This window comes from Mchenga conophoros, linkage group LG17 (assembly GCF_057382185.1).
Source record: "Mchenga conophoros isolate Kocher_MC1m ecotype Shallow Benthic linkage group LG17, M_conophoros_male_GT1.1, whole genome shotgun sequence".
Lineage (NCBI taxonomy): Eukaryota > Metazoa > Chordata > Actinopteri > Cichliformes > Cichlidae > Mchenga > Mchenga conophoros.
The window spans coordinates 18,890,799-18,962,887 of NC_140542.1; the positions used below are offsets into that span (position 1 = coordinate 18,890,799).

Below are 72,089 nucleotides of genomic sequence, written 5' to 3' on the forward strand. Positions count from 1 at the left end.
TTCCCACCAATAGAACTAAGTCAGAAACAAATAAAGGGTCCCAAAATAGAGCCTTTTAGTCATGAATAAAGAATATTAATATTTGGTTCTTTAATTACAATAAACGAGAAGTCACAAATGCTTTTGTCTGAGGTGTTATTGTGATATACATGAACTTAAAAATCAAAGAAGTGCAAGGAAATAATAAAATACATTTTATTTATTTAATCTTATTCATTTAGGCCCAGAGAGTGGTTGCTAAGGGAAAACATGCATTCCCTAAGTGGTTGGCGAGTGGTTGCAGGGTGAAATCTGTACCAAAGAACTCACTGTGATTGGTTAATAGCAGGTTGCTGCGGTCGCCTGTAGTTTGCATGGAAGATGTCAACTTGCCTACAAATTTCAGCAGAACCAGAGACCACTCACCGCCAAAGTAAAAGCTGCACCTTTTGAAACATGCTGGTTGTGATGGTACGACTTTTACTTTGAGGGTGATCATTGGCTGATTCTGGTTTGTGAGTTTCAGCAGGGTCGGCGTCTTCCATGCAAACTACAGGCAATCTCAGCAAGCTGCTATCAATTTTAGGTGATTTTTGATTGTTTTTAGAACTTTGTGCTTAACGATTTACATCATTTCTTCTTTCCTTTACCAGCAGTCCACATATTGATCACAATCAGTCACCTTTGCATTATTGCTGTTTAAATCCACTTTGCACACAGAGCATACATTTGAGCTCTGGCTACAGATTCCAGGAGAAGAAACTCATCAGACTGAAATGAAATGTAATACGTGACAGATTTTCAGATGAATATTTCTGATGTGGCGATTCTAGCAGCAGAAGGCCGTCTGTCGCTCTGCGGTGCAGTGATGTGTTAACGCTGCCTGAAACCTGCAGACTGAGACCGGACTCTCTCCCGATGCTGTCGGAGGCCTCTGTCGCTCCGTGATGAGGGATGTTACTGTGTTGATGGAAGGATTTTTAGCCAAATGTTGCCTCTGCAGCGGCTGCGCTGCTGCTATATTATTTCAGGACAGTCGGAGCAAATGCTCTGCAGCCTAATCGCATCATCTGAATGCTGATTTCGGTCACAGGATGGCCCTGTTTTCTTTTCTTTCTTTCTTTTTTTTATCCATTTTTATTTGTTTTATTTCATGAAAGTCTAAATCCCATCCACAGAGGATGCCAACTGTTGCTCCCGGCTGCCAAAAGTGAGATGCTGCCTCACTTTCCTTTGCTCATGCATGCAAACTGAGTGTAAACCTCAAACTTGTTGAAGCTGTCGGGAGTTCCTCTCCAGTGGCTGCTTTCTCCTGCTGCTGCTGGATCTGCAGAGACAAGCGGCCCCAGTTCCTCCTCACTGATGTCCGTTATTATTTGTAATCTTTTGATCCGCAGAGATGATAATAATCCTGCCACATGCCTCTCTCTGATTACCAGTGCATAATGCTGAGCCTTTATTCTGGAGCCTTTCAGCTCTTGGCGTTTTATGCAACAGGCCGAAGCAGAGAGAGAAAACCGCACACCCACTGCAGATTGAAGGATATCATTATTTAAAAGGTGATATTTTTACTCTGCAGCTGCAGGAAGCTGCTCTTCTTTCACTGCTTCCAGCAACAAAATCCTTCCAGTGTTTAGTCTTTTCTGACCCACTCAGCTTTTCACTGGCTAAAAATATTTTAAAGACCCGACTGATCACTTCTCTTGGCCTCAGCTTAGACCGCTAAAAGTCACTACATTTAAACATCTGGAGATTAGGATTCAATCTTAATATCTGCAGCAGAAATTTAAAGTTTGATCTCTGAAAAGCACTAGTCATCTGCATGTTGTTATCAAGCCGCAAGAAACTGTTTTCAAGTATTTTGGGTTTATCTTAAGAGAAGGATTAATCCACATTGGGTGTTCTGGTTTTTGTGGCAGTTACTGTATTTGTGATATCAAACATGGATGTCTTTTTTTTTTCTCACTGAACAGTAAATCCAGTGAGGCGCTGCCTAAAGGAGTGCCCAGTAGGAGGCGACTCCTCACCTAACCTCTGACCTCAGCAAACACTGACTGCTGCTGGTTTTTTGGGCCTGTTAGAGTCAAAGAGGGAATGAAGCAGAGGAGGTTTTAGAGACTGAATTTGCATTTCTTTGTGTCCCTTTAGATCTAATTCTAGACATTTTAAGTGTTTCTATGTTCATTTCATGTCTTTTCAGGATTGTTTTCTGTATATTTTTGGTCATTTTTCTTAATTTTATTCAATCTGCTTGCAGTTGTTCTTTTAATATGGTGGTCATTTGGTTGTTTTATGTAAGTTTTAAAACATTTCTTTTCACCTTGGTGAATTTGCAGTCATTTCACATCAGGTCTTGGTTCCTTTGTGCCTCTCCAGGATTGATTTTGTGTCTTTGGTGAAGACTGAGGTTTTGTACCTCAAGTGGTAAATTCTGGACCAATGCTTATGGTGAAAAACAATTCAGCTGATTGCTGAGGGTAACATTTGTTCAATTTATTTTGTTTCGTGCCAGAAAAACTAAGAAACCTTTATTGTAAAAAGTGACAAACTGGTTTTTAATTCTTTAAGGCATGGATCACACTGGCTTTGCACATTTATCCAGCACAAAATTACTGCAGCTGATTGAATAAATATGAGACTGATCAATCATTGGATACTGGGCGGCATTGAGCTGGTGCACTGAGGTCTCTCTAAAGGCCAGGTCACTGACGATATGAAGAGCTGGTGTGGGAGCCTACAGCTGACATGTGTCATATGTTCAAACATTACTGCAGTTATTGTTTGACAGGTTTAGAAACCAACTGGTGAACAAAGTGGAGAATTTACAGCTGTCAGTTTGTTGAGGAGCAAAAAAACTGCATACTCACTGACTAAAGAATTGTCAATTACAAGTCCTCAGAAAAATGCATTACCCCCAAAACTGTGTTTTTATTCAGCATGACCCCAAAATCAGTGACTGAGCCGTGAACTCGTCAAGGAAGTGGTTCCCTGGCCTAGCCCCTGGGTTTAATAGAAAAAAAAGCAGATTTAGCTCCACCCCCTTTAAGACACGTTTCTTCTGATTGGCAGTCTACTACAGCCAGGGTGTGACAAGCAGGTGGGTGTACCTGAGATGACCATATAAGGAGATCACCCCTCTGTGACATCACAGATCCAAGAGTAAAAAAAACCCAGTATTTCTGAGCAGTCTGAGCTTTTGGCTCACAGGGATTTCTATTCATACACCAACCTGATCTGTGTTTACAGTGAACATCCACCTTTAGTACAGGAAACATATGACAAGAAAATAAAGAAAGCTGCTTTGTGAGCGTCTCAGTGACAGCAGTCAGATATTTACGGCTCTAGCCGACATTTTAATCTTCTAATTTAATCTACTGTTGAATTTGTCTAGAATATGTAAAAAGCTTTATTCCTAACCCCACAGCCCCAAGTGACATCATCAGTGTCCTTGTGTTTACTTGTACTTCATTAGAAAAAATAAAGCATCTTTGAAGCAGGTAGTGTTTAAGCTTTGGTTTCCTGTTGGTAAATGTGATTTATCTGCTGTCATTAGTGTGATCTGAAGACTGATTAAGTCTTTTTTGCTGTAGTCGAATTTTGAGCTGAGGCTCCTTCACCCACTGGGAAAAAAATTCAAAACAGCTTCTGCATAAAAACCCAACAGAGTATTTGAAGGGGGTGACTCTGTGTCAACGGGTGCCTTTTTTTTCACTCTCTGGGCTCCTCATTCTGGCTGAGAGAGAGGGAAATCAATAGATCTCAGTTGGCTCATTGATCGTTTGGTCTTTGGAGACTACTGTGGTTGGCTGTTTTGGTCTTTAACAACAATCAACCTCTGTCTACGCCACACTCATCTCTCCTGCCTGTGTGGACGAGCAGACTGTGTCATCACAGCAACACTAATGAAGTTCTGACAGTTTAAAAGCACACAAACACCATCTTTTAATGCCAGGAACAAGATGATGATAAACGCTGTGATGACTTACAGTACGACTGGTTACCCACAGACTCTTCTTCCTATTTTTCATCCCTGAGGGCAAAACTGGTTTTACTGTTAGTATCTTTAAATGTTTTTTAGACAGAAATAGGAAAAAGGCTTGGTTCCTTGGATACAAAAAATCCATAATAACCTTTCAGCATGTAGTAATTTATCTAATCAGAGCTCTTTACTGAGCAGGTCAGAGAGAAGAAGTCCAGATAGAAGCATGTGGCTCCAACATGAACGAGAACAACAACCTGAAAATGTTAATCTGTCGCGTAAAAGTAAGAGGCAAAACCTGCAGTTCCTCTAGCATCCACTAGAGACCACTAGAGAAAATGTTAAAACTTCACAGCAGAGATAAATAGCATGATGTAACTTGCCTGTTTGAGTTGTATTAAGGCTTAAAGTTTGCATTATTAGTGGTGTGGCCTCTTTGACTAACACGTGGACAGAGTCTCTGAGCTGGACTTCTAAGCTGTGTTTGTGCTGTTGGAGCAGTTTTAATGACACTATTTGACCAATAATATGGCTGCTGTGAGGTTACTGTGCTAACAGACTGTCCAAGACGTCCATGAGTGAAATGCTGGGATTTTATTTGGATGTTACTGAGCACCGTGTAATTAATGACTAAATTATCTTGAATTAGCTTATAACTCAACCCTCTTTCCCTATTTAAAAGGTTATGAAGGGTAAAACTATCCACAAAGGCCAAAATTCATGTTTATTTGTATGGCAAAGACATTTTAACAAGCGAGACTGTAGCCAGCTCCTAGTGGGCATCACAGGATATGCAGTGTTCTGTTTTGAGGTTTTGGTTTTGTTCAGTCACAACCAAAAAAAACTTTCCTATGAAGTGAAATGTGTAAATCGTGTCATACTTTTACGTTTTACATGTTAGCAGAGCAACAACGGCATGAAGGTCTGCCATGGGCATGAAATCCAGTTGTTTCAGCCTGAGTCATAATGGTGAACCGACCAAACGAGTGTTTATTAAGCTTGCCTCAGCCACTCAAAGCCATAACTAGTGAAACTAACTGGAAACACTAACTCCATCTCTGAATACGCAGTTATCTCAGCTAAATCCTCACATCTGTCTCACCATCTGTGGGATGTTTTCAATTACTGCATTTCTAAATCCAGACTGGCGATGCTCCACTACTTCTGAGAGAGACAGATATTTGAGATAGATATAAGTCCGGTATTAGTTCCTGTGTGAAAGCAAACCTGACATCCAGAAAAACAGAGGATGTTTCTGAGAGTGTTGCGCTCTCTCGATCCGCTAAGAGGCTTATCTCATGCAGCATGTAACAGCGAGAGAACAACAAGGAGCCAGCGGCGAAATAAAACCTGATCTGGATTGAATCATCAAGCCACCGGAGTGATCGAGCATCACTCAACCTGCAGAGAGAGAGAGAGAGAGATGAAACCATAGAAACATGCCACGTAGCCACAGGCTGCACCACATGACCAAAAGTATGTAGACACCTGAGTCGCTGCTGGATAGAGTTCAGGTTAGGACATCAAACTGTTTCCCAAAGTGAAAGGTTTTCAGCAGGAGGGTTGAACTCAGACACGACACTCCTGCTGGACGTCCTTGCGCCGCTCTTTGGCTCCATTACACATGCGTCTAATCTTATAGCTTAAGTTCTGCAAATAAACCCCTAAAGTCTGACGACCACATGCTAAAACTGTCCACATTCATGGCTAAGAAGGATCAAGCTTCTGCAGTCTGTCCACACAAATGTGTCACTTTTGCTGCACCTCGCGTCTACGTTTCTCCACCATCTCCAGAGATGGGCTCTGGAAATGCTGCTGAATCTTGGCACACACATCTCCACAGAATCCAGCCAAGGAGGTTCACCTGTCCAGAAGCTGTTGACCCGTTAAGAACTGCTGACCCATTAAGACCTGACATAGATACAATCCCAAACTATGTGCAAGTACAACAAAGACTGTCTTATGCAGTTTTAAAAACACATAACCAATAAAGAAACTCTAACCATTTAAAACAAATCTGAACTTTTAGATTTTCAAGAGCAGGGAGCTTTGATCTTTCATCAGCTGTGGGTAGCTTCCTCTGTAGATGTGATGAGGTGAGGAGCTCATAGTAGAACCCAGAGCTTCTCCACCTCAAGACGAGACAGCTGAGGTGCTTCACCAGGATTGGTTTGACACAGGACACCCTGGAAAGACTCTCAGCTGACCTGTGACCTCTCTGAGGAGCTGGAGGGGGAAGTGTGGGTGTCTGGGTCTGATTGGACCTCTTCCCTGTGGTCACATCTGGCTCCATTAACATTAAAACTACACAGTGGCCATAGTTTATATACAGTCTTTGCTTTCTCTTTATAACGTTATCACTCGCTATGACGTCAGTGCATGCTGCTGACGCCAAACCAGCTGAAAGCAGACTTGTTGTTGACAGAGTTATGTGCAGAAGTGTCTAACCTGATGGCCACACAGGTGTCCACACAGTTTTGGCCACGTCGCTGAGCGCGTGTGTTGTGATTTTGGTGAGCTGAGCCTTTATCGTAGAAAGTTCCAGGGTTGTTTGGGCTTTTGCAGTGAAGATGAGAAGAGTGAGGAGAGTGGGAGGTGAAGGGTGAGAAGGAGGGCAGGCTGGGGTGAGGTGGGCGATAAAAGAGGCAGAGGGGGAGGAGGGAGGACAGATGAAGCGCTTACAGAACGAAAGCGGTCGCGTTTAAACTCAACAGTTTCTCAGCACACAGCGAGCAGCGCCTCCTCCTCTTCTTTCCCCTCCTTCATCCTCCGTGCATCCATCCTCCTCCTCCTCCTCCTCCGTTCCTCCTCTCCATGCCGGCGGAGGTCTCCGCGGGGCTGCCATGGCGAAGATCCGGGTGTCGTACGAGTACTCCGAGGCCGAGGACAAGAGCATCCGGCTGGGCTTGTTCCTGATCGCCTGCGGGATCCTCAGCCTCTTCATCCTGGGCTTCTGCTGGCTCAGCCCGACCCTGCAGAGCCTCCAGAGCAAGCCGGCCAACTGCACGGTGAGCCCGGCTGCCAGCTCCGAGCTGCCACCGCCGCTGCTGCCGGAGCCGCCGCCGTACAAGGAGGTGTAGTAGATGTAGTAGTAGTAGTCAGGTTAGTGGTAGTATTAGTTAAAATACACACTGAACCCGACTTTTCTTGTCGTTTGTTGTCGGGGTTCACGCTGTGCTGGTTTTCAGAGGTGTGTTTATGTGGAAGTAGTTTTAGTGAGGACTGCTGCTACCACACTTACTGTAGTACTGCTACTGCACTCAGTACACGCTGCAGTTAAATACTTTTGATATCACACAATACATTTCTAGGGCAGGCTTTGACTGTCTATAGTACTTCACTTTAAAATATTATTTTAGCACACAGCCTATTAATAGTTCTTCTATAAAAAGAAAAAAAATAACTTGCAGCCTACTGCAGGATACTGAGAGCTGTTAAGGATTTCAGCATTTCGCAGGAACTGCTGACACAACCAGGACTTTAACTGATTAATTACACACATTAAAAGTACATCAATCACAAGTACTGAAAAATAGTAAACATATGTCTGCTGTAGTGTTGCTATAAGGCTACTAACACTCAGCGGCAGCAGGGTGGCTTTACCTGGAGCCTAAATTAGTGATGTGACTGTGTAAGTGTGTTATTATCAGCTGTGGTATTAGTGGTTGATAAAGAGAGGAGTGCTTCAGTGTTAGTAAAATAATAAGTGAAGTCAGGACCAAAATAAATGCAGTTTTTAACATAATACTGACATTATTTTCTTCATATGTGCACTCGTCTGCTTTCAGCTCAGTGTGGGAGTCTTTTTGCACTTATTTACAGTCTCCTTAGTTTCTCCTCACACACGGAGTGGAGTAGACACATTAAGCCAACTCACCACTGTACGTATGTCACCATGAGTTCAATAAAAGTGAGAAACACCTCCAGGCTGCCAACTCTCTGTTAGGTCTCCCGTTGCTGATGGTGGAGTAAACATTTCCATCGATACTCAATATCCAGATTTTGGAGTCAGGATCGGGACACGTCGGCATGATTGGAGATTTTATAAAGTATTAATGTTGATTCAGACAAAAAAAAGTATTTAAGGGAAAATAATGTTGATTCCTGTGGATCTGGGTCCAGTATTTGCATTTTTTCTGTTTTTAATCATGTGAACTTAATGAATTCACAGCTTTTTGAAATTCTATGCATTAACTGGACAAAGCTGCAGCTTTACTTATAGGTGAAAGGATCCACTTGCCTCTTTTGTTATGCTGCAGTTTTTAGGAAAGTCCAAATTGTTTACTAGAAAGTCACTGACATATTTACTCTAGTATATGTTGCACTGACACACTGACGAGAAGCACCATGTCGAAGAATTCCTGGTGTTGAGATCAATATTGAAGGATTTCTGTGAGTTTGACTCAGATTATCTGTGCTAATCTCCTTCAGCCACTCGAGAAGTGTCCAGTAATAACTGAGGGCAAACTCTAATGCAGATCAGTTATCAGACTTTGATGGACAGTGAGGGGGATCCCGCCGGTCTGACCGAGGTGATCTGACACAAACTGTCAGTCATCTGTCAGTGAACGCGGCCCTCGCTGTTGTTTCTAAATTAAAGTCATTCTGACAGCTGAGTCTAACATCTGTAGTCCAGATTCTATGTTAGTCTGAGGTTTTGCTAACTTTAACCTCACAGGTAACATGCTGTAGTTCTAGTTTAAGCCTCAAATTTGGAAAATGCTAACTGGATACCCAGCAGTCAGACATTTTTTATCCCCCAGAGGATTATTTTTAACTTTCGGTATTTTCTCTTCCATTTCCTGGAAACCATCCTCATAACTCTCTAAAACTACTTGGTATTAGTTGGTATTTAGCTATAAATTACAAGAAGATCACAGAGAAAGTCCTACACATGGGATATTGAGAAAGAATGACATTGTTATATTTGTGTTTTTTACAAAGAAAATACGTATTAATGCATTAGAAAAGCCAAATATTGCACTTAAACTGATCTTTCTTTCTTTTTTTCAAAGGTAACCTTCACAGCTGAAGTTTTACTCCTGCTTTATGCTTGGAAAGTTCCTAATTTGTAGTAGAAGGAGTTCTAGAAAAAACCCTAATATACCACTTGTAAAATCTGCAGTTTTCTCATGCAGTTCATGCAGTGTAGACACAGAAAGAAAAGCATAACTCAACCTTAGTTGAACTTCAATTTCAGTGACTGTCTCTGCAGAATTAGAACATTTTAAGGTGCAACCTACATTTCTAGTAATGTTATGTTGACCTTGTCATTGTGTTGTTTTGATGTCGATGTTTCTAGTGGATCCAACCAGTTACAAACAAAGTTCTGTAAGATTCTTTAATCCTTCCATTGTGGGAATCCATGTTTTTGGATGGACCTTGCAGTGATGATGGTTATTTTTCCTGCCAGATTGATGGACCACGGCCAAAATTAAAGCCTTGTTAAGCTTTTACTCAGAGAAAGAAGGCTGACCTTAACATTTCCCTAAGCTCATCGTCTTTTTCTTGCTGTTAACTATTCAGTTCAGTTCAATTCAATTCAATTTTATTTATATAATGCCAAATCACAAGCTTAAACGCTAGATTGACAAAAGCTTATATTAACAATCATTTAAGAATCTACTTTTATTTCTAGAGAGGAACTTCGTTCCATATGACGTTTCTTGAGATTGTTTATCTTCACCAAACCCATTTCTCAGGGAGTAAGACTTTCAGATGCAGAGGAACTTTTAGAATGGAACTACAGGTTAATCAAACAGATATTCAGTGATTTCAAATTCCGATGTTCTCAAATATTGTCCGGTATTGTTTTTTTCTTTATGACACACAAAACATAAACAGGCTTCTCTGATATTTGTTATGTGTACATATTTATTTAAGTTCCAACACGTGTTATTAGCAGGGAAGTTCCTAAGTGCCCTCTGGTGGACAAAGACAGCGATACGTATGATGTTTTTGAAGGGTGTTTTATTTTCCCTTTTTAAATTTCGGCTGGTAGCCAATAATATCGTCCTGCTTATAAATTGGCCGGGCTCAAGGTGGAACTTGGAGTGCTTTATGCTGTTTTACAGTATTTTGAGCTTCACAGAATATCTTTTGAAAGAAGGGCAAGTTCATATTCTTTTAAGCCTTTATCTAGAGGAAGACACCCAGTAGGAATTTGAAACGACAAGCTTGAATGAGTCAACATTTTGACAAGTTCGTCATCATTTTGTTGCTTTTCTGATGCTTCAACTGACTAATTTACCTGCAGCTGCATCTTGGTAACTTCTAAAGCTATTTTGCATTGTCTTGTTGCTGAATAGGAGGCCACCACTGTGCAATCAGAGGGATGATTGCTGTGAGAAGAAGGCAGTATAATTACTTTGTGAGATATTTTTACTGAAAGGGAGACAAACTTCCGTCTATTACCTTCAGTCTTAACAAACTCCACTGCCATCAGAAACATATTGAGAAAACACAAGCAGCCAATCAGTTTTTCTAGTTTCAGCTTTTTGTTCATGTAGCGAATCCATCTATTATTTTCAGGGGAATCTTTTTTGGTCACAGACGGTGTCTCTGAATCTCCTTCCAGACATCTCAGTTGTTTCATTTTTAAACTTTTTCTTCGATTCATATGCAGCAGGTCGGTCTGGTGTTCTGCTCACTGGCAGCTGTTTCCCCAGTTGGTAAAGCCAATCAGCATTCTCCTGCTTCGGAGCCAGAGAACCAGTGACAGAAAAATGGCAACAAGCCTGAATGAGATCAAGACAGCTGTGCAGGTTTTGTACGTTGAATTTCCCAAATAACAACTCGTAAATCTCAGTGTTTCTTCAGATATCCTGGTCACGGATTCTCCGTCTTTAAAATGGATAAATTAGATTGAATGAATCAATATTTCCATTTAGAGCTCCTGCTGCTCTCAGAATACAAAATTACCCTTTAAATAACTTCTCGTTGGGTTCAAACATTCCTCTTCTTGCTGTACATGGCAGAAGAAAAAAACATGACCATTCGTTTTGACAGAAACTAAAACATATTGTTTGAAATCACAGCTCAAGCAGCCTGAGGCCTTTAATGATTGAGTTAGTCATTTATTTAGATTTTTGTTGTCAGGACCAGTGTTGGTCAAGTTACTTGAAAAAAGTAATCAGTAACTAATTTCTGATTACTTCCCCCAAAAAGTAATCCCGTTACTTTACTGATTACTTATTTTCAAAAGTAATTAATTACTTAGTTACTTAGTTACTTTTTAAAAACACGATTTACAACCTGAACAGGTGATAAATATAGATAGATCTTTCAGCCCAATTCTACTTTTTCTACATAATCCATCATACAAAATGTAATCAAATGGAAAAGTCTCTTTTTTTTTAACTTGTTTTATCAGTTTTAATCTTTTAACTTTATGCATCAAGCAAAAATTTAATTATATGCAACATTCTCTGAGTTAAATAAATGAGTTTAACATTTAAACCTATTTTCTACTCAAAGTAAGGTCAGTACTTCCACGCTGCACGCTCATACTCTCTCCCACAATCGATATGTGATCCATTGTTGATCTGCACACAGCTGTTGTCACTAACGGCGCACTCGCTTACGTCACTGTCGTGAGACATTCTTAGTAACGCAGTAACGCAGCGTTCCTACGGGAAAGTAACGGTAATCTAATTACCGTTTTTGCAATAGTAATCCCTTACTTTACTCGTTACTCGAAAAAAGTAATCAGATTACAGTAACGCGTTACAAGTAACGCGTTACTGCCCATCTCTGGTCAGGACAAAGCGTCCACCTTTAGCTGTTTCGGTTCGCTCGTGCTGCATCACTTTCCGCTCTGGATCGTTAAAAGTGTTTGCACAGCGTTTTGAAGCCATTGGGACTTCTCGTGGTATAAATTACAGGCAGCCACAGCCTGCACTCCCAGCTGTTTACTGTGGATGATGAATTCATACCGGCCTGATTTATTTGGCTTTTAGCTTATTGCATCATTTTGGAATAATGTTCATGCATTATGGAGACTGGAAGTCCAAAGTCATGTGGCAGAGAGCACGTCTGCTCTGTCATTCACTGATCCATTGCTTAATAACACATCAATCACGATGGTTCGACATTATTGCAGCTTTGTGACCTCTTGAGTGATGAAGCGGTCTGACTTTTATCAGATCTGCAAAGACTGACTGATTATTTCTCATGGACATTGATATTTATTTTCATGCCCGAGGTCGTTGTTTGAGTCCAGTAATGAGCCGGTAGACAAGTTTCCGCCATCGCTCATCATTAACATCCAGACATATAAAAGATTTAGACTGTACTCTGTGTCCACACATTTTTAAAAGCTGCATGAACAAAAGTTCCCACAGATATAAGTGTTTACTAAAAACTGATGCTGACTGAGCCTCAAGAGAGCTGCTGCTCCCACTGCAAGGATGTGGACTCCGTCAGAGGCTGTGCAGAAAGCACAGTCTCCTCTCGAGCGTGGAGATGTAGTTGGACACGTTCAGCAGGACAGGACAGGACTTGGATTTGGGACAAGTTGAGCAATGTGGCACAAGTCCATCTCCGATGCTGGGCCAGTGAACCAGCTGGGAAAAACTGAAACATCACAAGCTCAACTGGAAGGATCTCTGGAAAATGGAAGGAAGCAGACTCAGCTTTATAATCAGAGTCACCTACAATATCCTCCCTACAGCCCAAAACGTCCATTAGTGAAGTGGAGACGACCATATGTATGCTCTCTGCCAAACTCCAGCAACTCTCAGGCAAAAAAAGCCTGTCCCAAGGCCACAACACCTAGAAATGTACAACTTCCACAACCAGGTCCTGCAACAAATGGTGATTATCTCATAAGGAAGGAAAACTGACGCCAATGCCCTCGCTCCTACAGTGGTCTGAATACCAAGCCTCATTCCCTTCATGAGAGCAGGAGAACTTCTTGTGAAGTCATCGGCAAGAGTAAGCATAACCCTGGAAGATGCAGGTCAACCCTGATCACACTGGTCTTTCTGATAGGAACAATAACTAATCTCAGGCCAGACCTCATGTTGCGATCAGCTTTGCAGAAGATATTAGACATTCTGGAACTAATGGTACTTTGGGAATCTGGAGTTGAAGAGTCATATGAATGGGAAAGCTTGTCATAATAGCAGCTCAGGCAGAATCTTGCTGTGGAGGTTGAGTGTAGAGGGCTTATTGTCAAGACCAAAACTCCTGAAGAGGATGGGAGTGCGAGGGCACTGAGCGAAGTAGTGACTGGTTGTGGATCAAGAAAAAGGACGCCAGGTGTCATGTTGAGTCCTCTGGAGGTATTGTGGAAATAAAATCAATGAAATACTGAGGATGGAAGATGCCCATCTGATGACCCTAATGAAGCAGTTACTGCTCACCCACTAAGGACCCCAGGCAGGAAGCAGTGCTGATTACTCAAAGGATTGCACCATCAAGTCCTATAAGCTCCACTGAGTCAGAGTTCCTGTATTTGTTTTTAAATCCTTAAATGGTATTTACCCCGAGCTCTCAGGTCATCTAACCAACTGCTGCTACATATACAGAAATCTAAGTGGAAACTCAGAGGGGACAGGATTCTCTATCGCTGCCCAAAGGTTATAGAATAAACTGTCTTTGCATGTTAAACAGTCACCTCAACAGTCCATTTTTAAAACTCATCCTAAACACATTTTTCCTCCCAGGCCTTCAAATCAGCATGATACATTCAAATCATGTTATTTTTACCTTAATCCAACCTTCGGTTAAAAACCCAAACAAAACATTCAAATTTACCTCACAGAAAATTGGACAATTAGCAAATATGTATATTTCAAATAAAATTACCAGTAAAAGATGTTATTTTTCAACGAATCAGCTATCAGAATCGACGCAGTCCACTAACATATCCATCACTAATCGTGTGCTCCCCCTCTTGCAGGTGGTGTCGGTGTTGCGTCCGGAAGAGATGTTCGAGTGCGTGTTCACATGTGGAGCAGACTGTAAGGGAACGTCGCTCTACCCCTGCCTGCAGATCTTTGTCAACAACTCCGAGTCCAACTCTGTGGCTCTGCTGCACTTTGACGAGCAGCAGCTGGTCCTCAACCCAAAGGTAACGACACCTCGTTTTACGGTGTGACGTGAAGGCGTGAGCGGCATGTTTTTTATAATGTTTTTCTTTATCAGTTAGGCTCTGATGATGCTGAGCTGCTGTCCTGATAGTCCGAACTACTTTGTATCCGCTGTTTGGTCATTAAAACAGAGACGCTCATCGTGTTTCAGCGCTAAAGAGGATTTTATTGAACCTGTTTATTTCCTTCATTTACTTTTTAAATTAGCTCTCACATCAGATAAGCTGTATTCTCCAGTTTGAAGCATTTAATGTCAGCTAATTGATTCATTGATTAATCCTTTCAGCCCATATGACAGTTCATTCTGTGGATGAAATAGTTTATTAAAAAATCAGCTGTTCCAGCTCTTATATCAGACAAATCAACAGCCAGCCTTTTTGAACGTTTGTGATCAGATTGCCCACACGACCTTTAACGTCATCTTCACCTTTGGAAGCATTGCTGCTACTTTCAGATCACTTCCTGTTCACTTACTGTGTGCACTTGGTTGAGGGCTATTGCTAATGTTTAGAACTGGGTCTTCTTCTACAGCCCAGAGACCAAACAGCAGGTTTCAGTCAAAAAGTTGTACAGTTTGCAGTCAGGACAGTTGTTCTTCGGTTTGTTTGTGTTTTTCAGGATTCGTTGGTTTGTCCAGATCTCCAGGCTCAAAGTCTCATATTTGACTGATGCCAGTGCTAGCTTTGTATTAAAGGCTGGCTTTTAAAGGCCAGTTTTACAGCCTTTAAATGAAACTAATAAGCTTTGCACTGTGAATCAGTGTTGCTATTACACATCTGAATTGGGGCAGACCTGAAAACCAAGGCTGTTGGATTCAAAATGTCTGAATGATTATGGACGATAATCATCGTGTCATGAAATAACACGTAAGCTCATACGAGTGCTTAAAATTTGATTTACCAGTCTCTCTTTTCACAGATCATTTATTTTAGTACAATACACCTCACCGACGGTGTGAGAGATTTCACTACAAGCTTAATTACTGACCCTTCATTTAGCATCACAATGAGTGAAGAGTGAAAAGCTTTAATTCCTGCTGCCAAATGTGGAGATTTACAGCAGCTCAAACTACAAAATATTAACAGTGAGGCTGCCAATTACTCAGAAATGAAGTACTCTGAGTACTCTACAGTGGTATTTGTACTGCACGAACACCCCTAAGTTGTAATATCTTGAGGCAAATGCAATAATCCGGGAAAGCTGATTGTGTTCACTGAGAACGCCGCCTCCGGATGAACACAAACAACTGTCTGAGTTTTAATGGCAGCAACAACATATCAGGCAATCACCATATTAGGGATATCTGCTCTTGGTGACATCATACAGACCCAAGACTGGAAATTTGATGTGAAACTTAACATTTAGCTAATGGGTATAACTGTAGCCACATTATTTAAATTTTTGGCCATGTTTCATATGAACGTCACCACTGAAACAGCAGATTTAGGGCAGATTTTGTCATGAATCGCTGTGCGGCAGGCAGGAGTTGGACCCAAAGTGCAGGACTCACAGACTCAGGGAGGTGAACTCAAAACTCAGCTTTATTTGCTGGCAGGGAAAAAAAAACATACAAACTAATCTAAACTGGGAACTTGGAAAACTCAGAGAGACACACAGGGAGATCCACACAGCAAGAGGGACGACGCGACACTGACTCAGAGAAACACAGGGTTTAAATACACTGGGAAGTAACGAGGGGAATGAGACACAGAAGGAGGGCACAGATGGGAGAAATCAGGACTGACGAGACAAGCAAAGCAGGACGCATTCACATGAGACACGGACCATCAAAGTAAAACAGGAAGTATCACACAGAGACGCGAACTTGACACAGTGGAGACAGCAACTAAGAAATACAGAGACAAACCATAAGGCAGAGGTCTAAGAACCAAAATACACAGGGAAATACTCAGCTGGGAACACAAGAGACTAGACTAGAGAGAGTAACAAAAAACCAACCATGAGAACATAATGCACAATGCAGAGTGACAGAAAACAAGAAACTCAAACATGCAAAGACACACAATTACACAGAACAGAGGGGACACAGAGAGACATGAAGGGCAAGGGATCAAAACTAGAAGCCATAGAATAAATCACACACAAGTACAATAATACAAAAATCACAAAGAACTAAAAACGCTGGGTCAGGAGACCCAGGACCGTGACAGTACCCCCCCCCTCAAGGGCTGGCTCCAGACAGCCCAAACACAGAAAAACAAAACCAAACAGAAAACAACCCAGGGCGGGCAGCGAAGGAGACGATGGAGCAGTTCAGGAGGCCGACCGCGCGGAAGGCAGCGGCGGCGGCGAAGGAGACGACGGAGCAGTTCAGGGGGCCGACCGCGCGGAAGGCGGCGGCGGCGGCGGAGGAGACGACGGAGCAGTTCAGGGGGCCGACCGCGCGGAAGGCAGCGGCGGCCCCCCAGTCTCAGGCGTGCTGGCCATGGCCTGGTGGGCACAGGACCAGTCGAGGCAGGACCAGACGAGGCAGGACCAGACGGTGGCGATGCGGGGGCCGGACCAGGCGAAGCACAGGCTGAGGCCGGACCAGACGAGGACGAAGACTCGGAGGCCGGACCAGACGAGGACGAAGACTCGGAGGCCGGACCAGACGAGGACGAAGACTCGGAGGCCGGACCAGACGAGGACGCAGAGGCTGAGGCCGGACCAGACGAGGTTGCAGAGGCTGAGGCCGGACCAGACGAGGTTGCAGAGGCTGAGGCCGGACCAGACGAGGTTGCAGAGGCTGAGGCCGGACCAGACGAGGACGCAGAGGCTGAGGCCGGACCAGACGAGGTTGCAGAGGCTGAGGCCGGACCAGACGAGGTTGCAGAGGCTGAGGCCGGACCAGACGAGGTTGCAGAGGCTGAGGCCGGACCAGACGAGGTTGCAGAGGCTGAGGCCGGACCAGACGAGGTTGCAGAGGCTGAGGCTGGACCAGGCGTAGCAGAAGCACAGGCAGAGGCTGGCCCAGGCGTAGCAGAAGCACAGGCAGATGCAGCCGGACCAGGCGACGACGAGGCGGTCGCAGGTGGCGGCTGGACAGGCTCCTCGGGCCCTCCAGCTGATGCGGCGTGAGGCTGAACGGGCCCCTCGGACCCTCCAGCGGAGACAGGAGGCTGAACGGGCCCCTCGGACCCTCCAGCGGAGACGGGCGGCTGAACGGGCCCCTCGGACCCTCCAGCGGAGACGGGCGGCTGAACGGGCCCCTCGGACCCTCCAGCGGAGGCTAAAACAAAGCCAACAGGCATGAAGTCCTCTGGCGGACATGAGGACAACTGGCGCTGCACTGAGCACTGACTCTGCCCAGGCAATGTGAACATGGTGCAGTTCTTAGGGGGCTGCTTAAACTTCAGGGGTCCAGAATCAGCTGGGGACTGAGACCTAGCCTCTGGGGAAGCCCTGGAGTGGCCAACTGTGCCAACGGCGGCTAAACCATGAAAAGTACCCTGAGTAGAAATCAAGTTACCTCTCTGCATGGAGTGAGTGAGCAAAACTGGCGACACAGGAGACTGAGCAGAGAGAGGCTGCTGGGCAGCTAACTGAGCTACTGGCGACACGGGTGAGAGTGGGAGCTGAGCTACTGGCGACACGGGTGAGAGTGGGAGCTGAGCTACTGGCGACACGGGTGAGAGTGGGAGCTGAGCTACTGGCGACACGGGTGAGAGTGGGAGCTGAGCTACTGGCGACACGGGTGAGAGTGGGAGCTGAGCTACTGATGGTGGTGAAGTAGATAACTGCACGGGAGACTGAACTGAGGGCGTCTGCACTGGCACAGGGGACTGAACTGATGTCTGTTGTAACGGAGGTGGTGAGAGCGGAGTAGGCAGGGGAGTTGATGACTTCACAGGAGAATGAACCAGAGGTGAGTGCACAGGAGACTGAGCTAGAGGTGGTAGTGATAGTTGAGGGGAAAGTGGAGCTGGTGATTGAGTGGATGACTGTGCTAAGGGATGCTGCACTGGGGACACTGGAGACTGTGCTGGGGACACTGGAGACTGCGCTGGGGACACTGGAGACTGCGCTGGGGACACTGGAGACTGCGCTGGGGACACTGGAGACTGCGCTGGGGACACTGGAGACTGCACTGGGGATTGCAGTGATGGTTGTAGTGGAGGTGTGACGGGTGGAGGAGTGGCTGAAGTGGCTGCGGGTCGGGCGGCTAGTGGCTCAGCTATAGAGCATATTAACGGCAGGGCTATGGGTTGAATGTCTGACTGAGTAGCAGCCTGAATGGCTGGGTGTAGTGATGGTGGTGGTGGAAGGGAAACAGGTGGTAGTGTGGATGACGGAACTAAGGGCGACTGAGTGGCAGACCGAACTGATGACTGAAGCGATGGTAGAGGTGAAAATGGAGCGTGTGGTGGAGTTAATGGCTGTGCTAGCGGGGACACAGGAGATGGAGCTAGCGCTTCTGGCTGGGCAGCTAAGTGAAAAAACACAGCCCCGGAATAAACAGTCCCAAAGTCAGGAAACTCTTGACTGTCCCTTCCACTCACCACAGCTGGCAACTCAGACGTCTCGGGGTCTGGCTGTGGCGGTGGGTGTCGGCGGCGTGAATGCCGTTTTCTTCGGGAAGCCGGAGGTGCGGTGATGGAGGAAACTGGCAACGACGGAGAGATCACGGCCGGCTCCTCATCCTCCGACCACATTGCTGCGAGAAAAGCAGCGGGTGAGTGACAGTCAGAGTGGAGGGTGGATGGAGAGGAGTCCAGTGGCAGCAGCGTGGAAACGTTTCCCGATTGTGGCGGTCGCTGTTGCGGTATGACGAGCTCGCGAGCTTGTACTGTCTCCTTGGCTTTCTGCAGATTGGACAGTAGGCCCGAAAATCCTGAGAGCTCGCGAAGATGGGGATTCCCCTTGAGAATTGCCTCGATGGCGTTTATCCCAATGGACATTGCTTTAATGTCCGAGGCATGGGAAACTCGCTCCCACAGGCTGATGATGCGGGCCAAATCGCTTTCCCGGGAGGAGCCTGCTGGGTCCATGTCTGGTCGCGTCGTACTGTCATGAATCGCTGTGCGACAGGCAGGAGTTGGACCCAAAGTGCAGGACTCACAGACTCAGGGAGGTGAACTCAAAACTCAGCTTTATTTGCTGGCAGGGAAAAAACATACAAACTAATCTAAACTGGGAACTTGGAAAACTCACAGAGAGACACACAGGGAGATCCACACAGCAAGAGGGACGACGCGACACTGACTCAGAGAAACACAGGGTTTAAATACACTGGGAAGTAACGAGGGGAATGAGACACAGAAGGAGGGCACAGCTGGGAGAAATCAGGACTGACGAGACAAGCAAAGCAGGACGCATTCACATGAGACACGGACCATCAAAGTAAAACAGGAAGTATCACACAGAGACGCGAACTTGACACAGTGGAGACAGCAACTAAGAAATACAGAGACAAACCATAAGGCAGAGGTCTAAGAACCAAAATACACAGGGAAATACTCAGCTGGGAACACAAGAGACTAGACTAGAGAGAGTAACAAAAAACCAACCATGAGAACATAATGCACAATGCAGAGTGACAGAAAACAAGAAACTCAAACATGCAAAGACACACAATTACACAGAACAGAGGGGACACAGAGAGACATGAAGGGCAAGGGATCAAAACTAGAAGCCATAGAATAAATCACACACAAGTACAATAATACAAAAATCACAAAGAACTAAAAACGCTGGGTCAGGAGACCCAGGACCGTGACAGATTTAAAGTAAGTAGTTTGAGTACCCTGATAAAAGGTGGTCTATGCCTCAGTGGGTCAGAGGTTAAATGGCTGAAATGAGGAAAAAATGGAAGTGTTGCAGTGATCTTGCCATATTTTGCTGTTTTAGTTCCATCTGAGTGTCAGGAGATTTTCAGTCTGATTGTTTTTGTATCGCAGCATCTAAAGTCAGAGGTGAACCTAAACAGATCCGCTCATTGTGTGAATGAAGGACTCAGAGCGCCATTAACAACCAGCTGATGGTAAACACTGCACAGCTGCGTGACTCCGGGTCTGAGGGCTGGCTGTTTACAGTTTGAACCCCTCCGGGTTTCCACTTTAGCTGTGTGGGTCATGAAAGAAAGCACATCCATGTAGTCAGGTTCAATATCTGGTGAAACCAAAACAGCTGAATCTTTCATAGCAATGACACGCTTGCATAATCTGGATGGGTCCACATAAATTTGGATAAATAGTGCAGAAAACCCCCCACGAGGGGCCAAAAGGACAATATGCAACAAAATAATCAAACAGTAACAGAGATAAACACAGAAGTCTGTGCTGCTGCTGCTTCTTCTTCTTTGGTGCATGCCTGGGTCGTCGCTACAGCAACAGAGTAAATATAGAGGGGAGAGACGGGGCGTCATCGATGCTGCTCAGTCGCCATGGCAACCCATGATGTGGAGATGGAGAAACGGAGAGAGTGCGAGAGAGAGAAGTCACGCTTCATTCAGAAATCCTTTAATGTCGAGAGAGAGAGGCTGAAAATTGGAAAAGGACGGATGTCGCACCGCTCGTCGGCTGGGTGACCTTTACATGTAACTGAAAAAGGGGTGGGCGAGGGTTGGAGGGGAGGGTTCCTCGCTTCAAATATAAAACCTTTATTGCTCCGTCTCCTTCAAGACCAAAACATCGTTAACATGTTGGCAAAAAGACAAAAATGAGCTTGTTGGTGGGTCCTCAGCCTGCCTCACAGCGTCATCAGCTCCTCACAGATTCCTCAATGTAAACATCCAGATTCATAACGGGAATAATAAGCGCGTGTGCATCACACACACACAGGTATACAGCGATCATAAACAGACAGGTGCACCGAATGAAATATGATTTCATTTGGTGCTCACGTCCTCCTCCACGGGTTTGTTTTCAGACTCTCTTACAGCAGCTTTGTATGATTCATAGTTAAAAATAAGCCATATCTTATCCTGGGCCTCAAGCAGCTCCTTCGTCTCAAATAAGCTATAAGACAGCACAGAAGGTGGGCAGGGCTTCTGTGCCCAAGATGACCATCTTAGGGTTATATCTTTGTGTGACATCAGAAAGATCCAAGAGGAAAAAAAAAACATGAAACTGAGTGTTCAGAGACGTGCTACACAGAGTGCTGTTTGAATATAATACCAGTGCTGGGTTCTGGTTGTACGGTCGCCATGTTTCACATGGCTTAACATGGGGCCGGTGATTGGAACAGTGGGGTGGTGGTTTGATCCCGGGCTCCTCCAGTGAACAAGTTTAAGTGTGTGAGTCTGAGTGCAGTAGTTAGAAAGCACTTAAAGAATACAGTGTTTTGTGATTAAAAACCTCTTTGAGTGCTGAGTTTGTGTGGAAAATTTGCAGTTAGACGGTTATGGTTGAAATTTGAATTTTACTCTATGTTCAGCAACAAGGAGAAACCAACAACAGCTCCGTATTTCTGTTCTTGGACTTTAAAACAGCAGCTTTGCTTGATCCACAGTTCAAAATAACCGTTCTTTATCATACACTGGTGCAGGCCCTCAGTCTGAAGTGAGCTGTAAATTTCCTCAGACTGGCTGTCCCTCATAAACAGGAGGCGTATGGAACTCCCATGACTAGATTATTAGAACTTCAAGGAGGTGTTATCAAGCTGTCTTTATGAACATTTTAACATGGTTAAAACCCTGAATGGAAGTTTGATAACATTTGAAGGATTTTTTTTAATAACTGTAAAAATGTATAAAACGTAGAAATTACAAAATTACAAACATTCAAAAAATTGGAATTTTCACATTTCTAATTTTGTAAAAACACAAGAAAAACAAAAAAACAATCAACCAACACAAAAACACATATTTAGTTTTTCAGTTCTGTGTCTGTAATTCATGCAGTCGATGGATAGATCCAGCTGACATCAGCTGATAACTTAGCACTCCAGCTTCTTGTTCAAATACGGTCACTTCTGGCTCTTTCTGGTGCTCAAAATGCTAAAGTTTAGGCTTCAAATGGCCAAATGTCCACAGCAGATGGGTGATCAGGGTGCTGGTGTGTCTTTTATATAGAGCATATGGTTTGGGGCAGTGCAGTAATAGATGGTTTGAACCACAGCTGTCTTAAGCAGCTTTCATGTGGTCTCAGATGACAAAGATTGTGAAACTTTGTCGTGATATTTTTCCTCTCTGAAGCTGTTTGGACTTCAGCTCATTGTAAAGGCAGATGAAACGATAAAAGGCTGTGTGCTGCTAGCTCTGCAGGGGTATAAAAAAAGACAGCGCTGGGATTTTAGCCAATCATGATTTTAATAAATGACATATCGGCAGAATGTGTCTTCAGGGCCACAGCAGATCTCAGATGAGCAGGCGAGACGCATCGATATGTCTGTTTGGTAACCTCTCAGAAGGTTATTGTAGACGACACGCACACACCGGCTGCAGATACACAAAGTGATGCACACCTGCTGAACCACTTCATGTTTATTGGGGTCAGGAGTTCATTTCATTTTTGTTGGAGGAGAAATGAACTGTGATGACACGAGCAGAGAAATGAGCTGCAAGAGATTTTATACTCAGCGTGTGTATTTAAGTGTACTCGCCCAGCTATTCTCATGAGGACTCGTGTCATTTTCAGACCTCGTAAGGACCGTGGGGTAAAAGAAAGGTCATTTTGGCCATTTGTGATTTTGGGTTGCTTCTGGTTATGACGTGGTTTGAGAATTGTCACAAAAGCAGAAGTGAAATATGTGTGTTGGGCATGTCTAGCTCTCAGCTTGTGTTTAACCATGAACTGATAAGCTGGTGTTTCTGATCAGATAACGACTCAGACCTGCAGCTTTAATTAAAACCTGACAATCTCTTACGTGTGTGCCTACATTACTGTGTGTGTGTTCGTGCATCACTGCGTAAATCCAAGCGCCGTGTTCACTTGATTCAGCAGGTGTGAAAACAAATATGTGGCTGGATATGATCTCCGTTTCCTAATTTAAATCTCTGAAGGTGACATGAAAAGTGCAGCAGGAAGGTTGTTGGAGAGCTTGGAGAAGACTGTTGCATTTTAGTCCCATTACATTAAGAATACTGATAAGTACTGATACAGATCAATGGAGCCAGTATTGATAAAATCCTGATGATAGCTATCTGTAATCCTCAGATGTGCAGATATTGATTTGACTTCTGTTTACTGGATTATTCTTAAAGCACCTCAGTTTTCCTGCCTTTGCTTTACATGAACAAATTCAGTTGGCCTGTGCTGCTGTTGATCTTAATGTCATGTCAGTCATTTGGTCCACAGGTGGCTCCATTAAGTAATCCCCCCCCATAGACACAACACCAATTAACTCAGAGTGTCTGTCTTCTTCTTCTTCTATCTCTCTTCAGCTGTTTTACAGCCACAACATCCATTTTAGACACAACTGCAATTAAGGTTCCCAGTCTGTCATTGAAAGGTCATGAAGAAAATGAGCTGAACCAGAGGTGCTTTTAAAGATGGAATTTGTTTAGATGGGTTCCCTGTTGGTTCTGTCTGGATTATATCCAATGCCATGTCAAGTTTTTCGCCTAACTTTCTTTAATTTCTTACAGAAATTTGTGCTGCCAGTCAGATCTATAGCACAATAACATGAAAACCATCCAACGACCAATCAGCTTTCTGCAATCTAACTCTATATAATGTCATCTGCAGGGCAGAGTGTGTGGATATTGACTCTTCCTGTTTTTTCTGGTGATGGTGATACACTTTGGGGTCCACAAGTACTCAGTGGGTTAGCAGAATGTAAAGGTTTACAATGTTCTACTGACTCAGTAACTGCAGATCTCCAAACCTCTTCTGTCATTATCATCATTACAGAAACTGTGCACTAGGAGCTTCATGGCGTGGGTTTCCATGGTTGAGCAGCTCCTGTGGGTGTAATGTGAGAGTAGCCCAGTACTTTTCTTCATGTAGTTTATGTCAAAGTCTTTCCAGAACAAGATGTCATAAATAGGCAGCCATCTTGAAATTCCTCCCAGTGCTAATTTTTATTTGAGTAGTCACCAGGAAATAAAACTAAATCTATAGAACCACCAGGGAAGTCTCATCTTAAAATACAAACACTTAAAAGGTTTGATCCAAATTAAATGTTTGAAAAACATTTTTCCCCTGGGAGTTTTACTTCGACCTGCATTTCCTAAATTTTTATTTCAGGAGTGCTATGTCTGTCTCTTATAACATCTCTGCTTATGTCCCATTTTCACTTCTTGGGCTTGCTGTAAGTTGTGAACACCAGTGGGATACCATACAAACAGGACAGAAATAACAAGAGGCTAAACAGAATGAACTCAAAGCAGGACATGAGGATGAGTATAAATAAACTCAAAAGCAAAAAGAACATTAGAATGAAAATTCAACAAAAGTCAACAAAGCAAAATCTCTGGGTCCAAAAATCCAGGACCAGGAGAACATTAACAAGCATATAAAGAAAAGTTGAAGGTGGGGAAGAAATGAGAAACCTCCAAACCTCAAACTGCTGACGCTTTGCTATTACATGCTGATATAAACACAGTTATGGGAGGAGCTACTGAAAGAAATCAAGCAATTATTAGCAGATTCTCACAGAAATGACCCCAGACGTCTGCCTGTAATGTTCAGACCTGTTTAAATGTGAGACGGATCTGGATTAAAGCCGCAGCAGGGACAAAGAGACATTCTTCAAGGTTGTTCAGTTACAGAGCCACTCCTGAATTTAGGGGAGTGTTTAATGCATAACATAAAAAATGTTTCTGCCTGGTCTTTGTAAGTTTATCCAGCTGAAAGTTATGAAGTCATAATGGTGATGGATTGATGTGTTTGATTAATTTCTCTGTCCTGCTCTGTTTTATTCTTTGTGTGCACTTCATCAGTCCAAACTCACAGTGTCCCTCTGGCTTTCTGTCAAACACACACACTGTTCAGTTCAAATTTAATGGAGTTTGCCAATCCAAGCTAGGCTGGTTACATTAGTGAGTGTGTGTGTGTGTGTCCAGCCCATAAAGTATTTCATGAGTGCAGAAATCCGACTCTAAAGTCTTAGCAACAAACTAAAGCAGCTTTGGCTTCGCTGCAGCTCGGTAATATCTCAGCACAGCGCTCTGCAGATGTTGGTGTTATGGCAGGATTACTTCTCGGCACTGACTGGTCCTGCTGCAAATGTTTCCACTGATGTCCACATCTGTAACCAAACGTGTCGGGTCAGTTAGATGTTGCATCGTATGACGTATGATTTAGTGAAGAACGATCATAAATGTTTCAAAGATTTTTTTTTTTTTTTTTGGGGGGGGGGGGGAAATAAATCAAATATATGCACAGAGTCAGTGTTTACAGCAATGGCACTTCTTCGTGACTTCTTCGTCACTGTGACTCTCTGTGGTGTGCTGGATACTGATTGATGGACATGTCTTCCTGTCTCATCAAGTGATTGGTTTGTGGGCTTTTTAAATAGATTCTGGATCAGACTGTGATCTGGGGAGTTTCATAGCCATGAATTTAAAGTGTAGTTTGATGATCTCCAAGGTTCTTGATAATCACTTGTGCCAAAGGTCACTCCATCGTGGTTGAAAAGACACAGATTGAGGACATTTTTCCATATAGTCAAGAATCAAGAAAACTTTAGTCAGCCCTTAAAAAGAGATTGTGTTGTCAATTTGTAGGCTGAAATCTCTCCGCTGCTTCACTGGACACTAAAAATACCAGAATCATTTCATCCTGAGTTCATTATCCAGGAAAGCCATCAGAAGTCTCTAAATACTCTGCCTTCTGTCCTAAAATTTATCACTAAAAGGCCTCACAACCTGCAGAGGCCTGACACGCTCCAAGAAATTGATGGTGGTTTCTCTAAAGTGTGCCTATCGAGTGTGCCTATTTTACAGTTGTCTCAGTTTTTTGGGGGCCCACAGTTAGGAGTCAACTTAATTAGCATTACTGTAAGAAACAGATGAGATAACGCACAGCCCTGAATCACATGTTACACGGGACACGTGAGGTAAAGTTAGTTGCTCAGCGGAGAGAAAGGAAAGGCATGACTGATGAACCAGGTCAGTGTAAACTGAGTTTCAGTCAATACGTGTATGAAAGGTTTTTCTTTTTGGGATTAACATTTTATTGAATTTTCCAGAACACTACAGTCCACTTTAAATACAGATCACAACATGTAAAAATTGCCTCAGCATAACAGCAGAACAGTATTCTGTGATCTCTGACTTGTCAGGACCCCAATGTCTGTCCCACTCTAAGTTTTAACCTAATCCTTTTATTCTGAACAGATACAGATCCCGCTTCAGGTGGAAGCTCTCCATTCTTCACTCCTTTAGTGGAGAATTGAAGAAAGTTAGAATCATGCAAAAGGCTTGAGTTTAGCCTCCATCTGGGAGACTTGAAGCGGCTACCAAATGAGGTCAGATGCTGGAGCACCGAGGCATGGTCAAATAAGTGTATACCTCCAATAGAACAAGACATTGCTCAGGGCATAATAAAATTTGACATAAGAAAATAATCAATCCTCGACGGAGCATTGTGGGGGGCAGAATAAAAGGTGTAATCTCTTGTGGATAGGTTGAATACTCTCCATGCATCTACTAAACCCAAGTTCCTACACATTTTAAGAGCAACTGAAGCTGATCTAGAGTGTCGCTGTGAGGGAGTGCTATGATCTAGTTATCATCCACTACCAAATTGAAGTCCCCTGCTATCAGGATTGGGTAATCACCCATATAGCTAATTATACATTCCAAATTACCAAAAAGGTAGGGTTGTCAACATTTGGTGCACAGATATTGATTAAAATCTTGAAATCTTGAATCTCAGCCAAGAGTAGCAATGTCCACCCATCTGCATCCTTAACCATCCGGGTGCATTTAAACTGTAGCTGCTTATGAATCAAAATTGCTACACCCCTACTCTGACTCTGACATGAAAAAAATACCTGACCCACCTAATCACGGCAAAGTTTATCCAACTCCTGGGGGGACAAGTGAGTCTCTTGGAGAAAGGCAATGTGAGCTTTTTTTGATTTGATAAATGTAATGATTTTCTTTTTTTTAATTGGATGGTTAAGGCCCTTTACATTCCAGGTCAATAAGGTAAAGGGCCTTTGGTGCTTATTCGCCATCATGCATTTTGTATTGGACATATAACAGTGGGGTAACATATTATTAAAACCAGGAGTTCAACACCGAGTGGACAATATATGGATGGCTGGCTATAAATAAAATAGGCTATAAATAAAATATGGAAGTAAATAAAAATAACAACTGATAAACATTTAAGCAAATACGTCTGGGGTGACAGAGAACACTAGCTACCCTCAGGTGGGCCAGGAGCCCCCAAAAGCAAAACATAAACTTTATGGTCCGTGACTCTAACCAGTCAAACAGTAATAAACAGGACCCGTTGCCTGCAGCAGCAGCATACCAAGTCAATGCATTGTGAGCAGAGCAGTCATTTCAGGACTTAGCTCCCAGAACACACCTCTGTGCAGGTTGGTTAGAACTGTCCCTTGAAAGACAGTCTTTAATAGTCTTAGTGAGATTCTCTACCAAGCAGATTGCGTCGTATTCTCAAAACTAAAGTAAGTGAATAAATCAAATCAAAGCGTGAGACCCTATAATATTGAAACTTAAACAGTTAGGAGGTGCAAAATATATCAATAATTTTAAATACTATAACTGAGCACCAGCCAAGGCCTGTTATTCAATGGCATGTTAATTACGCTATGGCAAAAAAGGGCAGTTTTTAAATCCAAGCCCTTGACTGTAAATAATTCCCTTAAGGTAAAGACAGAATGTAGTCCTGGACTTTTTTTGGGTCGATAAACTCACGTCTGCCCTCCGTCATTTTCAGCACAAGCAACGCTGGGAACAGTAGGGAGAACTTGATCTTCCTTTCGTGTAACAGCCTTTTACAGGGATTAAATGCCGCTCTTTTGTGCGTCCATACCCTTGCAGCCCTCTGGAAAGCAATCAAAGCGCAGGTGGTTTCTCCGTCCTCTGTTTTCGAGGTGGTGTAATTCCTGTCGTAGAGCGTTCACTTCGTCACTAGTTGCAGGAGAATTTTCCTTTAGTGCTCTGCTGGCATCCTCAAGGAAATCCAGGCAAGACTCGGCATTGCTTAAGCGAGTAGCCAATATCCCCTAACTTAGCCTCCACTGCCCTCGTAGCAGTTTGAATTGCATTGGGTTTGCTCTCTTGTGTCTCGGAGGTTTCCTTAAGTGTGCGTAAATACTTGCAATGTCCTTGGCTATTTGTTCAGTTGTAGCAATTTGAGTAGTATTTGACTTTGAAGGTGAGGGTGGCTGCACATCATTAGCTTTCGCCGAGGCTTCCTTGCCAACACCTTCTTGGCGTTGAAGTGTACGCTTTTGTTGGTGACTTGGCATTATGAGCTTTCACAAAGAGTCTTAAAGGCTCCCGCTGTCCTGAGGCGATATTTTGTAAATGTTGTGTAGCGTAATGTTCTAATAATAAAAATACATTTTATTTGAGGCGCCTTTCTAAAACCAAAGGTCACCTTACAAAGAGAAAAAGACATAAATAAAATAGAATCTAATACATTAAAATACAGAAAACAACAAATAAAAACAAAAAACACAAATAAACAAGATGACAGCAAGTAAAATCTGTATTAAAATCCACAAGCAGTAAAGTCAGAGATAGAAACGACAAGGAGCAGGTGCATCTAGTACAGGTAGAGCTGCTGCAAAAACCCACAGAGCCCAACAGCCAGCGCAACAAATTCTGGATCCTTGGCTTTTAGTTAGCATTAGCAGCACATCCTGTGTCCGATGTGAAAGGACTTTTATGCTGCACACTGTGACTCACAGCAATGGTCCCGGGTCAGCCCTGACTTTGTGTTAAACTAATCCTAAAGTAATAATGGTATTTCTAACCACTGATATACCACAACTTTATCCTTTCAACAGCTGCTGAAAGTTAGGGGACCTAGCTGCTATCGGATATTTATATAGAGATCCTCCAGCTTCAAACTGTATTACCCTTCAAGGACCTGCAGTTCAAAAAAGCGCCCCTCCGACAGCCAAACCCATCTGCTCTCTGATTGGATTGTTACATTTGTGATTGACATGACATTCCAATCAGATGAAAGGAAGAAAAATAGGGTCAAAATTCGTACTTGTAACTTGCAGGGTTTTTTTTGGCTAAGTCCACACCCAAATCTTTTTTACCATCCATCCATCCATCCATCCATTCGCTTCTGCTTCTGCTTTTCAGGGTCGCGGGGGGCGCTGGAGCCTATCCCAGCGCCCTGTCATAGGGCGAGAGGCGGGGTACACCCTGGACAGGTCGCCAGTCTGTCACAGGGCTAACACACAGGGACAGACAACCATTCGCACTCACATTCATTCACACATTCACACCAGGTGACAATTTGGATTATCCAATTAACCTATCCCCACAAGCTGCATGTCTTTTTTACGCACACACAAATTCTTTTTACACATACAAATCCCGATTTACAAGTACAAAACTGATTTACAAGTATCTTATGTACCTATCTTAAGTATGGGCCTCACAGCCCATTGTTCCTTCAGTGGGCTGGTTTCAGTCATTATGCAAATGTACTGTTTATAAGATTGGGGAAACCTGCAGTCAGCTGAGACTGAAGAAGTCACTTGGATGAGTGACGAAACGTTTCTCCCAGAAAACGCTACGTCCAGATGGACAGAATCAACTTTGGTGATTTACAAGTACAAAATATTTATGACCACATTTTGAGCCCATATCGAGCCTCTAGTGGACGTTAGAGGAACAGCAGCTCTTGGCTGTTGTCTTTATTTTTCACCCACAGAAGTTGAAGTTTCCATTTCAAATCAAGATGCCACTAAATTCACCCCGTTCTCCTTTAATACAAATGTTAATCCTGATGTAAATAGCTAACGCTCCATTTTTTGTATTGTTGGATTAAACTGTTAATCAGACTGAATTAAGGTGAGCTGCAGCTCTGGTCACATATGTTTACGCAGAAGGCTGCTGCACGCACCCACTGGAAACTGCGGGTTTTATTTAGCAGAATAAGTGTGTGCTGTGTTGGTGATTAAGGAGTCATTGAGCTGTTTACTGCACATCTACTCTGATTTTTCTCTGTGACAAGCAGCAGAAGAAACGTCTCACTCTCCCCTCCTGTTAGGCAGATTGATTTAACACTCCCTCTCTGCTCCGGTTTCTGTCATGTAGCGAACAAATCGGCTCTAAATCGTGTGTTTTGAGCAGTAAAATGAGGATTTGGCAGCTGAATAAAGCGATGACATGAACACAGTGTGACAGCAAAGAGAGGAAGGAAGCAAGGAGATGAAGGCAGGTGGGCGGTTTCACTCAGCTAATTACTCGCCGAGTAATTTCCTCGTCTGTGACTTAATTATGTCATAAATGTAAATGACAAGAGCTGCAGGTAACCAGAGGGCAGCTGCACACACATACATGCATGTTTTGTAATAATCTCCCCACCCAAAGTCCTACCTTTTGCATTATTTTAATATCAATAATGAACTTTGACCCCAAACTAATAATTTCTAAAGATAACCAGCAAAAAGGTTGCTCTGTAGACTTTGTGTTTTCTCATTTTTCTATCAGTATGAGGACATTTAACACAACGCCAAAGGAAACAGATTTTACTGGAATCTTTTAAAAGGTGTCTAAAACTTTTATTTTTTCTAATTATTTAATGTCAAAAATTTCTTTAAAATTATTTTTAATTATTGATGGTTGCCAGGGGTTCACCAACTGGTCTCTAGGCCTGTGTGAAGTCTAATGATTTGAACTAGACTCTACTTAAATATGGCAGATCAAATATGTCAAAATAATATAATTTAAAAACTCAAATATAAATAAATACAATAAGAAATAAATGACCCAGTTATAAAATGAATGCAATTAAATACTCAAAATATTACATTTCTTTTATCATGTTTCATTTAGTTTGGCATTGATTTACCTTTTTATGATATAATTTTTTTGTTTTTATCATTTATTTTGTATTAATTTATTCTTTTAAAATTTGGTGGTTCATCTTCTGTATATAAAAATTTATTTATTATTTGGCCAGTTTTGGTCCTCCCTACATAAATGTACTGTGGTTACTCATAAACTTATAACACTGAAACACATATGATTCTTTTCTTTTTTTTTACCTTGTGCTTTTTGATCAGTCATGAGATATACAGATATAACTCAGCAGTCTGCTCTGTTTCATGGAAGGCATTATATCTATGCTGCTCGGGGCTTTAAAAGAGTGCAGGTGTTGTGTTTTAATACTGACCTTTTTATGCTTTAATCCCAAAGAAGTAGGCAGCAAACATTTTTCATTTTTCTGTTCATATGAGGACATTTGGAGCTTACAAATACAGCAAATCTCAGAGCAGCTGGAGAGGTCAACAGAAATAAGCCGAACTATTAATTTATGAAAGTATATTTGGTTCATGGAGACAGAAAAAAAACATTTAATATAATCACTGAAGAATGACGACAGCAATAATGACTTGTGTGTGTGTGTGTGTGTGTGTGTCATGCTAAGTTAAACTAATTAACTGTGATGAGGCAGCTTCTGGAGCTCCTGGACGCAGTGGAGGTGGGAGGCAGTTGTCAGTATCTTCCTGCCCAGCCAGGAGGCACTGTCCCTGCGGACAAACGCTACCTCTCTCCACCTCTCCTCTGCCTCAGAGGAAATGTTCAGCTGAGGCCGTTCAGACATTTGTGTGCTAACAAGTGTGTTCGACCTCTACCTAAACTGTACTAGTTTATACTTTACTCAATTCCTGGACCTTAACTGATCTTTGACAAGTGGTAAATGGCCAGTTTTGTCTCTGGGTGCTTTAGAGAAATCTTAAGCGTGTCTCAAGTAATTTAATTTGAAGTTCTTGTGCAGGTGTCGAAGTTTCCAAAGAACCTGAATCAGGTTGAATGTTGATGATCAGTCAACATTAAAAAAAAAATGAGGTGCTTATTTTTATTTAATAGTGTTTTCATTAATTATTGAATCTGGATCCAGCGCAGAATTTAGTGCAAACTTTAACCGAACATTGTGATATTCTTTAAAATCACACATGAAGTGATTTTCAGCCACTGCTCCTACAAATAGGATTTCTTTGGTTTCCAGGTCAAAAGCAGGTACTTTATTTAACCACTACAGATGACAAGATGACAGACTGAAGTTAAACAGATGAATTATAAAAATATGGAAAGGGGGGGGAGGGGGGGGTTGTGGTTTATTCATTTTGCTCTGTGAGACTGTAGCTGGTCTGTTCAGTAATCCATGCTGAGAAGTATGAAGTCATCATCAAGTGGATCTATAACCTGCTGCTGCGCTCTGATGGGCATGCAGAGAAATAATGCGCTCTCTAAATGTACTCGATGAATATTTAAAGGTGAGACGTCAACAAGACACTAATAAAAATTCAGCTGGATTTACGGCTGTCGTTGTATCAGCTGGCCGTCAGAGAGGCTGACCACCTTTCAAGTGAAGGATCTCCACATGTTCGTCTCCTCACTGAAAGCTTGAGTGGATGCTGCAGTGTTTGATCCAAGCATCTCTTCATCATTTACACACTGCCTGAGACTTGGCATAGAAAGTCAAATATATAAATTATTAAAGGCTCCATAGCGCTCCCTAAAGGTGTGTTTGTATTCCCATCAGTATAGATTTTAATAAAAACTGTGACTATGAGGAGCAGAACTGAAGGGGTTAAAGAGACTGCTGAGCCACTCATTCATCACCATACTGTTCATCCACATAGAGGCACACAGGTGGACAGACAGGTCGTCATGACCTCATGTTAATCTGTTTAGCCGAGTCAGACTGAGAGGCGACAGCAGGTCACAGAAGACCAAAAACCTCAGAGCTTCCGATTATCTGCTCCAATTCAGGACAGAAACGCCGCTGTGCTACCGCCCTGTCTGTTAATCCAACCGCTGCAGTTCCTCTAACGTCCAGCAGGGGCTCCGGCAGTGGCTTAGTCCCCACAGACTCCCATGTTAAAATGTTACATCAGAAACAAACATGTTTCCAGCCTTATACCAACACTGGTTTATCTCTATAGATAATTCCCCACTCCATGTTTTTAACTGTTTGCATCATTGGAGGCGTGGCCTCCCTGACAGGGAGCTGTCTACTAGCTGCCTAGTGGTTTTGCAGCTATTGTGATCACATGCTGGTGATCACATGTTGTTGTAGTCTCAAGGCTTTTGTGGTTGTTGGATTGATTTAAATTTCCTTGCAGTTCTTTGATTTTTTTTCCTCTCCAACAACAAATAATGACAGCCGCTCAGCAGTGAACAGAAAGCTCTGAACATGTGACCTCCTGAGAGCCCCCACGCGGCTGATCAATAAGAAATATAAAAATCAGTGAAGAGATCGATAACTCCCCGCAGCGTCAGCTAGAGCTGAGAATCCTGCTGAGAACCTTTGTCTTACAAGACACAACAACAAACACCTGAAAAAAACCCACCTGAGAGTAAAACATGAACCAGGCTTCCTAAAGTGAGAGCAAATTTACAGAAAAACCAAAGAGCAGTAATTCCACAGGTACAGCAGGTGACACTGTTGGTAAAGTTGGTGCTGTTAATCCATTACAGAAAAAAACTGAGCTTGTTTCATGTCTTAGTCATAGACTGAGATGGACATAGCAACTATGATATCATCCACTGGCCTCTTGGTGCTTTAGCATTTGCCATGAATGCGTGTCAAAGGCTAAGCTAGCCTGTATCACACGGACACAGATACCTGCTAATAGCTAACTGGAGCCTCCGGTGGACGCTGGAGGAACTGCGGGTCTTTGTGTTTCTTTAAATTTCTAGCAAGTTTCCAGGTTGATGTCCTATGTCAACATGAGGAAAATGACAGTTCCCTCATTCCCTCCTGGAAGCTTCAGTGCAGTTAGCTGATCTTTGCAGGACAAAGGTCACATGTTCATTACCGTCCAATCAAAAAACATTTCTCCTTGTCTGATCTAATCAAGACAGACGGTGTTTGTGCTGTCAGCCTGTCAGAACATGATTGATGTTCTTCAACTCACAGCTAATTGTGTGTTGTCATGTCCCAGTCGTTTCCTGGTTATTTGGGTCAAGTGTTTGTTCAAGCTGAGTTTGTACTGAAATTTAGACTGAATGAAAAAAAAAACAACACATTTTGTACAAAACTGCGTCAAACTAGCTTTTTACCTGAGTATCTTTGTGACAGATCATTCACCGTCTCACTCTTTTAATGCTCCTAATGCAGCAGGACCTCTCAAGTTCTTCTAACATGTGGTTGAAGCTGTGGAAAAAGTATCGCTTAAAACCGCATTTTCACCGCTTTTTCAGTGTTCATAGGTTGATGGCTCCGTGTCAGAGCACTGGCTACGAATCTCAGACAGATCAGGCCTTAACTTAACGAAAAAGTTATCAATCGTTCTTTTCATCTTTTCTTATTACCCACAGCTACATCCACTTCTGTTGGGCCTAGGCTACTCACTAGGGCTGGGTATCATCACTGATTTCTATAATCCATTAGATTCCGATTCACAAGGTCCCAATTCGATTCGATTCAATTTTGACTCAGACATTCAGAAAAATTATAATTCTGTTCATTTATCAGTACTGACACTTGTGAGACTTCATCTGAGGTGTGAGCATCACAGCAGATGCCTTTGTGTCAAAGTAAATGAAGATAAAACACAGAAAAACATGTAGCAGATTTTCCTGGCCTGGCTTTTTATAGCAGATCAAAAACTGAAGAAAACCATGAATCAACATTTTAACATTACCTGATGCTGTTGAAGTGAAGGAGAGCAAAGTTACAGAGGGTTTTATTAGAAACACAGCTAACTCTTTTGCAATTTGCCATCATTTTATAAAGTTTAAATTTCTTCACTATTAAACAGTAGAAATTAGGCTTTCTTGTCGGAGGTAATATTTGGGAGAACGAAAAAGAAAAACAGCGACCAACTGTGCAGTACATGACTTGTGCGTAATAAGCAAACAAATAATGCAGAAAACAGAGATTTGAGATGGGAAACTGTTCTAGAATTACACTGATAGAAAGAAAGAGCTGTGCAGGAAGTGGGAATTTAATTGTGGTGGAAGCAAAACAGCAAAAGAGGGAATTTATGACGATGTTTATCAAATGTGAAGTGTAGTTTGGTTGCTTTTGTTGCTGCTGGTTCAGTCAATTTTGGTTGGAGAGAGAAAAAGCCTGCAGCTTCAGAATCTGTGCAAAAAAGACGTAAACACAAAGTGCGGACCCAACGCATCAGAATCAGTGAGCTGTCGGCTTTAAGCCCTGACAGCTAACCAAGTATGTGCTGTCGGTTGAGAAAGCCGACATCTCGCTTATTCTGATGCGTCGTGCTCTGTGTTTACGTCTTTGTGCAGAATCTGTTTACCTGCTCTCATTTACTGTTTGGTTGTTGTTAAAATAGTTTTATGAGCTTTAACCTGAGATTCTGGCGTTTCTGGCAAAATATATTTATATTTAAAAGTCAATTCAGGATTTAATGAATCGATATCGCTACTCACCTCCCTCTATCCACCTGCGCTTTCAAACTTATATACACGTAGGCTGACAGGAATATCTGGACCAGGCCAATCAGAGAGGCCCCGCCCCTGACTATCTCTGATTGGTTTAGACCATGATATGGGCATAATGTGTGTCTGTTGTTGATCACACAGAGACTTTCAGAGTTGCAGAGATTTTTTTTTGTACTCGAACGGCTGGTCGAACCAGTGCGACCTAGGATTTTTTTTAGTCACACCACTGAGAAATTAAGTTGCATATGTGACCAATTTGGTCGCACTCTAGAGCCTTGCATAAGTTAGGCAAAGACCTGAAAAAGGTCATGCTAATGCCTGCAAGTCCACTAGAGGCTCCAGCAGTGAGTCAGTCCCCATAGACGCCCATGTTAAAATGTTTAAAGTGTTTACACAATGTCACATTCCTATTTATCAGGATGAACATGCATATTTCTCTTAGTGTTGTTAGCTTTAACAAGCTTGTTAGCTCTAACAACACTATTCCATATTCCAAGCCCTAGATTTTGTAAATTTTTATTGATTTTAGTTTTTGATTTTAAAACTGTTTCACTGTTTCCAATGTCAGTGTGAATAATTAAGATGAATTTTGCTGTATATCGTCAAATAAATTAGATTTTTCCTGATTTAAAAGGAAACAAACACAGACTGATGTTTGATTCTAAAGAAGTGCTGTTAAATGCCTGAACGAGTCCACGCTTGGACTGTGAGGAAGGGGAGATAACAGCAATCAGAGGCTGGAGTGAAGCGAGCTTGTGCGTGGAGCAAACCTGCTGCGTGTTCAGAGCGCTGCTGCTCGCTGATCGCCGCGTGATGGTTCATCCTGTCAGCAGCAGGCCGCTGCTGCTTCAAACCCAAACTCCTCTCATTCAGGGCGCTTATCACACACCACAACACACACACACACGTAATTATAACCTCAGCCTGTTGGCATGGCAACCGCAATCATCTGGCAGGGAGCCTCACTTATGATGTCATCAGGCGAGCCGAGTGTGATTGGACGGGTGATGAATGGCTGCTGAGCTGAGAGGGCTGATGAGCGGGCGTTTACCTGAAACACAGAGACAGAGAGATGGTCTCACTGACTGCACGACAGGCAGAAACTAACCCCCGACGGTCTGACGTCTCTGCACTCTCAGTAACTGTCCAACATATCACAGGCAGACCACTTCACACCCAAGCAAATGAGAGCTGAGGAGCTCAGATTTTAAGTGTAAGTTTTTAGATAAAAGACAAAGGTCTCCAAAAAATACCACCTGTGGTTAGAAAGTGAGCAGTGGGCACTTTCAGACACGAAGTCCACTCATTCAGATAATCTAAGATCAAATCTAGTTAACTATTTCTCCTGTATTTGGACTGGATATTCATAATAGCCTTCTGCAGCAGCCCATTCATTTTGCAGCAGTTGATGTGGGTCCAGGCTGTCAGGGCAGCAGTGATGTTCAGGTCTCACTCTCCTCAGACGTCACCTGCAGCTCTTCTCTGGGGACATAAAAGCATTTCCAGGCCAGGATTAAAGTGTAATTCAGGTTAAGCAAAGGGTCCCAAGGTCCCTCAAATGTGTCCATCTGCGTAAAAGTTAGCATTTGCTAGATGTGGATTGGTTGACAAGTGAGGAAAAAATAGGGAACGAGGGAACCACAAAAAACTTAGAACATCTGTCTTTTCCTTCTGGCGGACCAACAGCAGCACAAGCAGGAGTAGCCCCCAGACCGCTCACTCCACCTCCAACTCTGCAGGCAGACAGTGAATGCACCACCCAGGAGTCCAGGAGCCATCATAATCACATGCTGAACCACCTCAGCTGCTTCTTTGCCAAGTGGAGGAATGGTGGCTCAGCTCTGAGTGCCTAAGGCCGAGCCATCCTCCAGAGGAAGCTCATCTCTGCCACTTAAATCCACAGTCTCATTCTTTCAGTTACCCAGAGCCCATGGTTGTAGCTGAATGTTTAAACACCAACTACCTGGTTTCATGCTCACTCGTTTGAGACAAGCTTTCTGTTCATCCCACTGTGAGCAGCACCTCGTCCCTGTCCTGGAGTGGGTGTGTTCAGTTATCATCTTACAACCACGGCCTCAGACTTGGAGGTGCTAATTCCCAGCCACTCTGCTGCAAACCACCCAGTATGAGCTAACGGTCATCATAAAACAAAGCCAGCAGAGCCACATCAGCTGCGAAAAGCAGAGAGGTGATCCTGACACCACCTGAACCATCTCCCTTCTCCTCTTACCTGCACTTACAATTCTGTCTATGAAAATTATGCACAGTGAAAAACCGCAGCTCTCATCATCATCCTAACAACATATCGAGGCTTGTAGATCAATAAAATCATTGCTCGCATTCAGCAGAGAGAAAGTTGCTCCTGACATCAAACATGAGAAACTTTATATCTAAAAGAACTCTACTGCCATCAGGGCTTTTGCAGGAATGATGACATAATTTTCCAGGGAGCTGATTGGTTAGTAGGTGTTGGTTATGTACATGTTGAGTTGTTATGTCACATAAGTGAAACACCTGCTTCATAACACATGAGGTTACCTCACTAAGCCAGTAATCTTGCAAGACTCTCAAAGCAACTCAGAGAAATTAGAAAATAATCCTCCCCATCACTCCTAAAACTGATGCCATATCAAACTGTTTTGATTTGAAAGGTGTGAAAACAACCATAAAAATATTTCTGAATGAAAGTGGTTCGATGAGGGAAGACCCACATTCAGAGGCCAGCCTGAAAAAGCCTGAATAAGAGCAGTTCAGTGAGTCACACAAGCTCAGCGCTCACAGAAGAATAAACCTTAAAAGAAAACAACAGCATCCCTGCTGAGAAACATGGACGAGGCTCAGGTGTGTTATTGGGCTGCTTGGCTGTGTTGAACCTGCGCTGGACTCATAATCAGAAGATTATCAGTAAAACCTGGAGGGAAACAAACCACCTGGTGTCAGAGAGAGTCTGACTTGGTCACAGCTCAGCAATCCTGCTACAGGATAATATGCATGTAAAAAGCATGGAGTGTGCTGAGAAGGGCCTTACTTCCTGATCTTAATTAAAGTGAACAGCTGTGGAAAAATCTGAAAGTCCTCAGAACACTGGCAGGATTTCTCAGTGGGAGGCCCACGGGAAATCAGAAAACTGCCCCAGAAATTAATTAATACCAAACGAGATGAAAATTCATCAAGTTCTCAGGATTTTAACTGTAGACAGACCTACCCCACTAAACATGCACTTGGAGTCATGGCCACAGTGAAGCGATGACCCCAGGGTCTGAAAAATAAATCCATTGTAGTGAAATCAAAACCTGCAGTTCCTCTAAAATCCAGCAGAGGCTCCCTCAGTAAGTCAGTCCCCACAGACTCCCACATTAAAAAAACTCTCGATAGATAATAAGGGACACCCCCATTAGCCCCTCCGGTGAATCAAAGCTGCAAAAAAAGAGCTTAATTTCTAGCACCGTTCAAAGGTCTACTGTATTTCTCGCACCATAAGGCACACCGGATTATAAGGCACGTTAAGCGAAACAAAACAGTCAGATAAGTCAAACTTTACTCAAGCCACTCTTCTTGCTTCCTCCACTTCTGTACCATTGATTCATTCTCTTGCAGCTGCTTTATTCCCATGTTTCAGTATATTAATGACTAACCTCCTATTGTGGATGGATTATCTCAGTTGTTCTCCTGACTGAAGTTTGGTCCGTTTACAGCATCCTGCTATGTGATTGCATTTGTCTCTAACCATCTGGAATGCTCCCATTAAATTTTATGGAGTGGAAAAAAGTTAGCATTCATCCTCCAGCTTCCCTGTGTTTGTTATGCTTACATAGCTGTGTAGCTAGCGATCACGTAGCACATCATTATATACCAGCTAGCCCAACTTCAGTAACCCTACAAAAATCACTGCTGTTTAGTTTTCTGTCCTCATTTATGTTGGAAGTGATAGCAGAGCTGTATGTTTTAATTTTTTCAGATTATTTTTTCTATGACATTTGTACGGAAGAAGATTAGGGTCACTGGAAGAAAAAAAAGTGTGAACGTCTTCTTCTTTTTTCTTCTTTTCCAGAATTCTGAGAAAAAAGTCAGAATTCTGACTTTAATTTCAGAATTCTGGAAAAGAAGAAAAAAAAAGACGTGCCCACTTTTTTTTTTCTTCCAGTGACCCTAATCCTCGTTCGTAGATTTGCATTAGTTTTGGTTTTTAGGTGATTTTTTTGCTCTACTAAAGAATAAATGTAACGTATTTCGGCAGTAACACATCTGGGGCCACAGCTGTGCACACTGGTACCTCATCTGGAGAAGAGTGGTTGATTATTCTTGAGCTTTGTTGGGAATAAATGTGCATTAATTAGCTCAAAGAGATTTTTTTCTGCTTTCATACGGTGACTACACATACTCAGGGAGGGACTGAAGCCAATCCAAGCAGCTGCTGTTGCCCCTCCAGAGGAATCATTTAGCTGGCTGTCATCTTTAATTTAGTTCCACCTACTGTCCACAAACTCAGGTGTGGCTCCATGCTGGCGAGAGATGCTCCGTTCTGCTTTTGACCTTTGAGCTTCTGATTCGGTTAAAAACATCCACCACAGTTCCACAGAGTCCACAGCTTCCATGACTGATGGAGACGACCCCCTGCCCCTTCTCTGCACCAATCAAGTCATCATCATGGCAACCAGTCGATTCACAGGAACCAGCCAGACACCAATCAACCTCCTGCTACATGAATCTGAGTGTGTGTGTGTGTGTGTCACAGAGGTTATTTTTGTTCGCTGAAAATAAAACTGAAGAAAAACAACGCGATGCTGACCCCCCTTTAAACTTTTCAGATTATTGTGACCTCATTAGAGCACCTCCTGCCGAGTAATCACTGTCATTTATTTATTCATTTAAGAGCTGCCACAAAATCAATGTGATGAAACACTGAAACACTCTGTCAAACCCTTTAAGTTTTGTCTGCACAGTTTATATGTTGTATATTTTGAATCTTGTTTTCACCTGTTTGCATCACAAACTGTATATTCAATTTAATTCAATTCAGTTTTTTTTTTTTTATATAGAGCACCAAATCACAACAACAGTCACCTCAAGTCACTTTATACTGTAAGGTAGAGACCCTACAATAATACAGAGAAACCCAACAATCAGAAGCCCCACCATGAGCAAGCTCCATGATAGTAAGAAGGAAAAACTCCCTTTTAAGAGGAAGAAACCTCCAGCAGAACCAGGCTCAGCTTTTTGAACCCCATTGTGGTTTTCACCATCTTTTTTCTAAAACCAGAAGTGTTATATTTGGATACGTTATTAGCCAGTCCTAGCTAGCAGTGTTGGCAAACTACAGGAAGTAGTTTGTTTAGATGCTGTTAGTACAGTTACCTCACAGCAGCCATAATATTGGTCACATCATGTCATTAAAATGCTCCAAAAGGCTTCAGCAGCACAAACATGGTCCAGAGATCCACTTCAGTTAGTTGAGGTGTAACCTAGCAGGCAGCTATCAGCTACAGCTGGCTGTGTCCTGTTGTGGAAATTTTAATTACCAAATCCTGCAGACACGATGAGTTGTAACAACACCTTTATTTCAGCTATCTTATGCATAAGGAGGGACGTCAGTCAGGGGGCACTGAAAGTCGTCTCTCACAATGAACAGTTCAGGTTCCTTTTATACACAGTCGCAGAACAAAAGGCTTTTACAGTTGCAGTTCACACCTTGGCTCTAAACAGAAAGACTCTCTATCACCTGTGTGAATCTCCCCCCCTCTGGGGTCAAGTCTTCCTGTGTGAGGTTCCGTCTCCTGGTTTTCGTCTCCTGGAAGACATTCACCAGTTTCTCACCGTCTGTTTTCCGGCATGAATGAGGTGTGAACCAGATCTACTAAACTAAGTAACATGAAAGCATTTCATCAAGACAATACATTAAAGGACAATACATTAAAGATAAATCCCACAACAGTCGCCATTCACCTGTCAGTCAAAGAAGCCACGCCCCTAATAATGCAAACTTTAAACAGGTGTGTTATTAAATACAGGCGTTAGAAAAAGAGAACAGTTTCTGTATCCGGCTGTAAACATGTCTAAGTGTGCTGATGATGTTTATATGATGTAAAACTTCATGTAAATTAAATTGAATATTTGTGCTGAATTTTTTGTCGCAGTGTTCGTTTGTGCCTCCGTGTGAGAGGGACAACCAGAAGAACAGAGACAGCGTTCTGTGGTGGGAGGATTACTTCACCAAAGAGGTCAACAGCCAGTCGTTCATCTGCTTCTTCAACCAGCAGCGGCGGTGAGGCTCACGCACACATTTACAGCTCAGTCTATTTGGAGGTGCGATTCAGATAAATTGGAAATCAAAGAAAGTGTGATCCTGTCACATCATTGTTACCACAGAAGACGAATGACCGGACTTTCTGACAGACACACTTTCCACTTTCAAATTTGCTGTTCCTGACCTTTGACCCTCAAGAAGTGACCTCTGACTTCACTTTAATAGTCTTTCCACTTCAACTTATAATTAAAGTCATTTTTTTGTCAGTGCCCTAGAAGGATTCAAACTTCATGCTTATACTTAAAATTTTAATATAAATTCAAATTTTTATTTCTTTTATGCCATGTTTTACCTACTGTCTAATAATACCATCATATTATTCATTTAAAGGTTTATCTTACTATAGTTTTATTGTAATATTCATCTTTTCTTCTGGTTTCATTAGTGCTCTGTGTGCATTATACATGATTTCTATTTACATTTTGCTTTCAGGGTGAATTTATGTTGCAGGTTCAGATGAGAAGTGGTATCTTAGCTCTTTAACTTTGATGCATTTTTAAGAAATGTTCATTCATGCTTATTTGAATATTTAAATACATAAAAAATATACATATAAAACATGATGAAAAACAAAGTGATTATACTGCATTTTCAAACAAAATCCTGTCAAATGCCAAAAATCCTCAAACCGTTGGTCTTTCAATCGTTGGACCAAAAATTGTTTAAATGAATAAAAAATAACCTTTAATTAAAATCCCAGAGCCACTTCATTCATTCAGATTTTAAATGCCTTATACATTATTGTTATTTTAATTAAAAAATGTGAAACATCAATTCAGGCTCCAGCCTGAATTCTCAAAATATATCTTGTAACCAGTGAATAATTTCAGTCTATAGAACATGGAACAAGTACAAAATTAAACCTAAAAAAATCAGTCGTGTACCGTCAGCAGTGACGTTGTCAGGAATTCGAGTAGATGATGCTTCAAACTAGATTATCACACTAATCAGAATGATTTTTTCTTCCAGAGTGAAAATAAGACTGCAGAGTCAAATAGAGACCAGCAGAAAAAAATGACTTTGCTGTTCATCTAAAATAAGATATTTTGACTTTCTGAATTTCCTTTATCACACTACCGATGACATAAAGGTGAAAATGTAGGTCAACAGTATGATGAAGGTGGATTATCAGAGGTGAGCAGGAGATACTGAGCAGAACAGCAGAAGGATGCTGAGGTTACAACCTGAAAATAAATACTGCAGTGAAACATAATAAGAGCAGGAGGAGAGATGTTTGAAGAAGTTCTTCTTTCCTCTCTTTTTATTCAGGCTCTGTCCAAAAAACTGATGAGACAAAGAAAAGCCAGAGATCTGCTTTAGCGTGTCAGCTTAATCCTCCGATAATTCACCGTCAGTGCTTACCTGTGACCTTGGTTAGTTTTATTTTTATCTCTGCACCAGAAAGATCCGAATGAGGAAATGCTGGTTCATAAATGAGGCCCCAGTGGGAGCTCATTGATGCTACACATCAGCTCTTCTTTGGTGTTTTAGAGAACAAACTGGAACACGCAAAGTTTCTTTTTTCATTAAGTTTAGAAAAGCATGTAGTCTCTAGATGTCTGGCTTATTTCAGAGGTGGCATGAAGGTTATATCCCAAAACTTTTTGGTGGTGTCAGTCAGAGTATGAGAGCTTAAATTAGACTGTGCACAGCTGGAGGAGATCTTTCTTCTGGTCACTTCCAACTCCCTAATTTTTATTTTGGGATTCCACTAGAGCATCGGCATGATTCACAGTTCACAAAATCCTTACTGATCTCATAATGGCCCAGAATTTAGATGCTCACTTCAGCATGAACTTTACTGAACACTTTTTAACCCTCATCCTCCATTTTCCCTCCGCTAATGTGTTTGTATTAGCCTAACCACAGCTCTATAGCTAGCCACCAGTTATCACACCACTATCTGTCAACTAGTAAGATTTCACCAGCCGCCCAAACATTGCTGATATTTAATTTTCTGTCTTCATTTACAAGTAACAGCAGTGCTGTACATTTTAACTTTTTTGGACCCTGAAATGATTAAAGATGCTCCACAGCTAACTGTGGAGATGAATGTGTGCTCAGTTAGACTGCAGATAGCTTAACTCTATTTTTGGGAAATTTGCTGTTAGTTTTTGTTGTTACATAGAAGCAGCTTTGCCTTTCTTTGTTAAATTGTTAGGTGTACAATTCATTTTAATCATGTGAAGATTGAGATTCAGAAATGAGACAATGCCACTTTTCAAAAGGAGAGATAGATTTTGTTTATCTTTAGTAAGATGTCTATTTGAGTATGCCGATGTTGGATTGCAGTTAACGATATCCAGCTAATGTAACATTAGCTATACTACCTAAATGAATAACAACATAAACACTTGTTGAGTTAAGCAAGCTAGTCATTAAATATACTCCGAGTGAGGCCCATGGACCTTAACTGCATTCTTTCTAATGACCAGCAGGGGGCAATTCCTCTTATAGAAAAAAATCATTGTCATTACTGTGGAAAAATTACTCTACTGCTCACCTGATTCGGCACTTTCAAACAAAGCTTTCCTGATGGGATGTGATTAAGGGAGTGCTTGCTTCTATCTTGCTTTCATTGTCTGTAACATGAAATATTAGTAGGAAGCCTTTAATTTTAGTGACAGGAGATGGTTTGGTATGAAAAAGGAGTAAAAGTAGAAGGACCTGCAGGAGGTCAGTGAATTAACAGTCAATCCCAAGAGTAGTGTTTTAACACCATGTTAAATTCGTGCTTTTACTTTTTCTTCTTTTTATTTCAGGCCTGATGACGTGTTGTGGCGCCGTTCCCATGACACCAGTGTCCTGTTACACTGTGTTCTTTGGCCAATGGTTTCCCTCCTTCTGGGCACACTCATTGTGCTCCTGACGGTATGTGCTCGCTCCCTGGCTGTTCGAGCCGAGGCCCTCCAGAAGAGGAAGTGCTCCTATGAGGTCTGCCAAGACCTGTCTGCCATGCCACCTGACCGCTGCGGCAGCAAGGCCAGAGACCCACTCACGACAAACTCTGACCCCGAGCTGTCATCGCCCTCAAGGACCCTGCCGCTGTTTGCGGTCCCAGTGCGGCGCAGAGATCGGGAACATTAGAGCGAGCAGAAAGATGTTTCTTCAGCATGAAATCACTAAGAATGCCAATGAGCCGGTGGGCGAAGTCGACTTAATGGCTAAAGACGCCACCAACAACCCATTGCTGTCCGGACTGGTTGGTATGATCAGAATGTTTGAATGAGGTGAAGATGAGGGGACATCCACTGTTGCCTATAGATTTCAGCAGGAAGACTATACAAAACTTCAGACTTTTTCCTGATTTTAGCTTAAAGTGGATCAGTGGAAATCTTCTGACTAGCAATGAAAGGCTGTTTAAATGAGGGTAGTTGGTGTTGGGTACTGATAGCTGATTCTACTTTGGGTCTGGTTTCTAGTCATCAAGAAACCCAGACTTATTAAGTTCTGGTGTTTTAAGGGTCTCTTATCAAGTATCTTTATCTGTTATACTTGTTCAGTCATTTCAGCTTACTTGTGAGCTCCAATATTTGGATTATATAATTTGTTATAGACCAGCTATATAAATAAGTTTGTTCCAACTATTAAATGGGAAAAATCTGTATTCATCAGAGATCTTTCAGTGATCATCCATCAGTTTCTGGCTTCGTCCAGCAGCAACTAATCACATATAGAACAATATATGTTCAAGATATTCTGGGAATGGGCTAAAAGTTATTTAAATTTAACCATCTCCAGTTCAGATTATTGAACTGGAAGTCCCATTATGACCTACTTTTGCCTCAGCGATGAGAGCTGGATCTCCTCCAATCTCAAAACGATAAACACTGATCTTAATTTCAATTTTAGAAAAGTGGACAAAGTTGGATTGAGGTGAGTCTGGCAAATACACTGTCGCAAGAAAATGATTGAGATCAGCCAAATTTGAATCAGGTAGGGTTTTTGATTCTTAGAATTTTTTGACACCTTGTGCTGATCTTTGACTTGTGTTTTTAAGTTGTTATACAAAGCATGAAAGCTGAGATTCTATCAGAGATTTAGATTTAATAGGATGCTATCAAAGCCCAACCCAAACCCTCGCGCTGTGATTGATGATGCAGTCAGGACAAGACAAGCATAAGGACTGACTCTTGGGAAGTAACTGCTCTTCTGTAGCTCTCTTATTAATGTAGTTTCCCTTCAAGTCCCAGTAGCCATGAATGTTTCTTAACAGAGGTGCAAAGTCCTGATGTTACCTTCAGGATTGTCTCTGCTGTTCTAGCTTGTGCAACTCAAGGCAGTCTTTTGCTGAGAATTTCTTTCATCAGTCTTCTAACAAATGAGACATATTACATATGTGAAGATAAATAGTTGTCTACTACAGCACTTTTATAGTACAATTTGAACCCTATAGGAGCTTAGCAATGATTTTGTTTTGATGAAAAAAGTTTTTACCAGCACACAGTCACAACTGTTGTTTTCTCTTTGATTTGTATCAATGGTCATAGAAAATATCTGGATTGTTTAGTCGTCTCTTGTGCTCTTGGTTGTTTACTGGGGGGGGGGGGGGGGGGGGGGGGGGGTTGTGCAAGATGTTTTTAAACTCGTAACATCTGCCAGATCACTAGTTTAGGTTCACATCAACTTTTCCTTGTAATTTTCACCTGTTTTGCATACACAAATGGACATAACTGAAGAACTGTAAGACTGTGAGACTGACATTTAACTCTCATTTAACAACTCTAGTTTTTGAAGCCCATATAACCCTAAAGTAGGGGTCCCCAACTCCAGGCCTTGAGGGCCGGTGTCCTGCAGGTTTTAGATCTCACCCTGGGTCTATACACCTGAATCAAATGATTAGTTCATTTCCAGGCCTCTGGAGAACTTCAAGACATGAGGAGGTAATTTAGCCATTTGAATCAGCTGTGTTGGATCACGGACACATCTAAAAACTGCAGGACACCGGCCCTTGAGGTCTCGAGTTGGGGACCCCTGCCCTAAAGTTTACACTAAAAGGTTTGCCAGGTACCTGGTGGATATTAGAAGGTTAAATCCAGTTGGTTAAAACAGTCTTGGAATATTCTGGAAATACTTTCAGAGTCAGAGTTTCCAAAGACCTTTTTGAAAGGTCGACTGGTGTGGGTTTTTCTAACATTTTGGCTGCTCAGCTCTGTGACTGGATTTTAAGGTAAAAAGTGAAGAGGTGAAAAATATAAAGAGCCAGTAAAAGGCAAATAGACGGGTATTTTTAAATCAATATTTGGAATTCAATTTAAATAATTAAACCTGCACTATTAATTTATGTATTCAAATACACTGGTGACTCATCAGAGTGCCCATTAGTGGATCCTATTGCTTCAGGGACTCGAATCCTCTATAGGGTTGACGATGCAAGAGCTCTTTGAACCGTGAAGGTGTTGGCAGACAGCAGGGAGCTCAGCAGAAACAACCACAGCTAATGTTACTGACAACGTTACCCTTCAAGTCGCACCCAAAGAAATACAAAGTTCATGTATTCAGCTCAGTAAAATCAGCTGCACCACAGTTTCCCTTCAAAGTAGAGTGTAAAAGAGACCAGGCGCCTGCAAGTCAGTTATAACTTTTTTACTTTAAGATATAAAGCATCCTGAAGCAACTGACAGATTACTTTTGTCTGATACTATATAATTAAAAGTGAATGTTGGAGGTAGAACATTCTGTGGTCTAAATTTGGCAATTTATTATTTCCTCTAACTGGGCTGAAACTGCCCTAATTATGTCAAAAGAAAGATGTTAAACGTGCTGTCCCATTTCACTAAGCCAGGTTTCCATCCAGTTGAAACCAAACCTAAAGCAAATCATGAATGAATCATGAGTTGGTTCATCAAAATGCACGTGGCTTTAACTTACCGGTCAGTACCATTAAAATAATAAGACACAAGGCAAAAGCTCAAAAGGTGGAAATGTAAAGTACACTTTTGCTATTATTATTATTATTATTATTATTATTATTATTATTATTATTATTATTATTGTTGTTGTTGTTGTTGTTGTTAAGGTTTTCAATCCTTCTATGGACATTGAAGTGGTGTTTCAAGTACATCATAAGTCTCTTTAATTGAAACATCACCAATTTTGTCATATTATGGTGATTATGGATTAGACTACTAGTTCTTAATGTTTTTTAGTCTTCAATCCTTCTATGGACATTAAAGCTAAACACCATAACTAAATATTACTCTATGAAAAATATCCATAAATGGATAACTTTAGATCCCAATGTTATCTACAGGACTGCAGTTGTCAGTATAGGGGTTCTGGCCCATTAAAACTGCATTTTAAAGTATTTAGAAGTAGAATTCTACTTTAATTTGTGCCACATTGTTCACTTTTCAACGCTTCAAAACAAAGCAAAGCGTCAGTAAGTCTAATTAGGAGGACAATAACAAGGTTGTGGTAGGATGTTAAACAGACACGTTGTTGCTTGGTATCACTCCAAGGTAAAAAAAAAAACGACACATGCCCATGGCCCGGGGTTCCCTCCACATGCTGCCTTCAGAAGTAATGAGGACAGAATCTAGACCATGTGAGTAAAGTGTGCGGGTGCTCGGGGGATTCTCTGTGCTGCAGATGGTTTCGCTCGGCTTCAACCCTGATTGTACAGGCAGGAAAAACCTCTGAGCTGACAGCTAAGGGACAGGAGGCTTATAGCTTGTACGTTATACAGGTACCCACAGAGGCAGTATGTACTGCTTCCACAGAAATGTCTCACAAAATCTTCTTATTGGTTCCCAGTCATAATCAGCTTGTGAAAATTTAGAAATATTCAAATGTACCAAGGAGCACTACAATAAATTCCAGCTCAAATTATTTCTTTTTTTGATTTCCTGGACGATGAACGTTCATCCTGCTATCCATTCTCTTCCGCTTATCCAGCTCAGGGTCAGAGACTAGTGTGCAGCTCGGTGCCCTAACAGAGATACATTACACAAAAAAAGGCACCGGGCAAACGTTCAAACATTGTTTTATCTTAAATAACAGTTTTACAAATTGGCGAAACAAGAGTTAGAGGCTTTTTCAGTGAAAGTTTTAATCCTCCTTAACAGTCCTTAACAGTTAGGATCTAAATTAAATAAAAATATTTAAGTTATTATGTATCATATTATTATGTGTCATACACATGCTAATACTGGATCATAAGGAAGGATTTATTTGTGTGTATAAAATTTTAATTTTGCACTTGGTATGATTTATGTTAATTTGAAGGGCCACCTGAGTATAGCAAAGTATGTAAGTTAATTAAGTGTTATTCTTTTATCTTTTATTTCTCGAGTCAACAAAAGAATCAGAAGTTTAAAAATTTTGGGAGCAGTAAACGTCTTAGCCTTATATGCCACAGGAGATTTTGAGACTTGAAAGTTGGCCTTTGAACTTGCAAGTCTGGAAATGGCTGATCTATATTAATACAGCATCATATTTAAGTAGAATTATGTTTCAAATTTTGCTAAATAAGAAATCACAAACACTTGTTTTGAAGGCATCAGCAATTCCTCTTTTGATTCGTGATGACGTTCCTCCATGGCAGCAGTTGGCACCCCACGTCACGTCCTGTGGAAAAGGCAGCCATGTTTGGTGGTGCTGAAGCCTCTCTGCTTTTCTCATTAAACGGTCTGCAAACTGTAACGATGCTGAGCAGCAGACAGCAGGTGGTGGAGAAGCTGTAGGGAGTTTTAATTTGAATATCTTCACAGCTCCCACATGTTGGCGAAGACATTGAAGTAGCTTCTCAATCTGGATCTGTTCAAGAACGATCAATGTGAAACATGTTTCAGGAAGTCTGCAGAGCTGCTGGGACATGTGATGTTTGGTTTGCACAGCTGTGTTTGCCTGGTGTTGCTGGTATTCGTGACAGTTGCTGAGGGAAGAGTTTAGACAAAAAATTAAGTGCTTTAAACATATTTAAGCTCATCTCCAGAAACGCTCTGGGTAAAATTACTTAATTTTCTGCCAAGTAGCAGAGTTAACAATAGACCTGCAATCACGAAGTGTGATTCATCTTGTATCAGGGGGAGTTTTTAATCATCAACTGTTGTTTCCAAATGTCTACCACCGCCTTTCAAACATGCCCAGCAGTCTAAATTCGACCCTGCTTTAAGCAATATTTTTGCCAAGCTGTTCTCTGAGCGAGTGAGCTGTTATTGTCCTGTCATCTCCTCCTCGGGTTCAGCTAGGAGACTGCCATCATGTTTCGTTGTAAACTTGAATTTTGCTGCTGTAACACATTTTATTCACATCACTTTTCATGAGAACGTCCATCCTGTCTTAGATTTGTGTTGACTGTTGGACACCTTTTAACCATTCCTTAAAAAAGCCTGAGAGCATGAATGTATTGTTTGTTTAATACGTCAGATTCATATCTGATTGTTCTTTGTCTTCATCAGTGATCTTTGTGCAAAATTCAAATTTATTCACAAGTGGCGTTCCTCTAATGTCCACTTGAGGCTCCAAAAATGAGCGTCTGTCTCACTTGCAGCACAATGACCCAAATATGTGTGTATGATGACGGGAGGCTTTAATTTCTGATCTTAAGGAAACTGAACAGCTGTGGAAAAAGCTGAAAGTCCACAAACCTGAGAACATTGGTGGGACTTCTCAGTCTGCTGACCCATGAGAAATCAGAAGGTTACCCCTGAAATTAATTAATACCAAGCAAGAATTCAGTTTATTCTCTGTATTTTAATTGTAGAAAGACCTTTTCTCTCAACAAAAATTCATTGGAAGTCATCGCTTAAGGGACAACACATGGGTCTGAAAAGTAAACCCAACATGGAAGTACCAAAAGCTGCAGTTCCTTTAACGTCCAGCAGGGGCGCCAGCAGTTGGTCAGTACCCATAGACTCCCATATTAACACTTTACAACAGAAATAAACATGTTTACAGCCTGATACAATCACTGAATTGGCCTTTATACTGTATTCACCCTTTAGTTTGTAACTCATCTTTTTAAATTGTATTAAGGTTTAAAGTTTGCATTGCTGGGGTGAGGCCTCTTTGACTGACAGGTGGATAGTGACACAGGTGGCTATAGCTGCTAGCTGTTTGCTAGGCTTCGCTTCCGCTAACTGGTCTCCCTGAACTGGACCTCTGTTTGTACTGTTGGAGCCGTTTGGAGCCTTTTAATGATGTTATCCGACCAATAACATGGCTGCTGTGTGATTACTGTACTAACAGACTGTCTAAAGAAGCTACTTAATGTAGTCTGCCAACAAAGCCAGCTCACATTGGCTAATAACATATCCAAAGATGGTACTTCTGGTTCTAGAAACAAGATTATACATATAGCACCTTAGTGTGCCACCACATTTCAAAATTGAGTTGAACCATCTGATGCATACTGTCTGTCTGATGCTCTTCAGAAACCTGTGAAGAAAAACAAGCTTTCGTCTTCTGGTGTCCTGTGTGAGACACCCGTGACCCTAACACACTTTCTTTCTAGCACAGGATGTCTGGTTCCCACGGGCACTTCTCTGGAGTGCTTCCTCAGGGAGAGTGGTCCATCCTAATCCCCTAATTAAGATAAAAAGTCTGAGCTTGGCTGGGCTAATGTTCTCCAGACCGTTTAGGGAAACATAAACACCAGTTTACAAAGATATTGTGTCAGTCATTTAAACATGTAGGGGGAATAACCACAGATCCAGTCACAGTGAGAATGAACAGTTTGACTCCATGAATGTAGAGAGGCAGAAACACGACTGAGTGATGTAGCGTCATTAAAACATAATCAGTGCCTGAAGGAGTCAATCAAAAGTCATCAATTCTTTACCTTTTCTGCTTCTTGGACCCTTTCTTCTATTTGTACAGCTGCTCCTTTTAATACTTGTCCTTGCTTGCTTGCTTGCCTTGTTTTTGCCACTTTTATCATTTTAATTCTTCTGATTCTCTCATCTACTTTCTTTCTGCCCTTTTCTCCAACATTTTCTCTTTCCATTATGCTGTTGGATAAAAACTTTCTAAAAACAAAACAAAAACTAAGGGATGTTTATCTGAAAGAAAATTTGTGCACACTTTGAATCTGTTTCTACCGTTAGCTCCTGTTTTTCTTCTTTAACACCATTAAAACTTCCTTATAATCCAGGATCCAACTGTTTAAAAGCCATCATGCCGTCAATGAATTTCATTTGTCCTCTCCAAAGAAAATGTAGCTTTTGTAGCATTTATGTGTATTTTCGTGAGACTTGATGAGGTTTTATTGTCTCTGTTTGAGGTCTCCATGTTAGATTTTCTATCTAAAGCCATATGCTAAGCTGTGACCTGCAGTAGCAACTAAACGCTGTATTTAGCTTCTTAACACAAGCAAACGTTTCATTTCATTCTGACAGATGTTTCGGTTTTAATCCACAATGTAACAGTCAGTGACTGAAAGGTGGATGATGGTTAAATGTTTTAGTTCTTCATTGACTGTTTCTCCATAATTATTCTCGGTGTTATTCTAATGACTGTCAAATCATTTCTGTTTTTTGTGTTTGGATCATGCCTCTGTACTAAGAACTGTGTTGTCTGCAGGTATCTTGTCGTCTCTCCATCTTTTTTGAACCTCAGCACTGTATCATGTGACCCAGGTAGCCGCTTCGCCCGTGTTTTCACGATAAAAATGATAACTATTGTGCCTCATAGAAATCTTTAAATAAAAACAAACTTTTTGTCTTCAAAGCCTCGCCATAGAAGATTCTTTTTTCATTTTCAGATCTTCGTGACTTTAATTTATTGATATTAGCTTCACAGAAGCAACTGTGGCTAATCAAATTAAATGTGTATATGAGAATATCAGTTATCTATCAATACCAGATATAGGCGTTTACTTTCTAATGATAGCTCTGTTTATGTTACAAAACACACCGTTCCTAACTGATCTCAGAGTTGGCAGCCGCTTATATAGCATGCTAGTCCAGAGATTTATGCACAATATGCAATTAATCAGAAATGGCTGCTGGTCTTTCAGCTTAACAAGCTCAAGCTCAGAATACAAACTCTAGTGGCTCACAGTCAAGCAGAATTACAAGGTGACAGTAATGTAAAGGATGGTACTAACAGAATGAGAGTTCACTTTCACTTTGACATATTTTAAATGACGTCTATTTTTAGATTTCACAAGATAAACACTTGCTTTTCTTGACCTGGTGGTATGTTGCTGGTGTTTGCATGAATTGGCTAAACGTATCTACTCAAGATAGTATTTTACAATAGCCTTGAGATTAGTGTTTCCATTGTTGGTTTAAAAAAAAACATATGATGAGAAGGGGCAAGTCTGACTATGAAACCAATTGGCCATTGGTTAATCACAAATCAATAGCCAATGAACATACCATGGATAATCCTTCATTTTGAAACAGAGTTTAGAGTGACTGAGCCCATAATCTCTGTAGGACTAAACTAAGTGAACTAAACAACAGAAGCGTAAAACCCTGTGTTGCGCGGGAGTTGATGATTTGAAGACTTAATTTCTAAGCTAATGTTACCTGGTGGTTTTTTTTTTCTTTTTCCGCATTAGGACTATCAATGAGAGGCACTGACTCAAAAAACCTGTTGTGGGAAACAGAAACGACTCCTCGGGCCTTTAGACTCAAAGGGGACAACTCAGACAGAGCTTATTTTTTTTCTTCTATAGGAAGTTCTGTTCACACACTGGCAATAAAAATGGCTTCATGCATTAAAAAAAAAAAAGCAAGCCCAGGCTATACCAGAAGCAACCAGATGCAATCTTCATCAGCAGTCTTCAGGCAAGGTTCAGTTTCTAGGCCCAGTCACCAGACTACAACCAGGCTCCACCATCAGCCACCAGGAAAGTCAACCAAGGCTAGGATCAGGCTCCAATGGCCCAGGACCAGACATCCTTATTAGCCTCCAGGCAATACAACCGACTGAAATTTCAGTTGTAGCTTAGGCATTTAGCCTTTGTACAGAAGAGGTAAGACTGTTTGCATTATGCCACCAAGAAAAAGTGTAGTCAATGAAGAAGCAAGCAAGCAATTTAATCATATAGCACTTTCAGAGCAACTCCCAGCTGAACACAAAGTGCTGTACACTTGACGTGCCAGAAATGATACATTGAATAAGTGAAAAAATAAATAAAAATAAAATTTAAAAAAATAAGATGATAATTAAAATGATCTTAAAAATAATAAAATTACCACAAATAGCAAAAAATAAAATAGTAAAAAATGATAATTAGAATTACATTTAAAACAATAAAATCAGCACATTAGATTAAAACAATAAAATCAGGGTCATATTGTGTCATATGCCAAGGAGTAAAAATGGGTATTAATAAGACATGTTTTAAAAGTGGACAGTGAAGGGGCCTCTCTAATGTGCTGGGGCAGATTGTTCCAGAGATTAGGAGCAGCGATAGAGAAGGCTCTGTCCTCTGAGCTTTCTCTATATATCTTCCAGTTATTCTGGAAGATATATAGAGGTCAGTTAACTTCATGTCTGAAGAAATGACAAAAATCTCAAAACAGCCAAAAAGTGATTCTGGACTTAATGGGAGAGATAAAAGACCTTAAAAAGCAAAACGAGGAGAGGGTTAAAAGGATTGCTCTCTCGAGTTTGTGAGCTGGAACAATACTCCAGAATGAATGGCCTGATAGTGAATGGGCTGGAAACCATGCACAGATCATGTGCAAATGTTACTGCAGGAGAAAATAGGCAACCTTCAGAGAAAGAACAACTCTCCTTAGAACAACAGGTATTTGCCTTTTTTGAAACAAGGGTATAAATTTAGAAAGCAAGGACACTGACGTATATCACTTTCTTCCAAGAAAAAACTTTTGAGAAAAGTTGAGAAACCTCTCATCATAATTCATGTTATTAACAGAAAACAAAAGAAACAGTTCCTTAAACAGGGACAAAAACTGATAAAACTATGTTAACGAACACCTAACAAAGAAAAATGCTGACACTTGAGAAAGCAACTAAAAGTAGTACTAGTGGAGAAGTACTAGTCAGTAAAAAAGTAAATGTTACAGCTATTATAGAGAGGATGTCCTGTGAATGATGTTGACAGTTATATATTGCAACTAACACAATATACATGTTAGAAATTGAAAATGAGATTGATCCAGACAACAATTTACTAAATAAAATGGAGACTAACTGTTGCTATTACAATGAACAACAGTTTAATGACACAATTCAGCATGTGCAAGGAATATCACTTATTCATTTCAACATCAGAAGTTTATATGCACATTTCCAGAACATAAAAGAATACTTGGCACAGTTTAAAAAACATTCATTATAATTGCAATCTCTGAAACATGGCTTATGGCAGATAAGGTAACCGATATTGAGCTGGATGGATATGAATTAAATTGCATGAGGAGGTGTGGCTCCATATGTTGGAAAGAGCCTTGTGTATAAGATTGTTGACAGCATGACAGTGTCTATAGACAATATATTGGAATATGAATGGAAAAAAAACGAGAGATATAGTTGTCAGTTGTGTATAAAGAACACCTGTCACGGTCTGGCTGGCAGACCGTGGGGGTATGGGGAAAAGGAGGACCCAGGCACGGAGCTCTATGTGTAGACAGTGCGTTTATTTACAGTGAGGTAACAGATGCACAATAAATCCCGTTTGCTCCCTAGACTCCCATGTGTGTCTTCCCCTCCGACGTCCATGCTCGTGCTTCCGGCAGTTGTGTTTCTGCACACCCTGTGCGTGCTGCCCTTCTGGTCCCTCGTTCCACCTGCAGGACAATAACAGAAGCAGCCGTTAAACACTGAACCCGTGCGCACACACAATCCGCACTTCCTAATACTACGCACACACACACACACACACACTGACTTGGAGTCTTAGCTTAATGATCCCGCGCCGGTGGGAGCTCCAACACTCTCCCAAGTAGCTCCCCCGACGAGCCCTGATCACGAACAGGTGTGTGGCAGGCAGTGTTGGGAAGGTTACTTTTAAAATGTATTCCACTACAGATTACAGAATACATGCCCCAACATGTATTCTGTAACATATTCCGTTACGTTACCCAATGAGAGTAACGTATTCTGAATACTTTGGATTACTTAATATATTATCATGCTTTTTACAGCTACATGAATGTACCACTGCTGTGTGATTTATTACTGTTACTGAAGGTCCGCGGCTCTGAACCGTAGTAAAGGGACCTTAGTAAAGGTCTAATTCCGTGTCGGCTCGTAGCCGAAAAATAGCTTTACTTTGTTGTGTGGCTCAACTTTGCTTACAAGAGACGCGAGAGACAGAGAGAGGCGTTGAAAGGCTGCTCCAACAGAACTTATTGTTTTGGAGGAAAACACGAACACACTGTACAGTCGAGTCTTAATAGCTACTTATAACTGGGCTCGTCAGGCACTCTTCTTGGCTGCAGTGGTTATTATTATATTTACATGCTTCCAGCTCCCGTTTTTGCTCGATTACAACTCGTACTTTTCCACTCACTTTTTTCTCCCTCCTCACGCTCACAGACACATAATGTGTATGGCAGTCCATTCTCCCTGCAGCATGGACTACACTGCCCATGAGGCTACATTCTTTAGGCCAGGGGTCGGCAAACTGCGGCTCTTTAGTCCTTTTAGTGCGGCTCTGCGTGGTTTGGGAAAATAAATTAGAAGTATTTAGCTGAAGTGTATTTTATTTATGTTAGTTCTTTTTTAACTTGTAGTTCTAAATTGGAAGATTATTGTGATATTAAAATATAAAAATAAAATTATATTCTATTATTTTTTCATCGCTCAAAATAAGCGTCATACTCGCGGAAGCTGGTGTACACGCTGAAACGCCGTGCATTTATCGAGACTTTCAACCCGAGGTAGGCCAATTATGGATCTTCGGATCCACATTATGTCAGCAGCTATTCTCCACCGTGAACTATGTTAAAAACAAACACTGCTCACGCCTCACAGATGACAGCTTACAGTCCTGCGTAAAGATGAAAGTGACTTCGTACAGCCCCGATTTGCACATTCACCAAAATGTGTTAATTACATAAATAAAATGTAATTTTCTCTGTAGCACTTCATGGATTTCATAAGCAACACACCTTAGTTGTTCACACAAAGCATAAAGGTAAAAAACAATATATACAGTGTTATCTTCATTTTAGACGTCAAAAAGTATTTGCGGCTCCCAGTGTTTTATTTAGGCGTGGAAACCGGGTCCAATTGTGGTGAGCTCAGACAAGGAGGAGACAGAGGTGTCGTTTGGTCTTGCTTCCCCGAGTTTCCAGGGAGCACAGCCGTTTATTTTCCAAAAGAAACACACTGCCGCTAACCAAACTGCTCGGCATAGCTTAGCACAACAACAACATCAAAAAGGCGCTCTCTCAGCCAGGAAACACACAGTCGCAGAGAGAGAGAGCGTGTCACCCTGTACCTATGGCAACTGTAATGATGCCGCCTGGAACGACAGAACATCGCTGTCAAACAAAACCCAAATGGTCCTGACCCGCCAAAATATGAAACAGGAAAGTACCGCAGTGTAATCCATTTATTTCAACAAAGTAACTGTATTCTGAATACCACCTTTTTAAACGGTAACTGTAACGGAATACAGTTACTCATATTTTGTATTTTAAATACGTAACGGCGGTACATGTATTCCGTTACTCCCCAACACTGGTGGCAGGAACTTCAGGCGTGGCCAGTCCTCCTGCAGGGCCACACCCATCAGGCCTGCATGTGGCTGTCCTCCAGCCACACATGTACACACCCACACCCCGACTATACATATAAGTGGAACACAGAAGCATAGTGCAGAAAAACACACATCCCCAAATAATAATAATAATAATCATAATAATAATAATAATCCCTACTCCTCACAGAGACCTCCCAAGCCGGGTCCATGACCCACCAGGATCAAACATACAGTGGGGCAAAAAAGTATTTAGTCAGCCACCGATTGTGCAAGTTCCCCCAGCTAAAATGATGACAGAGGTCAGTAATTTGCACCAGAGGTACACTTCAACTGTGAGAGACAGAATGTGAAAAAAAAATCCATGAATCCACATGGTAGGATTTGTAAAGAATTTATTCGTAAATCAGGGTGGAAAATAAGTATTTGGTCAATAACAAAAATACAACTCAATACTTTGTAACATAACCTTTGTTGGCAATAACAGAGGTCAAACGTTTACTATAGGTCTTTACCAGGTTTGCACACACAGTAGCTGGTATTTTGGCCCATTCCTCCATGCAGATCTTCTCGAGAGCAGTGGTGTTTTGGGGCTGTCGCCGAGCAACACGGACTTTCAACTCCCGCCACAGATTTTCTATGGGGTTGAGGTCTGGAGACTGGCTAGGCCACTCCAGGACTTTCAAATGCTTCTTACGGAGCCACTCCTTTGTTGCCCGGGCGGTGTGTTTTGGATCATTGTCATGTTGGAAGACCCAGCCTCGTTTCATCTTCAAAGTTCTCACTGATGGAAGGAGGTTTTGGCTCAAAATCTCACGATACATGGCCCCATTCATTCTGTACTTAACATGGATCAGTCGTCCTGTCCCCTTGGCAGAAAAACAGCCCCATAGCATGATGTTTCCACCCCCATGCTTCACAGTAGGTATAGTGTTCTTGGGATGCAACTCAGTATTCTTCTTCCTCCAAACACGACGAGTTGAGTTTATACCAAAAAGTTCTACTTTGGTTTCATCTGACCACATGACATTCTCCCAATCCTCTGCTGTATCATCCATGTGCTCTCTGGCAAACTTCAGACGGGCCTGGACATGCACTGGCTTCAGCAGAGGAACACGTCTGGCACTGCGGGATTTGATTCCCTGCCGTTGTAGTGTGTTACTGATGGTGACCTTTGTTACTTTGGTCCCAGCTCTCTGCAGGTCATTCACCAGGTCCCCCCGTGTGGTTCTGGGATCTTTGCTCACCGTTCTCATGATCATTTTGACCCCACGGGATGAGATCTTGCGTGGAGCCCCAGATCGAGGGAGATTATCAGTGGTCTTGTATGTCTTCCATTTTCTGATGATTGCTCCCACAGTTGATTTTTTCACACCAAGCTGCTTGCCTATTGTAGATTCACTCTTCCCAGTCTGGTGCAGGTCTACAATACTTTTCCTGGTGTCCTTCGAAAGCTCTTTGGTCTTGGCCATGGAGGAGTTTGGAGTCTGACTGTTTGAGGCAGTGGACAGGTGTCTTTTATACAGATGATGAGTTCAAACAGGTGCCATTCATACAGGTAACGAGTGGGGGACAGAAAAGCTTCTTACAGAAGACGTTACAGGTCTGTGAGAGCCAGAGATTTTCCTTGTTTGAGGTGACCAAATACTTATTTTCCACCCTAATTTCCAGATAAATTCTTTACAAATCCTACCATGTGAATTCATGGATTTTTTTTTCACATTCTGTCTCTCACAGTTGAAGTGTACCTCTGGTGCAAATTACTGACCTCTGTCATCGTTTTAAGTGGGGGAACTTGCACAATCGGTGGCTGACTAAATACTTTTTTGCCCCACTGTAAAATGTTTAACAACATTATGGAAGAACTGTTCACAAAAACAACTCCAAAGACCAATTTCATCCGTGAGGATTTCAATATAGATTTGTTGAATCCAAACATAAAAAGACTGATGATTTTATTGAGCTAATGTACAGAATGAGTTTTTTTTCCAACAATTACAAAACCAAGCAGACCATCACCAACCATCTTATAGTGCCACTCTGCCACTATTTCAATTTACCTACAGGGAGAAGACAGGGCATAATGAAGTGGAGTATAGGAGAGTGAGAACAGAGTCTATATATGCTCTTAGAATGGATTTACTAAACCATAACTGGAAGAGTGTATATGAACAAACTAATGTAAATAAAGTATATCATTTGTTCTTGCACACATTTAAAACCTTGGATGGCAAACACTGTCCCATAAAACAATACCGCTTTAAAAGTAAGTATTCAGTCGCTGGATGTCCAATGGTTTACAAAATGCTTGTAAAAAAAACAATAATCTGTATCAAAAATGTAGAAATTGCAGAACGAAACTGACAGAAGTATAAAAAATATAAAAATGTATAAAAATGCATTAACTAGAATTAGAAGAGAATGTAAGAACGATTATTATAACAAAACGCTAGAGGATAATAAGAATAACACTAAAGGTAAATTGAATATATTAAAAGTATTTTTAGAAATAAACAAACCAAAGCTAATTACCCAGACTATTTCAAAAAACATGGTTATTACAAATAGGAATAAGGTGATTAACAGATTTAATGAGTTCTCTGTCAGTGTGGTCCAAATCTAGCCAAGGAAATAAAAAATACACTGCCTAAGGAGAACAACGTACGTGAGGACTACGCTAGTTCTTTCTAGAAGAAATAGTTAATAAATGTAAAACTACATTTTCAACACTGATTGATGACATTGATATGACTATAGTAAAGAAAGTAATTGATGAAATTCTATCACTACCAATATATATATATGTAATTTATCATTCAGAACAGGTACTTTCCCAGAGAAAATGAAAATTGCCAAAGTTATCCCATTACATAAAGCTGGTGATAAGCATAATTTTACTAATTACGGGCCATTTTCCTTATTTTCACAATTCTCTAAGATAATTAAACATCTATTTGTTGCAAGACTTAACAACTTCATTGAGAATTGTAATATTTTAATGGGGAGTCTGTATGGCTTTATATCAACTGGATTAACATCTATGGCAATATGGAGTTAATGGAAAATATAACTGAATATATAGATAACAGAAAACATACAGTGGGGATATTTATTGACTTGAATAAAGGCTTTGATACATTTAACCACAAAATATTGTTACAAAAACTGGAAAGATATAAATACCACACATAAATTGCACAACTCTCACGAGCAGAGATGGGCAGTAACACGTTACTGTAATCCGATTACTTTTTTCAAGTAACGATTAAAGTAAGGGATTACTATTGCAAAAACAGTAATTAGATTCCCGTTACTTTCCCGTAGAAACGCTGCGTTACTGCGTTACTAAAACCGTGATTTTTTTGCGAGAATGTCTCATGACAGCCACGTTCGTGACAACAGCTGTGTGCAGATCAACAATGGATAATATATCGAGTGCGGAGAGAGTATGAGCGTGCAGCGTTTAAAGCGTGGATGTACTGACCTTACTTTGAGTTTGATTCCATAAAAAGTGACAAAAACATTAGTGTCCGTTGTGCGTGGGAAGAAAACTTCTTTTTACAGCGAAAAAACCCCTAAACTTCCAAGCAAGCACCGAGTGCGCAACGACGTAATGGGAAACTCACAGAGAAACTCACAGAGAAACTCGCGGATTCTTCCACTGACCGCCGCGGCACACCTGCCGCCTACCCAACTCCTGCTTTACAGGTGAAAATAGAGCAAAAGGAGCGCTAGTCTTTGATCTTATTTATTTTCTGCTGTGTTTTACTTGCATCTATTTGAAAGAGTGAGTGTAAACACACACAAAAAAAATTATGTGCTGGAATGTGCAGAAAATAGGTTTAAATATTAAACTAATTTCTTCCAGTCAGAGAATGTTGCATATAATTAAATTTTTGCTTGATGCATAAAGTTAAAAGATCAAAACTAATAAAACAAGTTTTTAAAAGGGACCTTTCCTTTTGATTACATTTTGTATGATGGATTATGTAGAAAAAGTAGAATTGGGCTGAAAGAGCTATCCTTTATCAACTATTCAGGTTGTAAATCGTGTTTTTAAAAAGTAACTAAGTAACTAAGTAATTAATTACTTTTGAAAATCAGTAATCAGTAAAGTAACGGGATTACTTTTTTGGGGAAGTAATCAGTAATTAGTTACTGATTACTTTTTTCAAGTAACTTGACCAACACTGCTCACGAGTCATGCAATTTATGTGTGGTATTCAAAGCAAGTAATAATATGCTTCCAAGTAATGTTCAAAATGTATTTAAGAATAGAGAAGTACGACCTGAGAGGAAAATGCAATTTAAAGCAGCTATGCGTTCGCAGCACTTGTTAAAGCATGTGCACATCAGCTTTTGGAATAACTACAGGCAATACATATTTGATGAGTATACAAATAAAGAGATTAGGTCCATCATGTATAGTTTTTATTCTGGTTTTTTATGTTTTCCATTTCCTGATTGTTTTGTTGACATTTTAATCGTTTGAAATGAAATAAAGAAAGAACGTTGCATAAAGAACATTTATCTTCGCAAATTTTTCTTTGTTTCAGGATTGACCATGATGTTTCAAATCCTTCTGAGCCTAATTTAAGACTGAGTAAATAAGTAGGATAGAAAAGATAATGGTATGTTTTGTGGGAAGTGGAGATGATGAGAAAAAAATGGTGATGAAACGAAAGTAGTTGGTAAATGAGCATTGATGCTGTGGGCAGCGTTGACCGTGTAATCACAATGTTCCTGTTTGATTACCAGTCAAGGATGTTTGTTGGATTTAATTTTCACCCTCTTTCCCCTCACTTCCTGCCACCTCACAACTACCCTCCATCAAATAAACTTAATTAGTAATATTAGACATATTTAGTGACAACAACAATCATACTGTGAGCATGAAAAGTCTTCCCTTGGAAGAGATGGAAGATTTTAATGCTTCTACCACAGGTTTGGAAAGTGGAAAATGTTTTTTTGTGTTGTAATAAACTAAAATGATTTTAGCTCTTATTATTCTACACGTTAGTCAAAGTGAAATCAGTGCTCTTAGACTTGTCTTTAATTTGTAATTGGACAAAAAGAGGAGCTGATTTATTTATTTTGTGTGCCCATCAAATGAAAACTCAGTCATTGCTTGCTGTGAGTCAAAAAGGGTTAACAAGCCATTTCGCACAGTTTTTTTCTTCTCTTGGATTTGTATGATGTCACGGTGGGTTGACAGCCTTATACGGGCATCAGAATCAGAACACTTTATTAATCACTGAGGAAATGATGTGGTCACAGTTGCTTCCACACAGTAAGAACAATAACTAACTAGAAGCAATCAAATAAATCAAATAATACAATAAATGACAAAGTATAACCAAATTACTCTAAGCATCGTCCTTACAACACCACCTTACGGCAGTCCAGCTCCATCCCCACAACATTGCTGGCCTTAGGATGTGTTTATTGAGTCTGTTGGCATCTGCGACCCTCAACCTGCTGCCCCAGCATGCAACAGCATAGAGGATGGCACTGGCCACAACAGACCTATAGAAAATCCTGAGCAATGTCCGACAGATGTTAAAAAATCTCAGCTGCCTCAGAAAATAGAGACGACTCTGGCCCTTCCTGTAGAGTACAGTGATGTTTTTACCCAGTCCAGTTAATTATCCATCTGTACCTGCCCCAAACAATAGTCTTTATCAAACCAGATTTTACAGTTTAATTAATTTAAAACAGTCTCTTTCAGAGAGTAACAACCTCATACTCCTCCTTAAAAATTAGATGCTGTAAATTGTAATCCTTTTGCCCTCCCTTTCTCCGGACTAAACTAGCACTGTTTACACATATTGCATATTATATGTACATAAGAAGAGCAGAAAACATCTCCAGGGTTACAAACCGACTGTTCAACTGAGGAAAATATATCTAATTGCAAAGTTTTAATATTAGATATCAGGCAGTGAAGAAGGTCCAGCAGTGCGCTTTGATGTAAATAGAAATATTTCTGCAAGTTATTCAGTGTGCGGGAGTCTCCCACCCCTACTCAAAATTATACTATTGTTTACACAGAGCATTGTTATGTAATATGAAATATTCCAAATACCCACGCAGTGATGAAACCCTGGCAACACCTCCAGAATAAAGCCAAACTTTTCACTGGGGGAAACCACACAAATTGTATAAAACAAAGCCTGAATTAGAACAACACACTGAAAATGTGAAAAAAATATGTTTCTGTAATGCTAAAGTGCAACAGAAAGCTTTGTTTTGCCTTTCTTCCGCACTGCTGCTGCCTAGTGCTCAGAGCAGTTCAGTGGATTTGTGTAGCACTGCAGGGCCTTTCCCTTACAGTGTGAAACAGCCACAGACGCTCCTTACAGATAACAATGCACTGAATTAAAATGAGCTTGAGTGCGTGTGTCCTCCCTTTCATTCGATGTCCTCCATTTATGCGTTTTCATTCATAAACCCCAGCCAAACGAAGGGAGACGAATGGCTTCCTATCGGACAAGAGGAGCGCACACACACGCACACACACACACACACTTGTACTGCATGAGTCAGTGCACTCGCTCTTTGTAATCAATGAATATTCAATGACTCGCTTACAAACACATATTGACCCTCGCTCACCTTGCTCAGCACTGTTAATGCCAAACCACTTACCTCGAGGCTCTGCTGTGATGAGACACACACTCTCCATATTACCATGTCACGCTTTGTCATCACTGTTAACTCAACACATCTGATCATTAAAGCGAGTCCTTCAACCTAAACGACCACATGAGTGGTTTGATAAAACCCCTCCTTATGAAACTGAGAATGCTACGGTAAAGGTTCAGCTATGTTTAGTCACCAGATGAGCTCAGGTGGGTTTAAGGGTGACCTGTTCTTCTCACTTCCAGCTTCATATGTTTATTTTTGGACTCTTCTACAGTATCTTTGTACGTTTCACAGCACAATAATAATTCTTCTTTATCTTATTCTAACCCTCAGTTCATCCTCACTCCTCAGATTACAGCCTTCTGATTGGTTATTGATGCACATCAATAGTGTAGCAGGAGATATGTGACTGAAGATAAGGGCAAGCAGGTGCAGAAGACCCTTTTTAAAGAGTGCCATCATGAATACAAATAACAGACTGAAGTTCACTCTGTTGGAAACCCATCCATCCACCCCAACCTCCTCACTATGCTGACATTGTTGCCTTATAACTTGAACAGCTCACAGCCTGCAAACCAGTAAACACTCAGGATAAAGCAGCTTTTTTTGTTTATGTGACTGCCACCATGACTTTGTAACTGATGTATTTCATTGGGAAGTATATTTCCCACTTGCAGAATGTACGCATCTGTGTGAAAGTGTTTATCGATGGGCAAGGCAGCCCAGAAATTTTAGTTTTTCTAAACATAAGTGCCCCAACCTAACCAGTATGTTATATTAGAATTCTAACAAAGCCATGGGCTTCCACTTTTGTTCCCATCATAATTACTACAACCACTAGGAGGTGCTACTGGGGTACAGGGAAATAATGCTTAAATACCAGGCTGGTGGACGTAGAGTCTAGCTGTGAAAACTGTAGTTAGAGTTGAAGTGTTTTAAATCTGCAGTTTTTCTAGCATCAGAAGGGGGCGACCCCTCAAATACGATAAAAAAATAAGCAGCGAGGTTTAAGGTCAGGTTTACCTCACTTCAGTATGAATGTGCAGTCTCTAATTCACATCCACCCCTCATTCATCACATCTAGTTTCTACCAGGGCAACCCTCAACTTAAGGATCACTAATGTCAGCTACAGCCATGTTTTAAATACAGTCTATGGTTGGAATATACTCCAGTACGAACTGCCTGCTTGTTTTTTTTTTTTTTTTGGGGGGGGGGGGGGGGGGGGGGGTGTTCCTCCTGAGGATGACAGACATTTTCAAATGTCATTGCGCTATTTTGAAGTCAAGCTCAGGATTACATACTCTGTTTGAGGTCAGTGAATGTACCATTGTCAGTCTGTGATATTTCAGCCAGAACACACAGCTGTTGATTCACACTGTGTCACTTACATGCACTGACAACTGACTCGCGCTGCTGCTTTATAGCTTATTTATGGTGTGTCATTATTAGTATTGTTCTGCACTTTTATAAGAACTCCTAATTTCATTGTCAAATCAGTTAAGTTTGGTATTAAAGACATGAAGTTGTCACTTTATGTTTTACCGAAGCTTACCTTTGTGATGCAGTAGCATTTCTTACTCCTTAATACTCTTTTATATGACCTTCCATATGGAACAACACACCAAGAAGTCATGTGGTAAAGTACCTAAGATCATCTTTTTGCAGCCCATCTTCAGGAATTTGTAGTTTCATAACATCAGATCCATGCCTGACCCTGGGTCTCACATCTGCCAGAACATTATCAAACACTCCAGAGTCCTTTTTTCCTGAGTCCTTCTAAATTGGGTAGGAGCTCATTTTGGGGCCATGAACTGGCCAGCAACCAGCACAGCTGAACTGGGATATTATCAGCCCACTTCAGGTTTAAGTTCAAGTTTAAGAAGAATTATCTGAACAGCTTTGTGTATGAACATTTCTAATTTGGACTCTGCTGTATGACTGGGATGCTATTCAGTTAGAAGCTGAATGCTAATGGAGGACAACTTTTCATGTAACTCCACGTCAGCAGAGCTCTGACAGCTGCCATCACTGAAGGGAACGATGCTGGTCTCCATCTTCACTCAGTGTGAGTAAAATTGTATTATGTATTGTATTGTATTGTATTGTATTGTATTGTATTGTATTGTGTGTTTCAGTGAGCAGACACAGAGGCTGTTTTAATGTGCTGTGTTTCATCTGTTTCCAGTTAGGTCAGATTCAGTCTGCAGTACTGGTTGTTTAATTTCTGCATCCTTGCTGGTGTTCAAAGCTAAAAACCAAGTAAGCAGTTTTGTTGAGAAACTGCAGTGTAAACATGAGTTTGTTTTACAGGATATTTAAAGGTGGTTTTAATAAGATGTCCTGCAAAACTTTGTCAGCAGATTAAAACTGATTTTTCGTGCCGCTTTAGACATTTGACTTTAGACATCTTGTCTGATCTTTCTTTACACCTAATGAACTCCTTTAGTGGTGGTGGAGCAAGGGAGTGTAAGACTTTATATATTAAACACACTCTTTTAAGTTTCACTAACTTATTGAAGTTCAGTAATTTATGTTTTTTTTAAACACATGACAGTGGTGGTGGGAAGTCGGTTTTTTGTCAAGTCGTTTTAAACTTCTTTTATAAATGTTTTCAATAGTTTTAAGTGTTGTTGGACAAGCAAGTGACCAGGACGTCAAACAATAGTCTATATGAGAGATGATCATTGAGTAAAAATACGTTTTTGCAACATTCATATTTAAATTACTACGTATATGATTAATTCAAGCTCTACTCCATCCAGGAATATGTTTGATTGCTTCAAGTTTAAGGGGTGTTTTGAAAAATGCATGCAGACAGTTTTTGAGGTGTTCAACATTAGGCATGAGTCCTCCAGCCAGCTATGCAATAATGCTAAAGCAGCTGTAAGATCTTTTGCCACCTGCTTGACACTTTTGGCTTACGTATATATAACTGCATCATCCGCATACATTTGAGCAAATATATTTGGACAGACTTCAGGTAAGTTATTGATAAAAAGAGAGAACAATAAGAGTCCAAGAACGGATCCTTGAGGAACCCCTGTATCACAGTCTAAATATGGAGATTTAACCCCATCTAACACCACACACTGTTTTCTGTGTGAGAGATATGAGGCAAACCACTGAAGAGCCTGACTGGAGATATTAAACTGAGTCAATATGGACAACAATATCTGATAATTTACAGAGTCGGAAGCCTTCTTCAAATCTAAAAATACAGCTCCAACACAGGGACTCTTGTCCAGCAAGCTCTTCAAGTTCTCCACTAACATACACAGGGCAGTATCTGTGGAGTGATGGGCCCGAAAGCCAAACTGCAATGGATGTAATGAGGGTTGGGTGTTTTCTAGGTGAGCAGTGAGGAGTTTAACCACCCACTTCTCAGCTATTTTAGATATGACTGGGAGTATGCTTATGGGGCGATAATTAGCCATGTCAGTTTTCACACCTGCTTTGAAAATTGCAATTTTCCAATCTGTTGGAACAATGGAGTGTTCGAATGACATATTCAAAACATGAGTTTTTGGACCTACAAGCAAATCCATGTTCCTTTAGGAAATTTGTGTTAATACCATATACATCAAGTGCTTTTGATTTTTTTAACCCTGTAATTAGTTTAGCAACTTCAGTGTCTGAAATATGAGTGATGGTGAACAAATTTTGACCAGCATCATTCACATTATCAGAGCATACGACTGAGTCAAAGCTCTGACTGATCTCCTTAACCCTTTAAGACCTACCATAGAACCAAGTCCGCCAGAGCTTATATTATATTTTTACATGCTGTGGAGCCATTTTTGGGAGCATTTCAAGTTGCTATACATCAATACAACCACTACAGCCTAAATTTTAATAATATGTATGCATTAAGTGCATAGTACTGACATAAATTGCAAAAAGTGCAATAAACTACAAAAAAATTGAAAATCGTTTTTGTTTTTTTAACATGTATTTCTAGTTAGAGAAATTTAAAAGGCTTATCCCTCAAAACTGTAAATACAAAAAAGTTGCACAAACTAGTTTCCCACCACAGGAAACTTATTTTGAGTGTCTTCATAGTTTTATTTTTGAAATACACCGATTTTCATATACTGCAGGAAAAACTAAAATAAATATTATAATGCAAATTTGCAAAATAACAGCATATGCATCACAATAAACTATTGCAATATGAGTCCTAAGCATCCCAGAAACGACACAGAAAGTCATAAAGTCAAACATAACTTTTAAAAACACCAGTATAGGCTCATGAGGCCTTGACGGTAAAAAACTACATTTCCGCAAAATGACGTCACTTCCGGTTTCGGCCAGGTCATGGCGGACATGCGACAGTTCACGCTGATGGACGTAGGAAGTGTTAGGAACAGCTGGTCGGATCGGCAAAGCGTGTTTCTGGAATATTATGTTTTTGTTGCTGCAAGTGCTTTTAATGCAATTTTTGCAAAGCTATATGTGGAAGGAAACTGTGACCTAGGACAAGCTGATGGCATAAGATGGAAGTACAACTTCTCGCGAGTTAATTAATAAATTTTTTTTTCATATGCAAAAAAATTATTGCGCTAGCTTACGTGGTTGCAGTGCTACCGGGATTTTAAAATAGTTACGCAAAATGGAGCATGTCCGCTCCGACCGGCTTTAAAGGGTTAACAGATGAAATAAAGAAAGTGTTTAAGTTACTGGCAATAGATAGAGGCTCTCTAACAATAGAGTTATTTGCATAAAGTTCAATTGTATTTTTGTTTTTGTTTGAATGACAGCCAAGTAATTTATTTAGGTGTTGCCAGATAATTTTATCATTACCTTTGGCTCTTTCAATTATATTTATAAAAAAATTTGTTGTGGCCTTTCTCAAACTTCTTGTTACTTTGTTCCGCATTGAAGTAAATCTCTGTCTATCCAGAGTTAGTCCTGTTTTCAGGAACTGTTTTAGTAATTGATCTCTTGTTTTCATTAGATTCTTGTACTCTTTGTTCAACCAAGGCAGATTAGATGTTGTCTTTATTTTTTGTCGACCTCTAAAGGAGTATGTTGATATAACACCTTGACAATGCCAGTGAAGTGACTGCTACAGAATTGTGGATCATCACTACACAATAAAGGCTCCCAGTTAACTGATGCTAATGCTTCTGCTACATTTTGTCGCTGACTTCTTGGTATAAATTCATAAAAGGATCTCCTATTAGATGAACTATAAAAATGATTCTTAAGCCGTGATTTTACAAGTTTTCTAGAAAATAATATATGGTAAATGGCCTGTATTTGTATAGTGCTTTTACTAGTCCCCCCTAGGGACCCCAAAGCACTTTACACACCTGGTCATCCACCCATTCACACACTGGTGGAGGCAAGCTACGGTTGTAGCCACAGCTGCCCTGGGGCAGACTGACAGAAGCGAGGCTGCCATATTGCACCATCGGCCCTTCTGGCCAACAGGTAGGTAAGTGAAGTGTCTTGCCCAAGGACACAACGACCGAGACTGTCCGAGCCGGGGCTCAAACCGGCAACCTTCCGATTACAAGGCGAACTCCCAACTCTTGAGCCACGATCGCCCACAATATAAAATTGTGGTCTGAAATACCAGTGATAAAATTATAAGATTTAATAATTCGCTTGGGCTTATTGGGTTCTAGAGAGTTTCGTTATTCTTGTGGGTTGTTCAATGTGTTGAGTATAGTTTAAAGTCTCCATTAAATCCTTGAGTGTTTTTCTGTCCTTTTCACAGTCCCAGGTGACATTAAAATCTCCCATTACAATTATTTCATTAGACTTATTATTTATAGTATGATATTTAAGTAATATCTGTAGTTGTTCATAAAAAATATTCTTTGCGGAAGGAGAGCGATATAATCAGATCAACGTAAATGACATTTCTGGGGAAAGAGTGATTTTAACAGAAATATGTTCTATTTCAACATCTATTGGTGAACTAAGTAAGCAGCAATCCAGGTGTTTTTTTACATACACAAGTATTCGTCCTCCTCTTGTTCCAATTCTATCCCTTCTGAATACTGTGTACTCTGGAAAGACAACCGCAGACTCAGGAGAAGAACTTGTGAGCCAAGATTCAGAGATACCCAAAATAGAAATATTGGAATTGCTTAGAATATGTTCCAGTTGCTCATGCTTTGGTCACATACTGCAAATGTTAATGTGTCCACATAGAAGCCCCTTTGGTTTATTTTTAGTGTCCCAGATTACTTTAGCCTGATTAAATGTCTTGCAGATCTTTGTTCCTCTGTAACTTTTAATAGCAGGATTTCTTGTCCTTTTGTTGACAATGCTATGAGCGTTTAATGATGAGAAACCCTTTACCGGAGACTGTAGTTGAGGTACAGCAGGTGGGGGCACAGGCAGCCGAGGTGGAGGCCCAAACAGCAGAAGCGGAGGCCCGGAAAACAGGGGCGTAAACACTATTAGTTGCAGTTGTAGCCTTACTAACTGAGACGGTGGTTGGAGCACAGTTAGTTGAGGTGGAAAGCAATGCAGAGATAGCTGTGCCCATAGGCTAACTAGGCTAATTAGTTGTAGCCAGTCCAAATCACTGATGTTTGAAATAGGTCCAGGATTTAGTTCTATATCACCAGCCAAAAGTAGCATCAGAACAAGTTTCAGAATCTCCAGGGACAATTGTGGTGTATTTAATTGTTCATGTTTACCTGTGGGTGGTCTAGCATGACCAAAATCCAAGAATGTTGTGAACAAAAGATGTTGACTCCATTTGGCTGGGAAAATGGTATAGTTATCCATCTTTCTTGGACATGTCGAACTCCACAGAAGATAAAAATGTATAAAAACAAAAAGACAAGTTGATGTCAAGATTCAGGGGTTTTTAGATTGTTTTTTAGGTGTTTTTTTTTTTTTTTGCAAAAGCACAGGACCTGCCAAGCTGTGTGTCTGCACCCATTCCAGCTTCTCAGATGTGATTACTATCAAATATGAACTCAAGTTTGGAACAAAACTAAACATTTTAATTCTCCACATAATGAATGAGAACTTTTTCTCATTGTTGACAAAAATAAATATAATTGATTTCAGTCTTAGAAAGTGTGCTGTTGCTTTTTCTCCAATAAACCGCCAGCGTGTCCCAGCACTGTCACAGCACTGTCACAGCACTTTTTGGATTACTTTTGATGAGTAATGATGAAGGAAAATGTTCTGTTCTGCTTATGTTGGACCTTTTGAAACAGTTGACCACCACATTCTCCTTGAAAGGCAGATGTGTGTGGAGGCCTTTTTTGGTTCGGTGCCAGTACAGTGGGGGGAAGTGATGGGTTGGTGTATCTCCAACTGCCTTAGAGTGGTTCTCCTCATATTTACATCATCAATGTTTTTCTGTGGAGGTCTCTTATTTCAGACCATCCTCTACCTCCCTTACTTAGAGTGTCCCTCAAGGTTAAGTTTCGGTGCCTTTAATGTTTTTATCTTCTTCCCCTCCAACATATAATGAGCCCCTTCAAGGATATTTTCTATCACTGTTATGCTGATGCCATTCAGTTATACATTTATTTCAAGCCCAGAGATTTATCTGCGCTCCAGCTTGTGAATGATTGCTTAGATTCAATCAAACGTTGGATAGCTGTTAACTTCCTACAACTTAATGAGGGGAAAACTGAAGTCCTTGTATGCGCTCCTGACAGATTTTTTCCTCAGATAATGAAAGCCCTTGGTCCTCTTTCGGTTTATGTTAAATCCTCTATCAGGAATTTAGGTGTCACTTTTGACTGGACTCTCACATTGGACGGTCATGTCAAATCTCTGGTTCGGCCTTGCTTTTATCATTTAAGAAATGTTGTTAAGTTAAGCCCTATTGTGTCTCACTCTGAACATTTATATCTGCACACTTGGACTACTGCAACTCATTGTTTATGTGTCTAAGCAAAGGCTCCCTGGAACGTCTGCAAGTTGTGCAAAATGCTGCAGCTAGGCTTCTGACCAAATCCTCTAAATATTCACATGCTATTCACATTGCTATTTCAGTTATACTGGC

At 41.2% G+C, this 72,089-nt stretch overlaps 1 protein-coding gene across 2 annotated transcripts; it reads left to right on the forward strand.

Annotated features, from left to right (window-relative positions):
* Positions 1-6,585: 6,585 nt before the first annotated feature.
* LOC146555364 (calcium-activated potassium channel subunit beta-4-like) lies at positions 6,586-46,370 on the forward strand. 2 transcript variants are annotated; one of them, XM_085250857.1, is made up of 4 exons: positions 6,586-7,032; positions 13,863-14,033; positions 41,659-41,786; positions 44,591-46,370. In XM_085250857.1, exons 1-4 carry the CDS (start codon positions 6,802-6,804, stop codon positions 44,913-44,915), a joined length of 855 nt encoding a protein of 284 aa, XP_085106983.1. In that variant the 5' UTR covers positions 6,586-6,801; the 3' UTR covers positions 44,916-46,370. The 2 variants fall into 2 exon arrangements, with proteins under 2 accessions (XP_085106983.1, XP_085106982.1); XM_085250856.1 differs by having other exon boundaries at positions 6,586-6,966.
* The last annotated feature ends 25,719 nt before the right edge of the window (positions 46,371-72,089 follow it).

Coding starts and splice junctions, on each gene's coding strand:
- LOC146555364 (XM_085250857.1), top strand. CDS start 6,802: ATGGCGAAGATCCGGGTGTCGTACGAGTACTCCGAGGCCGAGGACAAG. Junction 7,033..13,862: donor AGCCGCCGCCGTACAAGGAG/GTGTAGTAGATG, acceptor CCCCTCTTGCAG/GTGGTGTCGGTGTTGCGTCC. Junction 41,787..44,590: donor TTCTTCAACCAGCAGCGGCG/GTGAGGCTCACG, acceptor TTTTTATTTCAG/GCCTGATGACGTGTTGTGGC.